Source organism: Peromyscus eremicus, chromosome 1, assembly GCF_949786415.1.
Source record: "Peromyscus eremicus chromosome 1, PerEre_H2_v1, whole genome shotgun sequence".
Lineage (NCBI taxonomy): Eukaryota > Metazoa > Chordata > Mammalia > Rodentia > Cricetidae > Peromyscus > Peromyscus eremicus.
This window is the reverse complement of record NC_081416.1, coordinates 40,730,639-40,802,727: the sequence shown is the minus strand read 5'-3', so window position 1 is coordinate 40,802,727 and position 72,089 is coordinate 40,730,639. Positions and strand designations below refer to the sequence as shown.

General features: G+C 41.5%; 1 protein-coding gene and 1 non-coding gene across 5 annotated transcripts; one reads left to right on the top strand and one right to left on the bottom strand.

The window, feature by feature from the left end:
* Nucleotides 1-17,207: 17,207 nt before the first annotated feature.
* Nucleotides 17,208-17,314, bottom strand: LOC131902824 (U6 spliceosomal RNA). The gene has a single exon (XR_009377110.1). It is a non-coding gene; the product is annotated as a U6 spliceosomal RNA (small nuclear RNA).
* Nucleotides 17,315-25,220: 7,906 nt separating this feature from the next.
* On the top strand, nt 25,221-35,451 carry Zfand5 (zinc finger AN1-type containing 5). Of its 4 annotated transcripts, XM_059259798.1 has the most exons (8): nt 25,221-25,330; nt 25,659-26,170; nt 28,748-28,806; nt 29,980-30,139; nt 30,526-30,637; nt 31,222-31,325; nt 33,115-33,240; nt 33,843-35,451. In XM_059259798.1, the coding sequence occupies exons 4-8, from the start codon at nt 29,989-29,991 to the stop codon at nt 33,989-33,991; spliced, it is 642 nt and encodes a 213-aa protein (XP_059115781.1). In that variant the 5' UTR covers nt 25,221-25,330; nt 25,659-26,170; nt 28,748-28,806; nt 29,980-29,988; the 3' UTR covers nt 33,992-35,451. The 4 variants fall into 4 exon arrangements, with proteins under 4 accessions (XP_059115781.1, XP_059115774.1, XP_059115793.1 ...); XM_059259791.1 differs by lacking the exon at nt 28,748-28,806; XM_059259810.1 differs by lacking the exons at nt 25,659-26,170; nt 28,748-28,806 and having other exon boundaries at nt 25,309-25,330.
* Nucleotides 35,452-72,089: the final 36,638 nt, after the last annotated feature.

Here is a 72,089-nt window from a genome sequence, read left to right as displayed (position 1 = left end):
GAGGTGAGGTGGGTTGTTTTTGGTCATTCAGTGGGTTATGGATGTTTGCCATCACTTAAGGGGGTTGGTTGCAAGTTGTGATTGGTCATGGTCAGGAAAGAAATTAAGCAAAGGAAATTAGATTTAGGAATCTCATTCTGAAAAGAAAATGGGGGATATAGGAGTGATAGGAAAAGGAGTAGATTATTGAATCTACTTTTAAACTAAAAGAAGCAACTACTAGTCTCAAATGTTTTAAATTGGTATGAATTTTTGTATCTTGATGTAAATTTAAGGTTATTTTTGTTAGAACATACTGTATATATTTTTCTACTCTTGTTTAAAGTATTATACCTATACAGCTCATTTAAAAGTATAATGCAAAGTTCTAGTCATTGAGAACTATTTGGAAAATTTTTTTAAATGCTGGTTAGAAGTTAGTCATCTGTAACAATCAATTTGTGGCCATGTTAGGTATGTTTCAAGGTCAAACAGATATATTTTAGGTAGATAGATGGTCTTCTATTTTGGAATATTTGCTTACAATGTGAAGATGTGTCTTTGCCAAGGCACCTTCTGGTTGGTTTAATAAAGAGCTGAATGACCAATAGATAGGCAGGAAGAGGTTAGGCTGGTCTTGCAGGGACAGAGAGGACTCTGGGAAGGAGAAAGGAGGAAAAGCCAGGAGAGGCAGAACAATTCAGACATACAGAATGAAAGAAAGGTAAAAAGCCACATAGATTAATAAAAGTGGATTATTTTGAGTTATAAGTGTAGCTAGAGTTTTCCTGACTTGCCCACAGTCAGGACAGATCTCTGTCACCCGCCAGTCCCATAGCCGCTCAGACCCAACCAAGTAAACACAGAGACTTATATTGCTTACAAACTGTATGGCTGTGGCAGGCTTCTTGCTAACTGTTCTTATAGCTTAAATTAATCCATTTCCATAAATCTATACCTTGCCACGTGGCTCGTGGCTTACCGGCATCTTCACATGCTGCTTGTCATGGCAGTGGTTGGCTGTGTCTCCTTCCGCCTTCCTGTTCTCTCAATTCTCCTCTCTGTTAATCCCACCTATACTTCCTGCCTGGCCACTGGCCAATCAGTGTTTTATTTATTGACCAATCAGAGCAATTTGACATACAGACCATCCCACAGTATATAAGAGCTAGTGGGACAAGCCTCAGCTATAAGCCAAGCTTTCATAATTATCTCTGTGTCATTATTTGAGGGCTGACAGCTCAAAAGAAAGTTCAGTGAAAAAGCTTACTACATCTAGTGTCTCACTGTCTCTTCTTGTTGCCTTCAGATTCAGATAGAGCTCTCAGCTACCTCTCCAACACCATGTCTGCCTGTGTGCTACCATGCTTCCCACCATGATGACAATGGACAAAACATCTGAACTATAAGCCAGCCCCAATTAAATGTTTTCCTTTATAAGATTTGCTGTGGTCATGGTGTCAGCAATAGAAACCCTAACAAAGACCAAGTGTGACACAAAGTCCTCACCCTAAATCAGACTATTACTGTCTGGCTAACAAAGATTGCCAGGCACACACAAACACTCCTGTCCAGCATGACATTCCAAGGTTAGAGAGTTTCTGATTGCCTGCCTGCAGTCTTCAGTGACACAGTCAGTTCTTTATTACCCAAGTGCATGTCTTCCTTTGGGTTTATACTTTCATTTTGTTGACACACATCTTCAAGTGTGGAGCATGAATGTTAAATTCCCGTTTTAAACCTTTGCTCTTCCGAGGTTTCACAATGGATCTCTGCTGTTTATCTTACTGGACTCTGACTCATGCAGTTCCTTTGAATTGAAGATCTCAGCTCTCATTTCATCTGGGCAGATCTTATTCCCATGGTATGGACATTTTATCTTTCTAGAAGGCCTATTATTAGGCTACAGAACATCTTAGATTGATTCTTTGGTTCCAAGCCCAAAGCTCCTCCCAGAGTTTTCAAGGCTCATAGGTGACTTCCATCCTTGAAGTCCCCAACTCTCATATCCCAGAGCTCTTTTTCTTCTCTTCTGTGTTCTATTTATAAATCTGCAACACATGTTTTCTCTCTAGTTGTCATGTCATAACCACCTAGAGTCCTCTTCACTCTTGTGGATTGTGTGTGTCTTCCCACCCCCCACCCTACACACACACACACACACACACACACACACACACACACACAAATACACACACTCCTGTCTCTTGCTTTCACTCTGTTACACTCTCATTTTCTCTCCAGTACTGAAGACTGAATCTTGGGCCTTGCACATGCCAGGCAACCCTCTTGTCATGGAACTACATTCTCAGCCTTCTTTTTACTTTTTATTTTTTTATTGTCTTTTCACACGGCCCTTCTACTCACTCTATACCCCAGGAACACTTGAATTTATTATCCTCCTGCCTCAGCTTCATAAGTACCTTAGATTTTACAGGTGTGTGCTATCAGGCCTGTGTTGCCACCTTAAGAATTTAAGGATGTTTTAAAGCTAGGTATCTGTCTTAGTTACAGTTTCTATTGCTATGAAGAGACATCATGACCATGGCAACTCTTATGAAGGAAAAACATTTCACTGAGGTGGCCTACATTTGCAGAATTTTAGTTAATTAGCATCATGGTGCAACATGATAGCGTGCAGGTAGACATGGTGCTAAATAAAGGAGTAGCTGAGTGTCCTACACCTTTTTTGCAGGCAACAGGAAGTGAACTGAGGCACTGGGTGTAGCTTGAGCATACATGAGACCTCAAAGTTGCCTCCACAGTGACATACTTCCTCTAATAAGGCCACACCCACTCCAACAAGGCCACCCCTCCTAATAGTGCTACTCCCTTTGGAGGCCATTTTCTTTCAAACCACCACAGTGTCCATACCTTTCAAATTACCTTTTAATGGCTACATCAGTAGCAGGAGAGCAGCAATAAATACAAAGGTACTTGCTGCCATGCCTGGAAACCTGAGTTCAGTACCTGAGACCCTCATGGTGGAAGAAGACAATGCTTCTACACACACACATTATGGCACATGCACATGAACGGATGGATAAAGGAATGAAAATGGCTAAATGTAAAAACATGAAGTGACACCTCTTGCCAGGTACCAGACAGCAGCTCTGGAAAAGAGCTGACTTTCACCCCAGAAGACCTGTTTTTGAAGCTTAGTTCTGCCCTTGTCTTAAGACTTTGTGAAGTTGGGCTGGAGAGATGGCTCAGAGGTTAAGAGCACTGACTGTTCTTCCAGAGGCTCTGAGTTCAATTCCCAGCAACCACATGGTGACTCACAACCATCTGTAATGAGATCTGGTGCCCTCTCCCGGCATGCAGGAATACATGCAAATAGAATACTGTAAACATAATAAATAAATAAATAAATCTTAAAAAAAAAAAAGACTTTGTAAAGTCCATCAACTCCTCTGAGTGTCTCGTCCCTCTCCTCTACACATAATGATAGAACCTGCATCTCACCAGGCTGCAGGGCTGAAAGACAAGAGCAGACATGGAAGATTGTAAAGTAAACAGAAAATAAAGTTTATTCCCTAAGGGAGGCTTTATTCAGAAATCAACGGAATTGCCAGTGGTGGTGGTAGTGCACGCCTTTAATCCCAGCACTTGGGAGGCAGAGGCAGGGGGATCTCTGTGAGTTTGAGTCCAATCTAGTCTACAGAGCAAGTTAAAGGACAGCTAGGGCTACACAGAGAAACCCTGTCTTGGGGGGAAAAAAAAGAAGAAGAAGGAAATAAAGAAAGAGACAGACAGACAGAAGTCAATAAAATCTGGTGCTGTGGAAGTACATATCTATGGCCGCTCTCTTCCCCCAAACTAGACTTAAAAATTTATTTAAAAACAAACCTCTAAGTTTCCCATGGCTTCTACCAAATAAATAAACTAGTAGTTATTCACTAATTGGCAAGGCCATTCAAAACACTTTAAATAATTGTTTAAAAATCAGCCACACCAATACTTGCACTCAATTCAGAAAGATTATTTTCAAGGAAGTCACATCTCTCCTTTTTCTTTCTTTCATTCTTTCTTTTTTTTTGTTGTTTTGTTTTGTTTTTGTTTTTGAGTCAGGGTTTCTCTGTGTAGTTTTGGTGTCTGTCCTAGATCTCACTCTGTAGACCAGGCTGGCCTCAAACTCACAGAGACCCACCTGGCTCTGCCTCCCGAGTGCTGAGATTAAAGGCATGTGCCACCACCACCCAGAGACATCTCTCCTTTTTCACAATAAAATATTGGGTGTAGCAAGTGGCCTGTACCTGATGTAAAAGAATAAGAAATGGTACTTAACTTAGAGCTTGAAAAATAAACAGGATTTCAGTTGGTAAAGGTTAAGTGAGAGGACGTTCTGAGAAAGGGAACTGTATTCACGGAGGTTCCAGATGTTAAAAAGTAATCTTCTTTTCTTTCTTTCTTTCTTTTTTTTTTTTTTTGGTTTTTTGAGACAGGGTTTCTCTGTGTAGCTTTTGTGCCTTTCCTGGATCTCGCTCTGTAGACCAGGCTGGCCTCGAACTCACAAAGATCCGCCTGGCTCTGCCTCCCGAGTGCTGGGATTAAAGGCGTGCGCCACCACCGCCCGGCCTTGTAGGGATTCTTCAAGATTCCTGGGTAGCTTGAAGAGCAGGTTCTACGTAGAAGATGTATGTGATCTGTCACATTATGGAAAACCTCTTATAACAACCATTGGACTTTATTCTGTATGTAATGGGGAGGTCTTGAGGGTTTCATTGTTAAATGGCTCATGTATTCCATACAATTCTGTGGTGGCAATGTTATTACTCTTTCTTGCTGCAATAACCTTTATACTGGATCTGGAGTCTGGGGCTTGTGATCCCAAATCCAGGATTCTTCAAACCAACTTCTAGTGCCACAGGAAGGATGTGTATAAGACACCCTGAAGGGATCAGACCCTGAAATCAGTAGGACAGCTTTTAAAGAGAACTTCTGACACAGAATGTGGTTTAGAAGCTAATGTTTATCTAAACAAGCCAAAAAATTATCTAAACCCCTCCCCTACCCAGAAGGTGGGAGGAACAGAATTGTATAATCTCCGATTTCTTTGCAATCTGCCCTGGAGTTCTTAGCACTGAGCAAGGCACACAACAGTGCCCAAGGTCCCAGTGTGGCATTCCTTTCAGCTGGGCACTGACATACACCTGTTCTGTTCAGAGAGTCATGGAGACAAAGAGAAATAGGAGGCAGGGCAGGGAATGCCTTAATCCTCACAGCATGCTGAATTTTATTAACGCTCCCCAGAGCTGGCTCAAACCACTCAGTAGAATTAAAGTAGGAGCTTCCCTCAACACAACAATGGCATGTCTGTCTAGATGGCAACGGTAAGATCCCCCAAGGACATGTGGGTTGTGTAGAAACTGAGCACCAAGCTCCCTCACAACTGTTTGTCAGAACAGCCAAGAGCGGCAACTGTGAAGAAGCCAAACAATTTTTCATTGTTGAAATCTTGGATACTGTTGTTCGCCCAAAAGTTTCCCTGTTAACGATGGTGATTACACATATGGAAATATTTTTTTTAAGGAAGATCTCATGTATGTTAAGAAAGACCGGCATTTGATGAATGCTGTCTAAGGGTAAAATATAAAACAAGTAGGTTAGGGGTTGGGGATTTAGCTTAGTGGTAGAGTGCTTGCCTAGCATGCGCAAGGCCCTGGGTTTGATCCTCAGCTCAAAAAAAAAAAAGTAGGGTTGCTGTGGGATGTTCTGTATGGCAAATGTGTTGCTAATTAGTCAATAAATAAAACACTGATTGGCCATTGGCTAGGCAGGAAGTGTAGGCCGGACAAGGAGGAGAATAAAGCTGGGAAGTGGAAGGCTGAGTCAGAGAGACACTGCCAGCCGCCACGATGAGAAACAGCATGTGAAGATGCCGGTAAGCCACGAGCCACGTGGCAAGGTATAGATTAATAGAAATGGATTAATTTAAGCTGTAAGAACAGTTAGCAAGAAGCCTGCCATGGCCATACAGTTTGAAACCAATATAAGTCTCTGTGTTTACTTGGTCGGGTCTGAGCGGCTGTGGGTCTGGCAGGTGAGAGAGATTTGTCCTGACTGTGGGCCAGGCAGGAAAACTCTAGCTACATAGGGTAAAAATGTTCTGCCACTATAATACTTTTAAAGGTTAATGTGGTTAAGACACTAAACAATGTCTTTCTTTCAAGTGTTTTTCCTTTGTTCTGTATTGGAGTGGACTGAGCCTTGAGAGACTCCAGCACTTTCTCACTCACTCAGTTCAGATAGTTCCTGGCTATGGAGAAGTGATGATAGAAATGTGAAGTGAAGACTTAACATTCCTCGCAGAAATTCCTTGCAATTCTGGAAATGGCTAATTTTTTTAGTGTTTAGCACAGGGAACCCTGTCCTTACAAGGTATCTTTTGTAGATGCTCAAGGTATACAACTACTGAAATCAGAGTTGAAGTCATAGGAGACGAGACGAAAGGAGGATGAGAACAAATGGAAATCTGATCATTCCTGTACTCTTGTACCATCAGTCACGTGCTGAGCAGGGGAAAAAAGCTACTGACCTGAAAGATCGAACAGCATGTAGAACTTGATCCTCACATAAAACCAGAGTCAGAGCTTCAGGAGATCTGCTCACTCTTCATCCATTCATCTCTCCATGCTATTCACTGGGTATTTACAACATACTAGGGACTGTTCTAACCATGGGAAATCAGCTATCAGCAAAAGAGACAGACACATTTTCTGCCTTCCTGGAGCATACATGATCATGAGGGAAGACAGTAAACAAAACTATGCATGACTGATAAAAAATGGATATGAAAAAAAAGCAAAATAGTATAAGAGAATAGTGCAAGATATGTAAGTGTAAGGGGATGTATACGTATTCCTCTGCATATCTTCTTACATGAGGGCCTAGGGAAGGTCTCCTTGTATAGGGATCTTTAAGAGGAAAATAAAGGGTTAATGAAAAATAGCCCCATAAGGAGGGCTCTTGCCACCAAGGCTGCTGACCTGAGTTCAGTCTCTGAGTGGCAGAGACTGGAGGATCACAGGGGCTTGAGGGCCAGCCAGTTGAACAGGAAAATTGTTGAACTCCAGGTTCAGTGAGAGATCCTGCCTCAAAAATTAACGTGGAAGGGCCCTAGAGATGGCTAATCAGTTAAGAGAATGTATTGCTCTTCCAGAGGACCTGAGTTGAGTTTACAACACCAAGGTCAGGTGGCTCATAACCACCAGCAGCTCCAGCTCCAGAGAATCTCACACCTCTAGACTCCCAGAGCACTCACAGGCACATAGTCTTACAAGAACACATGCATACACGTATGTTAAATGCTAAAATTAAATCATTTTTAAAAAATTAAGTTAAAAGTGATAAAAGACACATGGTGTCAGCTTCTGGACTCCACGTGTACCTTAACCATACACACGTGCAAACATCCCCCCTCACACATACACACACACACACACACACACACACACACACACACACACACACACGTAAGCATGCCTTCCACACGCACAAAATGAAAATGATTATTTAGGATGAGCGATGTTTCAGCTGAAGAAGGAGTTAAGTGTAAAGTCTCTAAAACAAGACAGTACACAGCATGTTCGTGGGAAAGCAAAGAAACCTGAATATAAGGAACCAAGTGAGCGAGGATGAGAGCAGTCACATGTGAACTCAGGACAGTTCTCTAAGGAAGATATGAGTCACCCTTATCACTGCTCTCTGGAGTCCAGGAGTCAGTGACGCAGTCGGTTTCCTCTCTCGGTGTGTTCTATATTGCTATTAGCATAATAAACTGAGTACTTTATGAATAAAAGAAGTTCATTTGGGCTCACAATCTGCTACAAGATTGAAGGGGCATCTCTGGTAGTGGTCCTTGTGCTGGCAGAGTCCCTAGGCAGAGCAGGGCATCACATGGTGACAGACAGGGCATGTGTAAGAAACCTAGGCGGGCAGTGGTGGCGCACGCCTTTAATTCCAGCACTCGGGAGGCAGAGCCAGGCGGATCTCTGTGAGTCCGAGGCTAACCTGGTCTACAGAGCGAGATCCAGGAAAGGCCCAAAGCTACACAGAGAAACCTTGTCTGGGGTGTGGGGTGAAAAAAAGAAACCTAGCCAAGCTGACTTCTAGAGCAGACTCACTCTGAAGATAACCCATTAACCTAATAATCCATTAGTACAGAGTACCCTGGGTCCAGGGGCTAGCTACATCCGGCATGGGATCTGAGGGAAAAAAAAATCTACGTACACTATGTTCTTAGGTGTGTCAACTTTATTTCTCTAAGACAAAATTCTATCAGTATAGCTATAGCTCCATCAGGCATGCAGAGCAGGAATAACTCTAGCTCTATATCTGTCTACTTTATTTCTCTGGGATGAAATCCTGTTTCCATAGCTTCAGTTCCGTCCAGTTCCCTAGCTCATAGTCCTGCTAATGACTAAATGCCTATGCTTCCAGCCTCATCTTCATCCTCCATTTCCTCCTTCTCCATCTCTGCTACTCTCTACTCCTGGCACTCAGAAAACTCTACCTGAGATCTGCTTACCCTCTACAGAACTTCTGTCTTCCTCTCTTCTCTCTTGCCATGCCATTCTGTCCAAAAATGCCTGCCCTTTATTTCCCTGGACACAGGTTCGCTGCCTCCTCAAGAATGTTATTCTACCTCTCACCTTGATACGTAAAAACCTCTTTGTTCTCAGTCAGTTGCTCTGAAGAGCCCTAGGCCTCAGAGGGATGGTCTGAGCTTCATTTGCACAAGAAACAAAGCTGTACATCTCCACCAACTTGTCTTTGCCTACTTGATCTTACCCAGGTACTGGCTCCTGCAGGGGAGTTACCCAGAAGTTCAGCAGGTCTGAAAATATTTGGCCACGCAAGAATTTCATAATAGAAGACAGCTGGAATATTAAAGGCTGGGTAGCACCAAATATTCATCATAAGTGGCTTGCCTCTTGACAGACCCTTGGTCCAGTCAAGGTACAGCTTTAATACACAGCTGAATCTCCACGATATATCCTTGCGGCCCGCAAGACATTAGTTCACTCATTCATAATTATAGACATTAAACCATCCATGAAACTAAAGCTTTAATAACCTCTTAAAGGTCCCACCTCATTCTACCTTCTAATGTTTCATTATGGAGATTAAATTTCAACATAGACTCTTTTGTTTTGTTGTTCGGATCCTGGGGATTCAAGGCAGGGTACACCCAGGCTGTAACATGTTTTTGTGTGTGGAGGAGGGTTTGCTGTTGCTGTTTTGTTCTTTGTTTTTAAACAGGGTCTCACTATGTAGCCCTGTCTAGCCTAGAACACATAGAGATCTGCCTGCCACTGCCTGCCAAGTGCTAAGATCAAAGGAGTGTGGGATCAAAGGGCTACCAAATTGGCTCAATAACATGGTATTTGGAGAATGAAAATTATACTCAGATAGTAGCACTCTTAATACATATGTGGTAAACAGAATCAGAAATTTCTTTTTCTTTTCTTTTCTTTTTTTTTTTTTTTTTTTTTTTGGTTTTTTTGAGATAAGGTTTTTCTGTGTAGCTTTGTGCCTTTCCTGGATCTCGCTCTGTAGACCAGGCTGGCCTTGAACTTACAGAGATCTGCCTGGCTCTGCCTCCTGAGTGCTGGAATTAAAGGTGTGTACCGGTGCTAGAGTGATGGCTCAGTGGTTAAGAGCACCAACTGCTGTACCCACCCACATGGCAGCTAACAACTGTCTGTAACTCTAAGATCTGACACCCTCACACAGACATACATGCATACACCAATGCACATAAAATAAAGATAAATAAATTGTTTTTAAAAAATAAAGGTGTGTACCACTACACCCAACTAGTAACTTCTTCCTTTTGGCAAGAAAACTTTATCAAAAATTCATTGGCCAGGCAGTGGTGGCGTACCCCTTTAATCCCAGCACTCGGAGGCAGAGCCAGGCAGATCTCTGTGAGTTCAAGGCCAGCCTGGGCTACCAAGTGAGTTCCAGGACAGGCTCCAAAGCTACACAGAGAAACCCTGTCTCGAAAAACCAAAAAAAAAAAAAAAAAAAAATCATTGAATTCCTTTTGTTTGTTTATATTCATCATTGTTTCAGTTCGGTTTCTTTCTTGAGACAAGGTTTCATGTAGCCCAGGCTGGCCTAGTCATATAGCTGAGGATGACTTTGAATTTCTGAAGCCGCTGCCTACAGCTTCCAAGCTCTGGGATTGCAGGAGCAGGCCACTGTGCGTGGCTTAAGACACATTCCTTAACTCTGCTGCCCAAAATCATCGATGGAAAATTTATGATTTCTTTGTCTGATACAGTTCAGAACATCCCCATCTCTTATGGAAAGTACCACCTCCCTCACTGTGTCCCCTGCCTTGAGAACAAAGTGTCCCCGGTGTGTTTACAGGGCTACATCTCCCACCACATCCTGAGTCAGTTTCTGATTTTCTCCCTGCTCAGATTACAGTGTGGTTTGTTCCCAGGAAAATGATGGCTGGCGAAGAATGATTGCCATTAATAACTCAGATCCCCTGGCACATAAAACACGTCTGACTTCAAATCAAAAAAAGGGAGAAACTATTGCAAAATCAGTGGTTTCGCTCTGTATCCCTGGACTTCACAGGATGTCTATGAACGGAGTATTAGTCAGTGAATTCAGTAACTCAGCCGTTTACTTCTAGGTTAAGCAGTCTGAGCTACATTGGTATTATGGGGCAAAAACTGATTTACTCTTCCATTTGTGTGTGTAGAGGAAGCCATTTCTCAGCATCAGAGTTTAAGTGAAACCAGCCTCTTCCTTTTTCCTTTCTTTTTAAACCCAATTTATTTACTTATTTACTTATTTTGAGATATTTGTCTCACGCTCAGACCTAGAACTCATTATGTAGCCCAGGCTGGCCTCTACTTCATGGCAACCCTGTCTCAGCCTCCCAAGTGGAAGGGTTTCAGGCATGAGCCTCCCTGCCTAGGTTGGAGCCAGTTTCAAACAGTTTTTAGGTTGGCTTAGAAACATCTTAGCAAGTAGTTCTGCATCTTGTGTTTACTTTAAAAGGACAATCTGGGTCCCATCACGCCATCTCGAGTGATTCATGGTTTTTCTGGTCCTCTTTACAATTTATGGTCAAGTTGTTATTCTATTCACTATTCTAATCACATCAAGATGATTGTACAATTCAAGAAAAAAACTCAGCCTTTGCTTTTTAAAGTATGTGTGTGTGTGTGTGTGTGTGTGTGTGTGTGTGTGTGTGTGTTACCCCATCTAGCTCTGTGACACTGAGCTCATAATCTTGGTTCAGCTTCCCGAGTGCCAAAATTAGAGGCAGGTGCCATAAAACCTGGTACAATTGTCTTTTAAGGATATTTTGTCTTTGGTAACATATGGTTAATTCCAGATTTCTCTCCTCTTTCCCTCCCTCCTCCCTCCCTCCTTCTCTCTCTCTCTCTCTCTCTCTCTCTCTCTCTCTCTCTCTCTCTCTCCCTCTCCCTCCTTCCTTCCCTTTCTCTCTCTCCCCCTCCCTTCCTCCCTCCCTTCCTCCCTCCCTCCCTCCCTCCCTCCCTGCCTCTCTCCCTCTCTCTCTCTCTCTCTCTCTCTCTCTCTCTCTCTCTCTCTCTCTCTCTCTCTCTCTCACACACACACACACACACACTACGCACTTAGTCTGAACACTGGTAACGAAGCAGCTTGGAGTGTTCACATCATCTAAAACAAGGAAAAACTGGGCAGTTACTAGATCTATTCTGGACAAAGGCAGGACATTAGGTTTCAATGTTTGACAGTAAACACCAAGTGAGCCAGGCACAGTGGCTCATATCTTTAACCTCAGCACATGGGAAGGGAGGAAGAGGCAGCTGGGGGTCTGTGAGTTGGAATCTACATAGTGTGTTCCAGGCTAGACAGGACTATGGAGTGAGACCCTGTCTCAGAAAAGAAAAAGAGTAATACCTTTTGTTGTTTTGGAGTCTGTGGGATTAAGTTCTGTCTGTTAGGTTTTTTGTTTTTTGTTTTTATTTTTTTGATTTTGTTTTTGTTTTTGTTTTTGGTCACTGTGGCAAAATACCCGAGACACTTCAAAGGACAAAGTATTTTATTTGGCTCACGATTTCAGAGGTTTCAGCCTATGGTCACTTTTCTTGTTGCCTTGGGCATTTAACACAGAATGCTAAAGCAAAGAATGCACAACATATAAAAAAAAACTGTTCATGATGGCTAAGAAGCAGAGAAAAGTGCAGGGAGGGAGGGAGGGAAGGAGGGAGGGAGGGAGGGAGGGAGGGAGGGAAAGGGAAAGAGAATCTGCAGTGTCAGCAGCCTCTTCAATGGCGCACCAGTGAACTAACTTCCTTCCGTGAGGCTGCACCTAACTATGAACAGGGTAACAACCAAGCCTTTGCTATAACAGCCTTGTGGGAACACTTTAGATCTAACCCACAGCTCCCTGAGAAGCTGGGAGCTAACTACCTACCAGCATGGACTTTTGTTTTAGAGGCAGGGTTTCTCTGTGTAGCCCTGGCGGTCCTGGAACTTGCTCTGTAGATCAGGCTGGCTTTGAACTCAGAGATCCTCCTGCTTCTGCCTCCTTAGTGTAGTTCTTAGGTGGCAGCTTTGTGAATTATCTTACTCATTGGTACAACAAAATTCCTGTCAAATGAAACTTACAGGAAGCTTCTTCGGTTTATTTTGGCTCACAGTTTGTCATGGTGGAACATCATGGTGGCAGGAGCTGGAATTAGTTGGTCATATTATATCTGCAGTCATGGAGCAGAGGAGGAGCTGTTTGTACTCATCTCACGTTGCCTTTTTTTTTTATTCATGTCTGTGACTCTAGCCTTTAGATGGTACTGTTAATCCCAATGGTGAGAATAAGACCACTACCACAATTAGAGCCAAATTTGAAACAAGCTTGATTTTTTTTTTTAATTGAAGTGCACCCAGTGACTATCTCCTAAGTTGGGCTAAAGAGAGCAGCCCCGAATGGGGGCCCAAAACAGCTGGACCACACAACTGCCATGACAGGCTTTGAGGCCCAGACACAGCTTTTGTGACAGGCTTATAGGCAGGCAATACCTGGACCAAGGAAAAGCCATAAGCTGACCCCACCCAGTGGGACCTGCATCTAAGAGGAAATACCTGACATTCCAAGCATTCTCTATACAAATGTCAGCCAATCAGGGTCCAGGAAATCCCCTCACCACAACCTCTGCTATGATAGAAACCACACCCTGCCTGGGCTCTGGGCTCTCTGTTCTCACCACTACCTCAGACACGGAGTCCAAGTTCAGAGCTTGAAAATAAAGGCTCTTTGCTTTTACATACGATTCGGTCTCTGTGGTAGTTTTTTGGGGGTCCCTGCTGTAAGGATTCTGTCATCAGCCTGTGACAGTGTCCCAGTCTAAAAAGCGGGTGGGCCCTCTGTGCATTCCTCTCTTTCCTTTCCACTCCTTCCTTCTGTCTGCCCTTTCCCTCTCTCTTCTTCTCTCTCCCTCTCTCTCCCCCCCCCCCTCTCCCAATAAAGCTCTAAAAAGGTAACCATGGCTGTGATTCTTCTGATCAGCACTTTCTTCCACCAGCGAGCGGCGGCCAGCCACAAGCAGCGCCGTTTAACCAACACCTTCGATCTGGGCATAACACCAAATTCATCTCTTGGGCCCCTTTTAAGGAGTAAAATCATGAGTAGTTGTACAGAAGAGAGACAATGAGGCAATAAGGAGCAAATATTGGGGGGGGGGAATCTCAAAAAAATATTGTATGGTCACCATGTGATTAGGGAGGGTCACAGAAGGTAAGGGTATTCTCTCAAAAACAAGTCAAGGTCATGAGATGGGGAAGGTCAGGTTCCAGGAAACAAAGAGTAACTCAGCTCTTATAGTAATTAGGAACTTATTTTTAACAATACAGCATAGTAGCTCCTGCCTTCAAAATGGAGTCAGGCAGGTTCCTTATTACCACCCACATTCAGGGCGAGTCTTCCTACTTCTTTTAACCCAGTCCTGAAAGGCTCTCACAGACTTGTCAGCAGTGTGCCTCCTCGGTAACTCTAGATCCTGTCAAGTTGACAATTAATATTAACTATCACCACAGCTGTGGATATCAGGACCTTAACAGCCCTGCTCTGCCTCCACTTAACAGTGAAGGAGGCTGGGACAGCTGAGACTTCATGAAGAGACCGTGTCTCAAAACAAAAGAAAAACAAGCAACATGAAAACAAAGATAGCCGGGCCGTGGTGGTACAAGCCTTCAATCCCAGCACTAGGAGGGCAGAGGCAGGCAGATCTCTTGTGAGTTTGAGTCCAGCCTTGTCTACAGAGCGAGTTCCAGGACAGCCAGGACTACACAGAGAAACCCTGTCTCAAAAAGACAAAACAAATAAACAAACAACAACAAAAAACAGTGAAGGAGCAAGGCCTCATGGTCCAGGCCTTTGATGCGCACTGTGGTGTAGTATTCTTGCTTTTCTAGCAAGTGCATAATAGTCTCTGGCAATTTCCACATTATCCAAATGGGATTCGTAATTATGCTTCCATCTTAATTCTCCTATTAGAGTCAAAATAATACTTTCAAACTGCTGACAATAGTATCTGTACAGCATGGATGCTCAGCAAATGTTACCCATTGGTATTTCAGTTCTCAGAATATGATAAGAGAGAAATGACGCAGACGTGCCTGTCCTGTGATTGATTCCCTTACTGAATCTTAAACAGCTTGCCTGCACTCTCTTTACAACTGCTGAAAAGGGGAGGAAGGAAGAAAGGAAGGGGGAAAAGAGGAGATGGGGTAGGTTTAAATGTAGGCTCAGTTGAGACAATGATTTTTTTTTTTACTTTTTTTGAAATAATATTTTTATTAACTCCTTGAGAATTTCATACAATGTATTTTTATCATATTCACTATCCAAACACCTCCCAGATCTAAGAGAGCCAAAGTTACATTTTAAGTTTTAATTACTGTGCCTAAGAGATCCGTGAAACAAAAGTGCCTCTGATCTGCAAGCCCCTTGACCAAGGACAGACAGTTCCTGAAATGCTGGAGGCTATTGTTTATGGGCGATAACAAGGCACATAGTTTTCATTCCCATACACAAGTTTGTTTGACCCTTCTGCACTGGATATGCTTGATCACATGTGGGCAGGAGGTTCACAGGCAGGAAATACATCAGGACGGATGCTTGCCCCTGATTGGATGTAGGCTCGAGGTATGGCAGGATGTAGGCCTGCTCTCAATTGGACCTGATAGGAAATACATTGAATTATGGGTTTCCCTTCTTAAGCCCTTGCAAAACTTGATTCGAGGCCATTTTTTGAGGAACCAGAGCTGGACCTGGCCAGAGCCCATCCACCTGGACAGTATTTAATTAAAGCTTCCTTCAAATTTGGCTTTAAACTGTGGTAGTGGTCTTATTCTTGATCAGTGAATTAACATCCTTAGTTAATCAACCTTCTACATTCTCACCTCCCTAGCCACACAATTTTGAGTTTTCTTCTCCCCACTCCCCATCCCCTACCACCTAATTCCCCATCCCTACCCTTGCACCATTGAGTTCACTGTGCATCACCCAACTACTCTTAGGAGTAGGGCCTGCCCTGGAGTGTGGTTGACCTGCCAGAGGTCACATCATTGAAGAAAGCTGACTCTTCCTCTCCCAGCAACCATCCAATGTCAGTAGCTCCTCAGCTAGTGGTGGAATTTTGTGCCCACCTCCCCCACTCCATGCTATGATGTTGTCTGGCTTGAGTTTACACAGTCTCATGTATGCTGTCACAGTTACTGTAAGTGTGTATGTGCAACTTCCCCATTGTGTCGGGAAAACTGCTTCCTTGAAGTCATCCTCTACCTCCGACTCTTACGATCTTTCTGGAGAGGTGTGATTTGTATGTACATGACCTTTAGAACAGACCAGTCTCATATTATCTGCATGTTGACCAGTTGAGGACCTCTGTATTAATACCCATCCACTGCAAGAAGCAGTTTCTCCAATGAGTGTTGAAAGATGCATTGTTCTATGGATACAGGAATGAGTCACTAGAAGTCATTTGAAAGTTATGCTTGTTTAGTAGAAGAATAATTGAAGGGCTATCTAGCAGGTCCAAGCATGGCAAACATGGCAGTAGCAGGTCTTGCCCACCCCCTTCCCTCTCCCTTGCTAAACCGTTAGATTACATTCCTAAAGCTAGCTACCAAGGTCTACTCCCTAAATTGGCCACTTCCTTTTGCCTGACTCACGCCTGAGACTGAACACCAAGGTGTTCAAAGCACCAAGGTCCAACAATCAAAATTCATTATTTAGCTACACTGGCTAACATGTCCAATTAAGACTTACCAATTCATACTAATACAGACTTCCTCTTTTTCTCCTTAAAAACCCACTCTTGCAAAAAACACTGTCATTGCCCAATCCAGAGGTAGCCCCTGCCCACTTATCCCTCTGGAGTAATAAATCTCTTTTGTGCTGAGAGTTTGGTGTCTGGACGTGTTCTGTGCTGACTCCAAGGCCCCCTTACAATAATAGTAGTTTCTCCTCTAGGGCCTATGACCTATCTGGCCATATGTTTTTGTCCCATTAAGAGTACTAGGTGTGGATACCATCTAATGGAACAAGTCTTAGATACATCAGAAAATGGTTGGTTACCGCCACAATGTTCATGCCACTATTGCACCAGCGGGTATATCTTGTTTGGACAGTCATTATGGAGCTTTCAGGCTTCACACATGGATATCACCTTCCAGCACTGTGAAAGCTAGTTAGTAAGGATAGCTTGTTTGGAGGTTCTAGCAGGGGAGCGCAGCTACTCGTATACCCTTGACCGAAGACCAGTCCTCCTCTATTCGGGGAAGGTCGTCCTCTTCGACCGAGCGCGCAGCTTCGGGAGGGACACACATGGAGCGGTGAGGGAGGAAGGGGACACCCGCCTAGCCAGCCAGATCAGCCGAATCAACCCTGGCGATCGATGGGGTGACAAATGTCACATCCGTGAAAGCTAGTTAGTAAGGATGAAGCTCCCAAGAGAATAGCAACCTGACTTCTCCTTGTTCCGTGAGTCCAGTATAAGAGGTCTTCAGCAATAGAATCTACCATCAAGTTCTGAAGGATAGCCAAGATTTTTTTTCCCTTTTTTTTTTTTTGTGGTTTTTCGAGACAGGGTTTCTCTATGTAGCTTTGCGCCTTTCACTTGGTAGCCCAGGCTGGCCTTGAACTCACAGAGATTCACCTGCCTCTGCCTCCCGAGTGCTGGGATTAAAGGCGTGTGCCACCACTGCCCGGCAAAAACATGGAATGCTTCACAAATTTGTATGTCATCCTTGCGCAGGGGCCATGCTAATCTTCTCTGTATCGTTCCAATTTTAGTATATGTGCTGCCGAAGCGAGCGCCACAATTCTTAAATAACAAAAATTATATTACAATTATAGGGAAGTAAGAATGTGTATATATCTTTTAAACGTATTAGTACAAAGTGTTCTAATGAATGCTGGAAACCCTGTCTGGAGGGCTCCCATGTTGCCATGGAATAAAGAATAAAGGTTAAAGAATAAAGGAGTAAAGAATAAAGGTTGAGTTGAGCTTCATTGAAGACTAAAATCCTGTAACCTTCACTGGTTAAGGAATTGTGCTCGCCACACTGAAAGAACTCAGAGTTTGGAGTCATGTGACCTGGGCTTGACTTCACTCTTAGATACCAACTTTATGCTCTTAGATAGACTAGTTACCTCCCTTGTCTCCTTCTGCTCCAGGGAAAGGAGAACCATGCTAACACAATAACTCCTTTGCAATGTCTTTAATCTTTGTGTAGTTGCATTGTTACATTGATTTTCACTTTAAAATTAATTTATTGTCAGGGGATATAGCATATGCCTTTAATTTCAGTACTTGGGAGGCAGAGGCAGGAAGATCTCAATGAGTCTGAAGCCAGCTTGGTCTACAAAGGGAGTTCCCGGCTGGCCAACACTGCAAAGTAAGATCCTATCTAAAAAAAAAAAAAAAAAAAAGTAACCTATTATAAACGTCTGTTCTTATCCTCATTTAGATAGTAAGTGAACTAAAAATTCACTCATTTAAATAAGCAGTTAAAAATCATGAAATCTTATATAACTCATCCATCTGATTTGACTATTTCTTCAATGCTCTTGCCCTGAAGCCTGATCAGTAAGGAAGGTACTCCTTAAACTCTCAGCTAGAAAACATTGAGAGATGAAGCTTTTGAAAAGACAGAAGGGGAGTAGATACCAACACTGTTCAGAGGTTCGGCTGAGTGGTTGTGGGAGCATCTCATTGTCTACAGCTGAAGTCTAGCCCTTACCCTAAAACTGTATTGTTTTAAAGAAAACCCTAGAAGATCAACATACAAAACAGAAAGGTGTGTTTTGGCACACAGATTGAGGCCATGGTTGTTTGGCTCTGTTGCTTTGGGGGCCTGTGGCGTCACAGGACATTGTAGCAGTGCACATACTGTTTAGCTCCTAGTGACAGAAAGCAAAGACAGGGGCAAGGACTAGCCCCCTTAAGAGCACATCACCAACAATAATAATCTCCTTCTGTTAGGCACCAACCCTCAAACACCTGAGCATTTGGGGAGCATTCCAGACCCAAACTATAGCGACCTATGATCTCTGACCTCCAGAACTCTGAACCAAAACTAACCAGGGATTGGATTTAGGACTGTGTATATCCTAGACAAGACTCCTCCACTCAGCTACCCTATCTCATCTCCCTTTCTTTAAGGTTACTTGGCCCTTGAGTATTTTGTTTTAGCAACACAAAATGTGTTAACATAGTGTATCTCTCCACTCAGGTATTGCAGATATCTTGGCTGCTTCTAAGTTTTGGCAATCATAAGCAAAGTTGCTATAAACATCTGTAAGCAGGTTTTGTGTCAACACATCTATGTCCCCTTTTGGTATATACCAAGGAATGTGACTGCTGGATTACAGAAGTATGTGTAATTTGGGGAAGGGGTGGGCATCAAATCTTCTAAAGTGACTTCATTGTACTCTCAGTGAATGAGACTTTGTCATACCTTTATCAGGGTTTCATGTCTGTCAGTGTTCTAGATGAGGTCTTTCTAGGCAGATTTTGAGTGGTGTTTAAAGGGAATTACTGCTCTGTTTGTTTAGAGACAGGTTTTACCTTGCAGCCCAGGTTAGCCTTGAATTTATAGTCCTCCTATGTCAGCCTCTCAAGTGTTAGGCTGAGAGGCAAGCCTGCCCCACGCTGTGTTTTAATTTTCTTTTTTTTTATTTTATAATTTAATTTAATTTTACATATCAGCCACAGATTCCCCCTCCCTGTGTTTTAATTTTCATTTCCCTTATAACAGATGATGTTTAGTATCTTTTCACTCATTTGTTTGCTATCTGCACATCTTTGGTGAAACTAACTTTGCTTGTTTGCTTGTTTTGCCCCTTTTCAGTTTGCTTTTTTTTTTTTTTTTGGTTTTTTTTTTTTTTTTGGTTTTTTGAGAAATCGTTTCTCTGTGTAGCTTTGCACCTTTCCTGAAACTTGCTCTGTAGACCAGGCTGGCCTCAAACTCACAGAGATCCGCCTGGCTCTGCCTCCCGAGTGCTGGGATATTGGCGAAATTATTAAGGCCACTCCATGTAGTTAAAAGGAAGATTTATTTAGTGGGTAACTTACAAATGAAGGGATAGGTAGGTCGTGGGGTCTGGGGAAGGTGTATCGCAGTCCAGCGGTGTTCTCTGGAGCTCTGCTCGGTCAACCTCCACCGTCTAGGGTCCAGGAACAGAGAGAGAGCTGGCCCATCCAGATCTCGGGTCTCCAGGGTCCTCCCTTGGCCCTGCCTTGTAGGCGTGACAGTTGCCGAAGTCTCAATGGGGGTTGGAACTTCCAGATCAAAGCTGGAATGGCTACCTACTACACTGGGACTAAAGGCGTGCGCCGCCACCACCATCACCACCACCACCACCACCACCGCCCGTCTCAGTTTGCTTTTTTACTTCATTTTTACCAGCTTCTGCATGGGTGTGCAACGACACGTATGCATATACACCCCCCCCCCACACACACACACACACAATCCTCTACCTACACGGTTTTGGAATTGCCCTAACTAGAGCTCTGAGAGAACAAAGAAACAGCAGACACATGCGCAGAAAAGCTGGGATTAGGTGGGCTGTGTGCTCTAATGGTTGCTCACACCAGCAGCCAAGAAACTCAGCAAGTAATTTTATGCATCTGAATAAAGGAGGCAGGTTTATTAAATCCACCTCAACCAGGAGGTGGGGTTAGCTAATCTTGGCTCTATATGGAAACACTCTCAGGCTGTGAGCATGCAGAAGGAGGGAGCTATGGTCTGTACACTGTCACCGTCTACACACCAACCAGGGCAAGGCTTTGCCATTTCCCTGAGCCTGACCTGGAGGAGGCTTTGCCATTCCATGGGACCAAGGCACTGGAGTCCTTGACATGGCAGTGCTCATGTCAGCAACACACATTCAACTCAGGACTTCAGGTGATGCCTCCAACACACACATGGTTTTCCTTACACGTTTGTTTGTATGTTGCGCATGTAAAGATAACTGTGCTGTTGTGAATTATAGTACAGAAAAAATTAAAACCAGACATATATTAACAACTACAGTTCAGGAATTCAAAGGCTCTGGCTTTATTTTGCCCACTCTACGACTACTGGAATGCAAGGAATAAAATAAAAACTTTATTTCTATAGTCTTCTGTTTATTCAATAATAACAGAGAATAGGTAGTTACAAATATTTTTCCAGTGCCAATGTAACTTTCATTTGCAAAATAATACATCAAAGTTTTTTTTAGCTAAATTTGAAATGTGAACATAAGTAAAATTTCTAAATAAATATATCTTTATTACCAAATTTATAAACCAAGCATTTGTAAACCAAGAAACAAGTCTAGGTGGCATGTAGATCTTCGTAAGTGGATATGGCCACTGGAAGAGAGCATGTGTAAAAGAGAAAGTGTGCTCCAGGCTAGTCTTGTGGAGTAGCAGCATTTAGAGATTGGATAGAGATGTAGCGCCAGCAAAGCGAGAGCCTGTTAAGGACTGTCAAAGGCTGGGTCATAGCTGTATGCAATGTACTAGGTAAGGCTGCTTGACACCAAAATAAGAACTGCAGCCAAGAAGTAAAAGGGAAATCCTCTTAGTGACACAAGTCTGAACCAAGGGGCACAAGGCCAGAGTCTCACTAGACACCTAACAATCAAGACACATACTTGCTGCTCAGCTTCAGTCTATTCCACACAAAGGAGATAATGCTTGGGCTCTAAGAATTTTACCAACTTAAAGATCTTAATAAACACACTTAAGCGGGAAAACATTGCACGAACTTAAAATGCCAGCCTTTGGCTCTTCACCTAGAATTTGCATTCTCTAGGACACAGGCCCACCCTATTCTGTTCTCTCCTCTGCCAGTCTTCTGCCAGAATCCATCCCTTCCTAAGGTGTCTGCCCACTTTCTGTAGTTCTTTCCTGATAGCTAGGGCCATAGGACAGTTACTCACTAGGCAAGCTCTGTATCATCTTAGGTGTAGGACCAGAGTCATCAGCCTGGTCTTTAACTGTTTTACTGACTGACTCCACCCAAGAACTCAGGTTGTTCCTGAGTTAATTCCTAGCTAACTGCTGGCATTGGAATCAAATGAACAGCTTACATCTGACTTGTTCAGTCACAAATATTTCTCAGAGTTCTTAAGACCAAAGAATTTTGTCTCTTAAAGGGTGATATCATGGCACATTACGTGTACATATTAAGCCATCCACTTCCTTTGAATTCAATTCTTGATTTATACAAGTAATAAAGACTTTTGGTCTTTTAGTCTTAAAAATTATTTATTTCTATATTGAGTATATTTTAATTGTGTCAAAAAGTCTTGTGTTGGGTAAAGGACCATCCTGATACTTATTTAAAGATTCTTCAATGAAGTTGTTTTTAGTGATAGTACATATGACATTTAAATGTTCACAATGTCAGGCTGGAGGAATAGGATGGTTCAGTGGTTATGAGCATCTGCTGTTCTTATGGAGGATCTAGGTTTGTTTCCCAGCATCCTTAGTAGTTCACAACCATCTGTAACTCCAGTTTCAATGGATGGATGTGATACCCTCTTCTGACTTCTGTAGGCACCAGGCATGAAAATGGTACACACACATATTGCAGGCAAAACACTCATACACATAAAATTAAAAATATACAAATTATCACAAGGTCTACATAATAACTGATACACGCTTTATTACTTTCTTGGGGGAACAAAAAAAAAAAAAAAACAAAAACCAGCCAGCTACTCATTTAGCTGAGACCAAATACAATCCATTAGCGAGTGCATGTGTATTCACATGTGAAGGTCAGAGGACAATTTGTAGGAGTCAGTTCTCTGCTTCCACCCACCGGGATCAAACTCAGGTCTTCCGGCACTTTAACTGCGATGCCATCTCCCTAGCCCGTTAACTTACCGTAGTCATTATTACAGAGGCAAACATTGTAAAGAGCTGTTACATTGCATTTTTAACTGATTTGCTCTAAATATAACTCCATAATCTCTTTGGTTGGCAATTTAAAAAATGACTTTTAAATACTGAGTTGGTTTGCCCTCGTCTTTGCAATGTGGGAAGGACTGGGAATAAAGGAACACGATGCAAATGTCAAATCACACGCAAAAGATTTCAAAACCCAGCAAAGGCCTTGATTTTTCCCTGAGTTCTAAGTACAGAGAGAAAAAGAAGAGCTATCCATGCAGGATAACTTAGTAAAGCCAGAAGTCATTATACTTCTATCTTTATCATATGTGATGGCTAGTCTTGGTTGTCAACTATATCTGGGATGAACTACAAGCCAGAAATGGAGGGCACACCTGTGAGAGGTTTTGTGGGTTTTTTGTTTTTGTTTTTTTTTTTTTTTTTGGCTTGGTTTTGAAGCAGGTGAATCCACTTCCAGTCCAGACCTTTGAGACAGGAAGACACATGTTCAATCTGGATCTTGAGGTGGGAAGACATACCTTTAATCTGGGCCACACCTTCTGCAGGAAGCCTATCTAAGGACATGGAAAAAGGAAGCTTTTGCTCTTGGCCTGCTTGCCCTCACCTTGCTAGCAAGTCCAGTCCTTTGCTGGCATAGAGCCTACTTCTTTGGGATTCCAGTGTCTACTGAAGACCAGCAGAGACATCCAGCCTTTCGGACTGTAAAACTTCTCTATTCTTGAACTTTCCATTCATAAGCCTCCATTGTTGGATTAGTTGAACCATAGCCTGTGAGTGATTCTAATAAATACTATACATACACACAAAGATATAAAGAGATTCATTCTATAAGCTCTGCTACTCTGGAGAACCCTGACTAATACATCCTATCAAGATAAAATAACCCCAGGTCCCTATATTCTAAGGTAGACCAATAACTTCCTTTACTTTTTTGTGTGGGGGTAGGGGCTGGGGGTTGAGACAGGGTTTCTTTGTGTAGTCCTGGTTATCCCAGAACTCTGTCAGCAGACCAGGCAGGCAGAGATCTGCTTGCCCCTGTCTCCTAAGTGCTGGGATTAAAGTGTGCACCATCATGCCCAGACTTCTTAAATCATTATTTTTTGAGAGAGGATCTCACTATGTAGACATGGCTGTCCTGGAGCTCACTACATAGACCAGCTTGGCCTGGAATTCAGAGATCCACCTGCCTCTGCCTCATTAGTGCTGGGATCAAAGGTGTGTGCCACTGTGTCTGGCTTAGAGCTTATGTTTTTGTTTTTCATTTTGTTTTTCCCCCAAAGATTGACTTGGGGTTACTGGATCTATATATTTTCCCAACAAGGCTGTACTGATTCAATCTCTCGATCTCTGAATCTTTATGTGTGATATTCTTCCCTTAACATACTCTGGTGCTGCCTGCTTTGGTACCAGTACTAAGCAGAAGCAGGCAGATGTCTGTGAATTCAAGGCTAGCCTGGTCTATAAAGCAAGTTCCAGGCCAGTCAGGGCCACAATGAGACTCTGTCTCAAAAACCAAAACCAAACTCTCTCTCTTTAATTGGCATATCAGAACAGGCAGTGGAGCTTCTAGTAGAGACTGCTGGAGCTGAGACTTTTTTAGTTTATCTGATTGTTCACTTACCCATCAATGTTACCACGCAAACACCCGAAAGGCGTAAGTACACATAGACAATACCCAAGTTTTACTTAAATTACCAGATTTTGTATTACTTGTCAATTTTAAGTTATAATATTGATCAATTTTGTTTTTTTAGCATTAAGCAATCCTTAATCCAAAAATGATTCACTATAAATAAAATAGAAGATTCTTGATTTTGAAGACAGAAAGTCTAAGCAGATTATTGATTAGGCTTTCAGATGAGTAGGCATCGACAGCTTGATTTTAAAATGACTTTGTTGTTGTTTAAATTGGACAAGATAAGAATCTTGTGAAACTCGTTTTTGAAACAGGAGAGTAAAGGGAGACAATAAATTGTGCTCTTTTTTTTTTTTAATTCTCTTGTTATTTTTATCCCAAGTAAGTATGATGTCTATTAGCCTTTCCACCCTCTACTGCTCCAGGCAAGCATCCTTTATCATGACTACCTATCAGACAAATAGACAGGCCATTTTTCTCAAGAAATTACTGTGATAAATTAAGGAGACCCCGAATGAAAAACATGTGACGCTGAAAACGAACGGTAAATGATAGCAGTAATTTTTACTATTTACTAGTTTGCAGAAATAAGTTCCAAATATCCTAGAACCAATGACCCAGACTAAATCTCAAATAAGTTACTTGATCTTAGCAATATGACCCCGAAATATGTTTTTTAAACACACTATGTCCCAGGTACTTCACTTGCTGTACTGAGAGCTGTTTGATTTGGAGCATTGGGACAGCAGCACCCCTCCCCCACACTCCTCCCGCAATATCCAAAACGCGAATCACCCGACGTATGACCTAGAAATAAGGTTCCTGGGCTCCAGCCAAGGCCAACTATAATGTACCTAGGGGAAAGGCCTTTAACTACATTCTAGCTGAGGCTAAGGTAGCCCTAACCACTTGTGTATGTGTTCTTTAGATCGGTAGAAACTACATTTGTGCCCGTGAACCCGTGAAGAGGTGTTTCTGTTCCGTAGTCTGGGCAGGTATCCAGCACCTTGCCCTTTCCTGGGGTCCAGCTTGTTGGGCCCCTCGTTCCATTTCTTCAGTCTTGTCCCGATTCTCCGTGCTTCCCTGGAATAGTCGATTTCCAGGGTTTTTCTACAGGCTGGCCTAACAGTTCAGAACGGCGGCGGCGCGGGACTGGGTCTGGCGGGCGGTCGTAGATCAGAGCCAGCAGCGAACCGCGACCTTGGGCGGTGGCGGGCGGAGCTGCGGCGACAGCCGGAACCGTGCCAGCCTCCTCCCGGCCGTGCCTGCTCGTCCCGCGGGGAAGGTACAGCAGCGGAGCTGGGGACGAAGCGTGAGAACTGGGCTGGCGAGGGAGGCTGAGGGCGGACAATAGGGTTAAAAATAGACGCGCCTCCCTCCGCGGACCGGCCACAGCAGCTCCACCCAGGGAACCGCCGGCCGGAGAGTGACTAGGTTCCGGTGACCGCAGCCTCCGGACTCGCCCCGCCCCACCCCCAGCGCGGCCCCGCCCCCAGCTGGTGCCGGCCTGCGGGCCGGGGGCGGGGCCTCGGGCCTCTACGTCACCGCGCTGCGGCGTGCCGGCCGGGTTTTCGCTGACGCACAGGCCCCGCCCCCGCCGCCCTTTCCCTCAGATCCCGAGCGCCGGTCAGAGCGAGAGCGTCAGTCGGCCGGATCGTGGAGCCGTGTGCACCCCGCCAGGCGTCCGCTCGCTGCCCGGAGTCGCGCAGCTCCTCTGGCGGAGGCGGAAGCCCGAAGAGCACCGTCCTCCGGCCCTCTTGGCCTTCAAGGCCTCTTCCCGCGCGCTCCGTGCGCCTCGTCGCTCGGCCGGGACGCCGCTGTGGAGGCGTGAGGCGCCGGCGGCCGAGCGCCTTGGAGCGGCGGTCGTCCGCGGCCTGCGGTTCTTCTTCTCCTCCTCCTCTTCTTCCTCCTCCTCCCCCGCCGCCCTCCCACCCTAGCTGCGGCGGGGCTCGGCCGCCTCGGCGCTTCTGCACGAACAAAGGAGGCCCCCGCGGCGCCGGCGTAGCTCCGCCTGCGCTCCGGCCCGCTCCGGCCCGCGGCGGCCGCTAACCCTTCCCGGAGGCCTCGGCCCGGCCCACCGCCCGGCGTCGCGCGCCTGCTCGCTAGTGCATCCGGGCCCCGCAGGGTAAGTGGCGCGGGCCGGGACGGCGCGGGGGCGGGAGCACGCCCGATCGGCGAGCACAAAGACGGGCCCGGCCGGGCGGCCGGCCGCCCGCCCGACCGACCGACCCGGACAATGCCCGGCGTGCCGCGGCTCCCGGCGCCGGCCGGCGGACAGACAAAGGCCGTGACGGCTGCCGCGCCCGGCTCTCCGCGCCGCCGAGTCGTTCCGGCGAGGGGCCGCCGAGTGCATGACTCAGTGCTTTTTGGAGCAGGCCCTGCCGGGCTTCCCGGAGCGCGGCCTGCGCTGCGAGGGGGATGGGGGCCGCCGGGCCCCGAACTCGGTCGAAATCGCTGGGAGCCGGCCCCACGGCTCTCTCCCGGAGGGTTTTTTTTTTGTTTTGTTTTTAGTTTTTTCAATGTGGTTAAGCACTGTCCCTCAAGATCCTTTTCATGGAGGCAGATCGAGCGCCTCTCCCTTTGTCTACGGGAACATTGGTGAACGTTCACATTTTGCTCGCTTTCCGTGTACTCCATGGAGCTGTATTTTGAGGGAGGTGTTAGAAGTTATATGTCGAGTGAAGCTAAGAATATATACCCGGATGTTTAGGAGGAAATAATATATGGGTCAGAACCTCGTTTCTTGAGCTTGGTATTCAGAAACCAAGAGAAAATATAGTACGATAAAAATGAATTTTCTCATTTTGATGATTTCTTTAAAAGTGAGATTTCATAACCTCAATTGATGAAACTATTATTGACTTTTACCTTTCAAGTTTGTTCTTAAAGTGTCCCGCCCAAAATGAGGGATTTGTTTTAGTGGTACCTTTTTTTGTGTGTGCCTAGGACTGGTATTAATTAATCTGGAAAGGGAGCTTTTAAAAAGCTGGCTGAGGTGACCGAGACCCGGAGACTAAGGACTTGCCCAAGGTCAGGCTTAGTGGCACATTAGAGCCTAGAATTCGGGTCTAAGCTCCAGGTTAGTGAGTGGTCTTGCCGTTTATAACCATGTGCCCCTGAAATAGCTATCCCATAGTTTAAAAGAAAAGCTCATTCATTTCAGTTTTTGAATTGGAAAATAAGTGTCGTTAGTCCAGCAAGGTTCGTTTTAAGCTATGAGCTAAGAAAAGCCGTGAACTTTACTTTAAAAAAAACAAAAAACAAAACAACCATCGCAGCTCTGCCTGGAAGGGCTGGCTTATGGATGAATACTAAGTTTCTAACAACTTTTTTTTTCCAGAATAGAAGGGAAATACAGGATATGTAAACTAACAAACACCCTATATTTTTCATTAAATGTAAGCGGTATTTATGCTAACGTGCGTTTTCTACTGTGCCTGCTCACACCCCTCTTGCCCCCTTTTCAATAACCACATTTTACTTTGCTATTAATTCTGCTTGGGTATTGTGGATTGAAGGTGAGATTGTTCTTTGATCCTGCATTAGAAAAACCTGGAGGCCTTAATTGCATTTTGTTTTGTTATGTGAGATATATGAGTGCTGCATCGTTAGTTCTTGGGGTTGTGTAGGAGTTGGCAGGCTCTGAGATATAAATAGAAGCTGATTTCAGAGGCCCCTGTTGACTAGGCTTTATGTGAGAGCCTCCATCCAGCTCAGCTTGTCACATTGCAGCCTTGTGACAGGCTGAAGCGCCCTCCCATGTGATCTAAGCTTTGGAGAAATATTAAAGCAAGCTGTGCACATGTGATGGCATTTAAAATCTGACTTAGTAGGGGAGGGGGAGCCTTATAGAAGACTGATGGTTCTTGTTCTTTCTGTGTACTTAGGTTTAAGAATTTGAGTTGTATTTTCTGAAGAAGGTGGAATCCTTGTCTAAGTGGGGAATTCATTAGGTGGGATCTTCTCATTCATGTAAGAAAAGTGCTTTCTTAGTAACTAAAAACAGGGTTGATTTGATCGGTTGGTCTTAAGATTCCCTCAGTATACTTTGAAAGAATGTCAGGTGTTGCTGGAAGTTAGTTAGCCTAGTAAATGAAACTAGCATAGTTCTTAAGTGGGCTGAAAAAGGCCCAGCTTTTTGCATAGGATAAAGAAAGGTCATCACACTGTATGGAGAAAATGAAGATACATAATTTGTTATTTTGTGTGTGTGTGTGTGTGTGTGTGTGTGTGTTACACTCAACATTTAAAAACCTCAACTGAAAGTATTTATTAAACTGCATAAGTAATCTTGACATATTTACGCTGCCCTGCTCTGAAATGAGTCAGCTAAATTCCACTCACTATTTAAAGAGACAGTGTTCACTAAATTACTGCTATTCTAAACTGTGGCTTTTAATCACTGTATACAAGTTTGATTTGCTCGAATAAAGTTTTCTTGTGCTAACAAAAGCAAAGATTGCTGTCATTTAACTGTTCAAGACTGGGTACTCATGGTCAGGATTCTGTCCTGGTCACATTGATTAGCCCCTTTCTTCATTTTTGTAATTTTGGTAAAGAGTTAATAGGGTGTGTCTTACTGTGTAGTAGCTGAAAAAAATGAGTGACCACAATTTCATTTTAACCAAATGCACTCAAATAGTGCTTTTTCCATAATTCTTTCAAAAGTAATTTTTTCTAATGTGTATTTTCTCTTACACAGTGGGAAATATAAATTTAACTCACTTTTATGCGAATTTAAACAACTTTTGAAAGGCTCAGGTATGCTTGCTATGTAAAGTTCTTTCTGGTAGCCTAACACTAAATATTAACCATGACCAAAGAGTATGCTTTTATATTGCTTACATCATCAAGTTTGGGTTTGGAAAGATTTTTATTTTTTAATTTATTTTATTTTATGTGCATTGGTGTTTTTGCCTGTGTGTATGTCTGTGTGAAGATGTCCGAAGCCCTGGAACAGACAGGTGTGAGCTGCCATGTGGGTGCTGGGAATTGAACCTGGGTCCTCTGGAAGAACAGTCAGTGCTCCTAACCACTGAGCCAACTCATAAAAACCCCAAGATTTTTATTTTTGACAGGAGAAAAAGAAATATTTGTTAAAGTTAATAGAGACTGAAAAATTGGTGGCTGATAATTTCTGCTTTGCACATTGCTAGGCACTGAGGCTACAGGTACCTGTCTCAGTGGAAGTATTACTGATGGGGCCCAAGTATGTCTTTAAGACAGGCAAGCTGTAGGTGGGCTGTAGAGATAGGTCAACCTTTTAAAAGTGCTTGATGCTCTCATCAGAGGAACTGGGTTCAATTCCCAGCACCCACATAGTGGCTCACACTATGTGGTGTGTTAACTCCAGTTGCAAGGAGTTGAATGAGTAGGTACCAGGGATACATGTGCACATACAGACAGACAAACACACACATACAATAATCTTTATTTAAAAGCTATAGGGCTAAATCCAGGATTCAGCCAACTTGAACTAATAAATATCAAGAGATGGTGATTAGTTGGATTATTGTGGGATGATTTTTTTTTCTCCCTGTTTTTGCATTTACCCTATTGAACTAACCATCTTTTGAAATGGTTGACTTGTAGTACAAGAGCAGAAAGTAAAAGTGGGAGTTTTCAAAATTGATTCAAACAATACTTGATAAATTGGCAAGCTGACATCTTCAGAAACTGAAATTAAATAGTAACAGATGAAATCATACACTTTATTGAATGGTATAGTTTCTTTTTGGCCCTAGAACAGTTCTTTCACATTCTTTGTTTTTTAAAGTCAATAAGATATACTCATTTTTGTCTAACTAGCACAATCTTATTTTTTGTTAGTAACAGATTTTGGTGTTTAGGAATAACAAAGGTATAGTGGTGATTGTATTGTATTCAATTTGTTTTTGTGACATGCTAATTTCTAAAATTCTGTTTTGTTTATAGCAGAAAAATATGGCTCAGGAAACTAACCAGACCCCAGGGCCCATGCTATGTAGTACAGGCTGTGGCTTTTATGGGAATCCTAGGACAAATGGAATGTGTTCTGTTTGCTACAAAGAACATCTTCAGAGACAACAGAATAGTGGCAGAATGAGCCCAATGGGTAAGTTGTTTCCAAGGAAAAAAAAACACTTGAACTGGTGGAGAGAAAAACCTAAGAATCAAGAGAATATCGAAAACTTGAGAATGCCTGACAAGAGCTTGACTTTAAGACAACAGCTCAAGTGCTTCCCGTGACTACCTCAGGAACAAATGACTATTCTGCACACATCTTGTAATATTTTCAGTTTTCCTTTTTGAAGTTTTCATACATGTCTTTGGGTTATGACCTTTTTTTTTTGTCTGAATGTCAAGTGTAGGATTGCAGTGCAGTGAAGGTGCTTAGATCACTAAATTAAATGCAAGTATTGATACTTACTAAGTCTTTATTTACTAAGTGGATTTTTGTAGTGCTGATTTGTTTCTGACAGATCCCTTTTTTTTAAATAGGGACAGCTAGTGGTTCCAACAGTCCTACCTCAGATTCTGCATCTGTACAGAGAGCAGATGCTAGTTTAAACAACTGTGAAGGTGCTGCTGGCAGCACATCTGAAAAATCAAGGTAAGAGTGAACATTTCCAAGTCTCTAATAGGAAAATCAAGATGTCTGTACTATACCTTTAATAATCAAGGTGGTTGTATCAGGTGGCCTTGGCTTTGCCTACATGTGCACTGAAGGATTCCATTAATATCTGGCTCTTGGATCGTTGAATAAAGGCGTATATCACAGCATACTTCATAAACCCCTCAAGGCCACTGTGAAAAATGTTGTTTTTATTTCTTTGTAATTGAGGATTAGGGATTGTAAAGATAAGACTCTTGACTGTATTACAGTGCCTCACAAGGTGTTTCAACACAACTGCTCCTTTTGCCCTTAAATTATAGGCACAGTTAAAACTCTAGATATTACAATGTGATACTATATAAATATGCAGCCATGAGTTGATGAGCCATTTATCAAGTTAGTTTCTTTATTTTTACTCATTTATGTTGGACATCAAATATCTTTTCCAAATTTTTAAATTAATCTGGTGCCATTTGATCATGTTGAAAATAACACATAATTTAAACTTGAATTGACAACTTATCTCAAAAAATAATACCCTTAACATCTTTAAAAATAATTGTTTGCTTGAACTCAAATAGAAATGTGCCTGTGGCTGCCTTGCCTGTAACTCAACAAATGACAGAAATGAGCATTTCAAGAGAGGACAAAATAACTACCCCGAAAACAGAGGTGTCAGAGCCAGGTATGCTTTTTAAGTTTAATACAAGTTCAGTTCTGAATTTCGAAGTATGAGAAGGAATTGAGTTGGTGATGGGATTCTCTCCTTTCATTGAAAAACCAAAGAGGGAGAGCTATAAATTAGAGGTCGAGCAAATAAGCAGTATCAAAGAATATAAACTATTAGTGTTTTTACCCTCTTCTGCTCATTCCCTCATTACCCTCACTCCTAAAAGCAATCAAGTAGTCTGGAAACTATTTATGTGGTAAGAACTTAATGACTTTCAATGGCATGGCCATGGGGAGTTTTATAATAACTATTTAGTCTCAACTCTGTTGGTGTTGTAGGAAACAGTAAAGCAAAAGAACATACTAATGCTGAGAGTTGTAAACATGTGGGATCCCTAGTACATGTGTTGTGAGACCTTAAACGGTATGGAAGGGCTTTTGTTTTCAATGGGTAGTGGCTTTCGAGCTATTTTTATAACACAACCAGAAGTTCCCTAATGTTCCAAGAAGACTGACTTGTGTTAGTGTTATCTATGTGCACATGATTTACTCAAATCTGTTTGGTTTTGTAGACGGGAAACAGTGAAGTGTAAAATGATTGTAGGGGATTGCAATCTGTCTTGAAGACTTTTGCTAATATGCCGTTTTGTTTTGTTGTTTTGTTTTCCCCCTATACTGTATCAGTCCCAAAAAGTCAGATTATTTGGTCATGAAATGGCAGGCAAATCTGTATTTGTAGTAAGTCCAGCTTTGAAAAAACTGACCAAACATGTTTATGTTTTCCACACACAAGCTACTTGGAAGTAGATCTGTAGCTAATAACCACATTTGTTACTTGATAGAAATCTGATTCACTGCTATTTGCTTTTTCTTTACTTTTCTATCCTCCCTTTCCCTTGTATGTCTGAGGAGCTGATTGTTAACATTTTAAGTGTAGACAAAAAAAAAAAATGGCTAACATTCCCATTCCCAACTACTTATTCTCATACCACAGGAAAAATTAAATTAAGGCTATCATTGTAGCTTAGGAAAAAATAGGTAGAATATTTTCTGTTGGTCTGCTACTAGGCTGTTGATACCACTGTGTGTATTTGCTAATGTGAATTAAGAGATCAGTTTACATTAAAGCGATCTGCTTTTCCTAGAAACTTGGTTATACTAAGCATTGGAATTAGCATGTTGTATTAGCAAATTATTTTGGTATTTTGTTTTGAAGAACTAGTAGGGGTTGGGGCTTTAATACAGCAGTCTGCAATTTTTCATTTATTGTGACAGATCTTGTTGCTAGAAATTAACAAAAAGATTAAGAAAGGGTGAGGCCTTTTGATATGTCACTTAGTCAGAAGTAATAGTGAAAATAAGAGTTGTGCCATTTAAAAAAAAACCTGGTTAGAAGCCAGTTTGGTGTATTCCTGTAATCCCACCACCAATGCATTAGGCAGAAGGATGGCCTCAAGTTCACGGACAGCCTGGGCTACAGTGTAAGACCATGTCAAAACAACAAAAAAATCCTGGTCTAGTCTAAAATTAATACTTCAGAAACCTATCCAGTATGCTTGATAATCTTTGTTTAGATTTTTAGAAAGCAGCTGCTTGTTTTGTTTGAGAGAATGTCTTACCATTTATTTACCAAAAATGTATACTAGTATAGTAATTGGCAGGAAATAGTCAAACTTAAGAAAGGCTGCTTAAACATACATTCCAAATCTTAGCTGCTTCTCTTAAATACTATTCTTTTAAACTTAAACATAATTGTCAGCTATTGATTTCCAGACAGATTTCTAATCTATAATCTTGTCTTTCAGTTGTCACTCAGCCCAGTCCATCAGTTTCTCAACCCAGTACTTCTCAAAGTGAAGAAAAGGCTCCTGAGTTGCCCAAACCAAAGAAGAACAGATGTTTTATGTGTAGAAAGAAAGTTGGCCTTACAGGTATTAACACATAAAACAATTCACATCTTAAAAGAGTCACTCCAAAAGAAACTATTGTTTTACACAGTACTAAAAAGGAAAGAAAGAAAAAGGGTCCTAACATTTCCAGAAAGGGTGAGCTAGTGGGTTGAGAGGTTGGATTTAATTTCCATCCAGTTGTAATGTTGGCCTAGTCATGTATGTAATCATTATCATTAACCTTGGGCCTTGTGAATTGTTTTTCTGTATCTGATAAAGAAAAGTCTGTCCCTTTTGATTCCTTCCTTTGATGCTTACAGAAAAAAAGGTAGCTGAATTAACAGCAGTGAACACCTATTTGGAGCCAGGCATGAAATGGTCTAGGTATTTTTTACAACAGAATTTTATAGTTGGTTGTATGTAGTTTTCATGTAAGATACTCAACTCAGGGGTGGTTTGGTAAGGCTGTGTTCTGAGTTCAAGTCATCCTAATTCTAGAGCTTGCATGAATTCTACCCCATTGTCAGGATTGACATGATCTTTCATAATCAAAGCAGTGAAAATCCATTCCTTTTCTCTAGTGACTAGAGTGCTTGTTTTCCTAATTGCTACAAGTTGCCAAGTGATTCCTCTTGTTTGTGCAGGGTTTGACTGCCGATGTGGAAATTTGTTTTGTGGACTTCACCGTTACTCTGACAAGCACAACTGTCCATATGATTACAAAGCAGAAGCTGCAGCAAAAATCAGAAAAGAGAATCCAGTTGTTGTGGCTGAAAAAATCCAGAGAATATAAAATTACTACATGTGAAGAGACTGAAACTTTGTTTTTATTTTAATATATCGTAGGAAAACATTAAAGAGCAGATGCATGGCCATTTTCCTTTGATGTTCTCCAGAGTTTTGCTTTATACTTGTCTGTCTTATAATTGATATTTTAGGATGTTTGGGTGTTTGTTACAGGCAGAATTGGATAGATACAGCCCTACAAATGTATATGCCCTCCCCTCAGTAAAATTGGACAAAATCTGCACAACAAATTGAAATACACAGATAATAGGAACAAAATTTAGTTCCATGTGCCAAATTAAATGAATGAAATCTCTGCATGTTTGCAGCATATCTGCCTTTTGGGAATGTAATCAAGGTATAATCTTTGGCTAGTGTTATGTGCCTGTACTTTAAAAAAAAAATGGTACACCAGAAAAGGACTGGCAGTCTACTACCATAGTCAAACTTCACCTTAATTTCGACATGACTTTTGGAAGCAGGAAGAAAGCTACAAAACCAGTATTTTGGTGCCATGTATAAGCCTGGTTAAATTGGTCTTCTAAAAGCTGTCAATTAGGACATTCTGCGAAAGGTAACGTCAACAACTGGTTATAAGTAAAACCATCAAGTCAACAACAGGGTGCCTGAGATAATCTTTGAAGCTCTTTGTGCTGGCCTGCACCAGAAGATAAATCTGCATTCTCATTACTAAAATTGTAGCACAGAACTGCACTAGGATTTGTTTACAAGAAGAAATTAAACTCTACGTTTGGTTTTCACATACAGCAGCTCTGTTAAATAACATGCATCTGAATTTTAAGTTGCAAAGGTATCTGAACAGTTAATTTTTCATGTGCATCTTTTGTTGAATGTTTTGGTTCAAGAAAGAATGTTTAAAGCTTTTTAAAGACTTCAGTTCTTAATGTAACTGTACCCTTCTGCATGGAAAATCATAACCAACATGGCTGCAGTAGACTTCTTTAGTGGTATCCAGCACCACTTGCAGAGGGCTGCTTTATCATATTGTATTTGGGTGTAGGACTCTAGTGTTCTTGGGTGTATTGCATGGGCTGCATTATCTACAGCATTGTACAATAACAACTAGAAAAGGCAGTATACTTCACTGATGCTTGTCTGGTAATATCACTTCTGTGTTATAATGGAAGGTTTTTTTGTGATGTATGAAACTTGTGTTTTTTATATATAAATGAGTATAGTTAGATTAGTGTTGTGGTAATGCCTGTTTTCATCTGTAAATAGTTAAGTATGTACACAAGGCACTACTTCTGATTTATTGCAGTGTTCAGTCCTAGTTTTTCTTTATTAAAACATTCAGTTTTGCTTCAATTTTATGTACTTCAGTTCTGAGTTAGATTTGCAGATGTGTACAGATAGTTCATATTTATGTATTGCACATAATCATGCTATTCAGCATTGATGCTATATTGTATTATGTAAATAATAAAAGCAGTGTACAGAGGGAAACTTCTTGTTCATTGGGTTTCTAAGCCTTAGACCCCCAAACAGGGAAAATAGGAAAATTTTCATATTCAATTGTCTCTTGCAAATTTATTTTTCATGATCATTCTTGAACTCCATCATGTGAGTACCATGAGCTGGTCATGAAACTTCCTCAGGTGTGGCACATGTTAGGCAAATTTTGAAGAGCTCAGGTGAAATGGTCCTAAAATTTGAGAAAGGAATGAAATTTAAATATTGCATATATGTATATATTCTATGTTGTGTTTCTTCTGGTGACATAAGACTGCTGAATGATAAAGTAGGTATGACTTACCTTTTTTTTTAAAACAGAAAACAGTTGCTTTATTTCTGTGTGGGTTTGGCTCTAATGTAGAGAGGAAAGCAAGCACCTTCGACTGAGTCTATGCAGTTGTTACGCTTAAATAATAATAAATAACAGCAAATGCTCCAGGCCAGCTGAAATCAAGAATAAAGCCTTTGCTTTTCAGGGATGACTTCAGAGTGGAAATAGCCTGGTTCACTTCCATCCCTTCTTGACGAATGCTGCTGTTACATCAAGTTGAAATGCTTTGCAGGAGTCCATGTGTTGAGCAGTATTATCCCCTCAGTCTGTAGGGTATTGAATTGGTTGAGTTAAAAGCATTTTAAAAGGGAAACTTGTTCATTTTAAAATGACTTTGTCTCCTTACAAATGTCGACAAAAGTCTGATGCTTTACCTTTTTTTCTAGGGACTGAACCAAAGGCTGCATGCATGTTAATGCAAGTACTTCTGACCTAAAAGTTAGATGCTCAGATGGTGGACCCTTGTGCGTGCCTCCCCCCCCCCCATCAATGTGTAGCAAAACATTGCAAAAATCAATGATTTCATTATCACATTTTGGGGTAGGGAGGGATGTTAGGGTCTCAACCCTAGCTCTGGTCTGGGACTCATTGTGCAACCCAGGTTCATCTGTTACTTGTAATCCTCCTGCCTTGTCTTCCAGGGTGTTTAGGTTAAAGGAGTGTGAGCTCTTGGCTACATGCACACACATCTCTATAAGTCATATACCCATGTGTCCGTATTGTCTATATAACATGTGTGTTATAGATCCAAATCTTAGGGTCCCTGTCTATCTATCTATCCATCTATCTATCTATCTATCTATCTATCTATCTATCTATCTATATATGGGGGGGAGGACCTTAAGATTTGGATTTAGATATTTTAAGAACAGCTGGGGAGAATAGTTTCAGTGTGTAAGGCACCTAGGAAGATCTTCCTAGGTTCTTCCTAGACTCTTGAATTCAGTGTGTCTCATTCTAGACTAATTTAACTGCTATGTACATTGTAATTAAGTACTATGTTAGTCCTGTAAATAGGCAAATCTTTACATGTAATCTAGTGGGCCTTATCTAAAGCTAGGGCTTCTAACCCAGTGGATGGTTACAAAGGAAAGATAGGTTGGGTTTGTGTATGTGTGTGTATTAAGGATTTAGTATTGGGCTATCATTGCTGTAAGGCCACACTTACCTGCTTTGTTTTTTAGAATATCACGTGTAATTCAGGAATGTCAGTAAAGCACTTTAAAAGTGTAAGTAATTTAAAATTAAATAGCATACTTGCTATTTAACTTTTCAGAATGACATTTAGAACTTGGATAAAAAATGAATTTGGTTGCACCAAACTACCTAAGAGAAAGGCTAAGATCTGTAGCTTTTTTTGATTTTGAAATGATCTTGCTTTGTACCCCAAGCTAGCCTTGAATTTATAGCAGTCTTGCCAGTCTTGGTATTGCAAGATTGTGCCACCGTGCCTGGCTGACTGGTTGATTTTGAGACTGACTGCCAATTGTAAATCACCGTGTAGCCTAGGCTGATCTCAAACTCCTGCTGGATTATAGCCTGCCATGCCTAACTTAAGATCTCCAACTTTCACAGTAGTGAAGTGATTGGAGGCATTCTTCTGAGTTAGGTTCTCTTTGAAGATGTCTACATTAAGAGTTCCTAACTAGTAGCCCAAAAAGGGTAACTATTTACTAAGATAGTGGCACAATGCTAAACATATGTGGACTTTATTTTTATATATGTTCTTATGGTTTCAAAATGACTATATGGCTATATGAAGCCTCAGCTTGTTCCATACCCACCACTTGAAGTATGCGTGCATTTTAGATAAATGTCATAACTTGGGTGAGTCCTTACTTTCTGTACATAACCTGCGTGTATATAAATTCATTTGAAACAATTCTTAAAGTAGATGTTGTCTGCTGTATTAGATCATAACTCTGGAGAGTGTTAGTGTCAATAAGATTGTGTACCTGAGGGCTGGCTGGAGAGAGAACAGAGTGCTTGGTGCTCCACCTTAGGTCGAAAGTTTAGTTTCCAGCACCTGTGTAGGGTAACTCACAACTGCTTGCAGCTCCAACACTTCAAGGAACATTCTAGCTTTTGCAGGCACCATGTGTGCTGCCACCAAGCCTAACGACCTGGGTTGCAACCCCAGGACCCAGAGAACTACCTGTCCTTTGACCTGCATGCAAGCGCCACACACACAATACAATTTAAAGATGATAATTGCAGAGTCCAATTTTGTATCCCCCAGAGCACATTTCTGTCGAAGTAAAAATGAGCTTTGTAGCATAAATATTTTTGTTCACAACAGCTGAGTGCTGCTTTCCTTTTGGTTAGGGATACACCCACCCACACACACAACCGAGGCAGGGTTTTTCTGTGTAGTTTTGGTGCCTGTCCTGGATCTCGCTCTGTAGACCAGGCTATCCTTGAACTCACAGAGATCCTCCTGCCTCTGCCTCCCAAGTGCTGGGATTAAAGGCAGGTTCCTATATAGTCCAGGCTGTCTTAGAATTTGCCATGTAAACCAGGCTGGTTTTGAGATTAAAGGTGTTGGCCATGACCACATGAGATACTTAACAATAGCAAATGAAGTAAATTATAGGTTACTTTTAAGCAAATTGATACTCTTGAATTTTTTTACTTGATTTGTTTTTTTTCAATTGTCACTACAGAACTTTTAGATTTTAGCTAGGCATATAGCATCTTGTGCCAAAATCCCAGTACTCCAGAGGCTGAGAGGAGGATTACTGAAAGTTTCAGGCCAGTCTGGGCTGTGCGAGACACGTTAGGATTTGGGGTCATGTGCATCTGAAATGGTGAAATATACAAAAGCAGTTTGGGGGTTAATTTGATAGTTTACTCAAAAGTTAAGGAAATCTCTACATTATCAATGTTCAGTCAAGGACAAGAACTGTTCACAAAAGAAATAGTCCATAAACTCACTGTATCTATGTTTTTCCACACTAGGCCAAATACTCATGTCTACATTTCTCAAGCAGCTTGTGTGTATAATCTACGGCAAATTTAAGTTCACTGGCCCATGCTTCTGTTTTTTTGTCCTGCCCCATCACTAAAGATAGATTCAAACATACAAATTACATTAACACCTAAATAGTGCTTGAGGCCTTCTGTTGTGTCCCATCTTTCTACTTTTACACAACCCCTAGTGTTTTGGGTTTTTGTTTAATTCTACGTCCACACCTATGAGAAAATTACTTCACTAGAGTATATTTCCCAAGGAAGCCCTCCCTTGGACTTAAGGTATATAGCTAATAAACCTACATAGTGTACTAAATGGCTTCTAACATTAAGCTTTGAGGTTAATGTAAAGTCATTCTGCAGTAAAAACTTGTTAGAAAAATGGTTACTGTGCCAACTTATTAGTCTTTAGCCATTTGAATTTTAATTATGTAGAGATAAGCTTAAGACATTTTTAAAGTGCCATTTTCAGCTATACTTAGATTATTCGATTGACATAAAAAATTAGATAGTGTTGAATATCTGGGGTCACATAACCAATTTTATTACTGCCTAGATTATATCAATGAGAAAAATATCAGATGAAACCTATTTGAAGCAAGTTCAATCTCATTGTATCACATTGGGCATGGCTTTTAAGTGCTGGGGTGATAGGTATGTTTGAGGCTTTAAAAGAAAGGTTTTAGTGAATTAAAGAGTAGTTAATGGTTGTTATTTCTTGATAAATTGAGATATGTAACTATCAGGAAGCCCACATAAGACTCTTGTGTAAAACAGAACAGCTATGTAATTCAATAGAGGATTATGCCAGTATAAAATACTAGATGAAAAAATGTAAGATGGTTATTATATTCCTAGAATGCTAGAACCAGGGTATGAAATGGACAGTAAGGTTACTTTTATTCAGATCTTTCATTGGGCTCTATCTTCCACTCATATTTTGTTGTTGAGTTTTCTTAAAAGTGGTTTTCTGTGGTATTAAGAATAGTAGGAATCAATTTTTTTCCGTTTTAAGGCCATAGTTGTTTTCTGTATGTGGTTCTTCTGCACAATTCACTCCATTTTGTTTTAACTCTTACAAGGAACATCTCAATGCAGTGAATCAAGGTCTGGCTTAGGCATACCACAAATACAACGTGTTTAAACAAAAGCTAGAAATGGTGTGAATTTGCTTACCTAGAAAACAGGTCCTGTTCAGGCTAGAGCACCCAGTGCTGCATCAGTTTAATTTATGCCTTTAAAGATCTTCTTGGAAGGGATGGTAATACACAGCCATTCCTGTTTGGCCTGGAGATAAACTAGCCATGAGCTACAGTTACTAAGAACATCAGGAGCAGGGTGATTAGGCAGAATTCCCAGTATCCAGCAGGAAACAAATGTTCTGGTGTCTGCTGAGGTAATCTAAACTACTTTCTGGCCAAACTGGAGTTTTTCTGGCCATCTTCTGGATTTGGGAGGCTGTTCTTGAAAGATCTCTATTAAAGTATATCAGAAGGGATATTCTATAAGACTGATAACCAAAAAAAAAAAAAAAAAATTCATTTACTTACTCAAAATACTACTAACTGAGAGTGTTTGTACAAGTTGTATTTTAAAATTCTTTTACAGGTGCTGCAATAGAAATGTAAGTATTATGTAACTTTAAATTTCCTGACAATCACTTCTGAAGAAGTAAAAAGGGTAAAATTAATTTTTGTGTATTTTGCTTAACCTAGTATATCCAGAGTAGTATCAGTATCCCAGCACTTGGGAGACAAAGGCAGGCAGATCTCTGTCAGTTTGAGGCCAGCTTGGTCTACATAAGTTAGTTCTGGGCGAGCAGGGCTATACAGTAAAAGTGAGTTCTGGGCCAGACAGGGATACACAGTGAGATTCTGTCTGAAAATAGTCTGTGACTCTGGAAAAGTTACTTTTGCACCTGAGTGCCTTCATCGATATAGATGAAATGATGGTGTGAGTAATAGGTTAAATAGCATTAAACATTAAATGTAGTTACACGTCTTCTGAGCCATTTCATATGGATGCTGGGAGGCAAACAGGTCCTCTGGAAGAACAGAAAATGCTCTTTAACTATTGAGCCATCTCTTCACACACACACACACACACACACACACACACACACACACACACACACACCTTTAAAAAGCCAACCAAACATAAAACCAGGGTCTTACTGGGTAGCCCAGTCTGGCTTCAAGCTCAGTGTCGTCCAACCTTAACCTTTCCAGTGCTGGAATTACAGGCATGCATCACCATACCTGGCTTTACATCACTTAACACAGCTGAGAACCTCTGTAAAAGGTGTCTAAGAGGCCTGATTCTAATAGATGGAGTGTAAGAATCAGTCTTGAGGTGAACAAAAATCAATGTGGTGGAATGGAAATGGAATCCCACCACTAGGCTTTCTTCATTGCCTTCTGTTTTAAGCTCAAGTCTATAAGTCACTGAAATTACATTCTATATTTGGTATCTGTTTCTTGCTTGTGGAAATTGCATTCTATATTTGGTATATTTCTTGCTCAAAACAGATCTGTGTCTCAAAAGATTGTGCATCTAAATGGCCTTTGGGGGAAGAATCTTGAGTACTTCAAAAGGGAATTTTATGTCACTTAAGCCAAGGATATGCCTCCTTTTCAGAGGTATTAGAAGACTTGTAACTTTTCTCTGTGTCAGAGGTAACAAGGATGGGTGTAAGTTGAAAGAGAGCATGCATTCATGAGGCACAAAAATAGTACTCTAGTTGGTCAGACATGGTAGCATGCCTTTAATCTCAGCACTCAGGAGGCAGAGACAAATGGATCTCTGAGTTTGAGGCCAGCCTGGTCTACATAGTGAGTTCCAGGCCATGCAAGGTCTATAAAATCAGACCCTGTCTCAAAAAACAAACAAGTCATTATCATCATCCATCTGTGATGGGGAATTTTCATCTGACCATAACAAGATCCTGTTCTTGGACTGTTGCTCATGGCAGCTAGAGCAGAACAATACAGTGATAGCCAGATCTATGGTATTGGTCAGGAGACCCTCCCCTGGATTCAAGTTATTATCTGTCCCCAGCTACATGTGATCTTGGGAGATGTTAGACCACATAAAAAAGTAAAAGATCAACGACAGGACTCCATGAGTTTGCCATCTATGATGAGGTGGGACTTCATGGCGATGCATCTGTTTACAGGATTACCCACATGTCTGTAAGTAACCCTGCACCTGTGCTCTGTAAGCACAATAAACTCATTGTTCTCACCAAGTTGAACCTTGGTGAAATTATACTTACTAGTGATGTGCATCTGGGTGGTTGGACCTGTGTCTCTCTAGGAAAAGGTAACAATACTTTTCCTAGTTAGTTACTGTGGCTGTTGTAGTTTGAGAATGATCCCCATAGGCTCATACATTTGAATGCTTGGCTCCTAATTAGTGGAACTGTTTGAGAAGGATTAAGAAGTGTTGCCTTGCTGGACGGTGGTGGTGCACGCCTTTAATCCCAGCACTCAGGAGTCAGAGGCAGGCCTGAGCTACAGAATGAGTTCCAGGAAAGGCGCAAAGCTACACAGAGAAACCCTGTCTCAAAAAACAAAAACAAAAACAAAAACAAAAAAAAAACAAAACAAAAAAAAAAGTGTTGCCTTGTTAGAGGTGTGTCATTGAAAGCCAGCTCTGGCTATACCAGGCCCAGTCTCACTCGGTAACTCCATCTTGCAGATAAGATATGAGCTCTCAGCTACTTGTCCAGCACCATGCCTCCCTGCCTGCTACCATGCTCCCTGCCATGATGGTCATGGACTAACCCTCTGAGTCTGTAAGCAAGCCCTCAGTTAAATGCCTTACTTTATAAATTGCCTTGGTCATGGTGTTTCTTCACAGCAATAGAACAGTCACTAAGACAGTGACACATGTCTGAAATCTAGCACTTGGGAGGTAGAAGCATGAGGATTACCACAATTGAAACCTGCATGGTCTGTATAGCAAGCTGTAAGCCAAGCAGGACTGTGTAGTGAGATCCTATCTCAACAAAGCAACCCTTTCTGCCCTTCTGCCTCATCACCATCATAATCATCTTGCCTTGCCATTTCCCTGATACCCTTCTTCTATTACTCCTCTCAAACACAGACCATGGTCTCGCTTTGTTTAGTGAGTGTTTCCAAGCCAAGAATGTGAGTTTCAAATGTGTTACCTTCCACATTTGTCTTAACCTTTTAGGTCCAAATCTTTTATTGTATTCCTGGCTGAATTGTATGATGAACAAAACCAATTCACTCTACACTGCTATTTCCATGGCTGAAATAGTAGAGAGGTTCAGTGTCAATCTAATCAGGACAATGGTTCATTATCATTATCACTCCTCTCTTGATGTAGAATTTCTATTGAACTTGCATCCCAGACTGCTATTGCAGTAGAGATATCTTAGAATCAGTCTTTGAGTTCTAATCCTTTGATCGAGAGACAAACGTGATGATGAGGTTTAAGTCATGTTGAAGACTGGAAAGGTAGCTTAAATATTTTAATGAAGACATTCCCAAACCTTGGCTCACCAAAATCAACTGGAGAGTTAAAAATAACCACACATGCCTGTGTTAGTACTCTTGAGTCTTAATTCATTCCCAGTAGATCAGAAAAAAGTGGGAGAATCTGTATTTTTTTATATTCTACCCTATACGATTTTGTTAAGCAGCCATCAGAAACACTGTTTTGAAATATACTTACTGTCTGGCATAAATGAAACTTATACAATAAAAAGAGAGGGGAACTTGGATGGTCCAGAAGCTCACTCACTTACATGTGGTCCCCAGTGGCAGCAGTGTTAGAAAATGGGGCACTGAGAGATGACTGGATCATGAGGGCTCTGACATCATCACGAATTAATGAACTGATAGATCATAGCCAGAGGAATTAGGAGGTGGTAGAAATGACAGGAAGTTAGCTCTGGTAAAGGGGGCAGGTCTGAGGTGTCATCAAGGGTAGAACTTTTCTCTGGCCCTTGATCTCTCTCTCTTTATCTCCTGGCAACCATGAAGTCAGAAGCTCAGCTCTGCCATACCACAGGCCCAGGACAATGGTGCCAAGTGACCACAGACTAAAACTGCCAGCCAAATGATCTTTCTTCCTTTAAACTGCTTTGGTGTTGTCACTGTTTGGTTTGTTTTTGAGGTATCTTGTCACCATGATAAGAAGTTAACAGTGGGTATCCATGGTCTCATGTGTACACAGGACCACATTAAAGCACTTCACAAAATGTTGACATGGGACCAAAACCATTTTGATCTGAAACTTGAGTGTTTCTCAATATGTATGTAGCTCAGGTTTTAGGCTGGTGCTTCTGAAAAGCAACCACTTAGGCCCATCATTTCTTGGAGTTGAGTGAAATCCAACAACAAACCCTTAGTTACAATGCATACACCACTCATTTTACCTACTAATTCACTGATACCTTTTTTTGTCATAAGTTTCACCCTGTCTTCTCTGGTTCAAAGCTACCTCAGTGAGTAAAGAAATACCTGAGCTGGACAGGAGTAATACATATATATATATTCCCCCCCCTCCCCCCGGAGCTGAGGACCAAACTCAGGGCCTTGCGCTTGCTAGGCAAGCGCTCTACAACTGAGCTAAATCCCCATCCCCTAAAAGATATTCTAAGTCGAACTGCTGTACTAATAATTGAGTAAGCAGAGGGGGCTTCTTTCTGCAGAAGGGAAAGAGATATAACTGTTGACATAAACCCTAGAAATAAGGACTCGAAAACTTACCTACATGAGATGGCCTGCATGGAAAAAACATGTCATCAGGCCTTGCGCTTGCTAGGCAAGCGCTCTACAACTGAGCTAAATCCCCATCCCCTAAAAGATATTCTAAGTCGAACTGCTGTACTAATAATTGAGTAAGCAGAGGGGGCTTCTTTCTGCAGAAGGGAAAGAGATATAACTGTTGACATAAACCCTAGAAATAAGGACTCGAAAACTTACCTACATGAGATGGCCTGCATGGAAAAAACATGTCATCAGCTGTAGCTCAAGATCAGCAGAGTTCTAGGGTCTGGGGAAAATGCAGACCTCAGCACACTGTTCAGAAGGATCCACAGGTTCCTCCTTCAGAAAGCAGTGAACTTTAGAACGTAGTTTACACAATGGTACATATGGACAAAATAGACTGAATGACCACCTCCCAAGTAATAGAGTTCTCCTCCAGGAGAGAAATATAATAATGGGGACCTAGAGAGGAGACAGTACTGAGCTACTAGGCAGTTGACATGAATGTCTGAATAGTATCCTACTAGTTTTCTCTCTTTTGGGGGCACCATGCATGTGTGTACACACAGTGTACATGCAAGTCATGTGTGTGAACATGCATCGAAGCCAGAAGTCAATGCTGAGTGTCTTCCTTAGTTGCTTTCCATCTTCTTTTATTGAGACAGGGTCTCTTGGTGAGCCTACACCTCACCAATTTGGTTAGATCAGCTGATCAGAAAGCTCCTGACACTGGCCTGGCCTCACTACCCCAGCTTTGGGGTTATCGACACATTTGTTGGGGGAATTTGAACTCAGGCCATTGTGCTTGCATAATAAGCACTTCACCAACTGAGCCACCTCCCCATCCCTCTTCTTGGAGCCTCTTGACTCGAGTATTTCCTGGATGCAGAGCCATCTTGAAATTTGCATTGAAGGCACTTCCAGGGTGAACTGTCTTGAACTGTCTACAAAGAACTTCAGTAGAAAATGATCTATAGCCAGCTGTCTCACTGAGTCTAGGCCTACTCATTTGACATTTCTTTTTCTCTCAGAAAACTGCACCACAGTATACATTATTTGAACATGACAAACTTAATATGACATTTTCCACCTAGACTAACAAAACTGAGCCAATGACATTCTTGGAATTTATTTTATCTAGTCCATTAGGAGAAGTCTAGATACTGAAACCAACATTTATTCATCTCTTTAGCAGAGATAGGACAACAATGGCATGTTTTTAAAAGCCATGAATTACATACTCATGCAGTCAGAAGCCCACTATAGTTGACTGTACAAGTTGACAATAATCAAGGGTCTCACATTGAGCAGATATAACAAAACAGAACAAACCCCAAAGCAGCCTGACAATTCACTGCTCTTAGGGAGTAATTAGAGTCAAAGGTAGAGTCCTCATGAAAAAAGACTATTACCCTTAAAATGGAGATCCAAAAGGCCTAGGGAGTTGGCTTAGTTGGTATGTATACAGACAGGAGGATCCCTGGGGCTTGCTGGAAAGCCCATTTAGCTGAATTATCAAGTTTCAGTGAGAGATCCTGTCCCCAAAATACTATGGATAGCAATTGAAGAAGACACTGGACCTTAATCTCAGACTTTCTAGCCACCAGAACTATGAAGAATCAGAAAAAGTAAGTTACCCCAGTCCTAAAAGGCTAAGCAGACTACGACAGTGGTGATCTGAGCTGGAGACACCATCCCAAACACAATACAACTATTGGGCATTAAAAAAACAAAAACTACCATGAAGACTGTGTTCTTTATTTTCCCATTTTTTTCCAATATGAAATGATTTCTGGTGGCTGTTGTGTACTTTTTAACTTGTAGCAACATTCTAAAGCAAAAGGTCTTTTTTTATTTTAAAATTTTATTTATTTATTATATATACAGTGTTCTGCCTGCATGTATGCTTGCACATACAGAAGAGGGCACCAGATCTCATTACAGGTGGTTGTGAGCCACCATGTGGTTGCTGGGAATTGAACTCAGGACCTCTGGAAGAACAGCCAGTGCTCTTAACCACTGAGCCATCTCTCTAGCCCAAGCAAAAGGTCTTAACAAGCATTACAATATCATGATATTTCCCTTAGAACATCAAGATAAATGAATGGATGTGTCCTGTACCTTAATTATTTATATGAGGCCAGTAATGCACTTACTATATCAAAAAGATTGCAGTTAAGCAATGAGTGTCTGTTGAATTGCAGTGAACAGTTTGATTGTTGGAAGAAGATTAAGAAGAGAGTGCAAATAAAATCTTTGACATTAGATACATTTTCCTTTTGGGTTGGAGATTTTTTTTAAGATTTATTTATTTATTATGTATACAGTATTCTGCCAGCATGTATGCCTGCATGCCAGAATAGGGCACCAGATCTCATTATAGATGTTGTGAGCTACCATGTGGTTACTGGGAATTGAACTCAGGACCTCTGGAAGATTAGCCAGTGCTCTTAACCACTGAGCCATCTCTCCAATCCCCTTGGGTTGGAGATTCTAAAAGGCAAGAATTTTCTACCATAGAAATAAAAAAACATCTGTTTACATGCCTTTCACCTCAACTAATTTTTAATCTCCTTACATCCTCCTGGAATCATCAGTTCCTAACAGTACTTTGCCCAAAGAACCTAAAAAAAACCTCTGTGTATATGTTTATCCATAGATGAATTTCTAAACAGTCTTATTAAATAAGAAACACAGAGCCAAATACAGGGGTGAAAGCCATAGAGATCAGAGAAATAGTGATAGCCACCAGCTAACCTTACTCACCACATTGCTGTAGCTTCCCCCAAGAGAACCAGCTTCTTCCTGTCTAACCTGTGCCTTTATTGCCTTGCTTTTCTGCCTTCTCATTGGCTCTTAGCCCAGCCACCTCACTTTCTTATCACTGCCTGTCTGTACAGACCTCCAGGTCTCTATGGTTGGTACTAGGATTAAAGGCATGTGTCACCACGCTTGGCTGTGTCCTTGAACACACAGAGACTCTGCCTGCCATGTGATCGGATTAAGGGCATGTGCTACCACCACCTGACTTCTTTTTATGGCTAGCTATGACCTCTGATCTCCAGGCAAACTTTATTTATTAACATACAAATAAAATATCACCACATTTCAGCACAAATAAAATATCACCACATTTATCTCTGTCTCGCTCTCATTTTGCCAACTGATTGTGTGTGTGAGGGAGTGTGTGTGTGTGGCACATGCATGTATATACATGTGTGCAGGTGTAGCTGGAAGTTTTCCTATCCCACCCAGTCCACGGCCACTCAGACCCAAGTAAACATATAGAGGCTTGTATTAATTAAAACTGCTCAGGCATTAGCTAAGGTCTACCATTGACTAGCTCTTACATTTAAACTCAGCCCATTTCTGTTAATCTATATGACGCCACGTGTTCCATGGCTTTACCTGTGTGCCATTACATGCTGCTTCCTGGAACACGAGCTGGTGTCTCCTGACTCAAGCTTCCTCTTCCCAGAATTTTCTTTGTCTGTTTATCCCACCTATACTTTCTATCTGGCTACTGGATAATCAGCATTTTATTAAACCAGTGTACAAAAGCATTTGAACCATGCAGGTTCAAATGGAGGCCAGAGGTTAGCATTGGAATGTTTTCATCAATTGTTCTTCCATCTTGTTTTTTGGATTAGCTTCTCTCACTAAACCTAGAATTGTCCTGTCTCAGCTTCCCAGTGCCGGGGTTGTAGACATGTACTTTCTCACCCAACTTTTTATGTGGCTTCTGGGGGATCTGAACTCAGATCCTCATCCTTGTGCAGCAAACATTTTACCTACTGAGCCATCTCACACAAACCCTAAACATGACATCCGTTAAAGACTAGATTCATTGTAAGTGAAATATACACATTTCAGAGAGCTACAGATGACCTCAAGAAAACTGAAACTGATTCCCTGTTCTGGAATCTCCAAGTCTGGACTCAATATGTCAGTAGGGTTTCTTCCTTCTGGAGGCTCTGGGGGAAATCAATTCCATAACTGTATTCTAATTTCTGATAGCTGTAAATAATTCTCCCTCCCCTCTCTTCACTCCCTCCATCTCTGCCTCCATGTTTCCTCTCCCTCCCCACCTCTCTCACTCTCCCTTCTTTCCATGTGCTCAAGATAGAACCTAGAACTTCATGCACACTAGGCAAATGGCTGAACTACACTCTCAGCTCTGAAGCAATTCTCAAACTTCTAGACTTATAGTGGTACCTGCTGTGGGATGGTCTGTTTGTCAAATTACTCTGATTGGTCAATAAATAAAACACTGATTGGCCATTGGCTAGGCAGGAAGTGTAGGCGGGACAAGGAGGAGAATAAAGCTGGGAAGTGGAAGGCTGAGTCAGAGACACTGCCAGCCGCCACCATGACAAACAGCATATGAAGATGCCGGTAAGCCACGAGCCACGTGGCAAGGTATAGATTTATAGAAATGGATTAATTTAAGCTGTAAGAACAGTTAGCAAGAAGCCTGCCACGGCCATACAGTTTGAAAGCAATATAAGTCTCTGTGTTTACTTGGTTGGGTCTGATAGGCTGTGGGACTGGCAGGTGAGAGAGATTTGTCCTGACTATGGGCCAGGCAGGAAAACTCTAGTTACAAATGGCGTCCAACATGGTGGCAAGAGTTTCCACCTAAAAACTGAGAAAAAAGATTCTAAAACGGAGCTAAAAACAGCTTCCTAATTGTCTCTCTCAAATGAGCAGCAGCTGCCAGTTTGAGCTACTGGTGGGTTCCTAGCTTGAATGGCGGAATGAGGCCTCTGCGAGTGGCACATTGAGCTGCGTGGTGGATTTAGCCTTTGCTAGTACAAAACAAAAAGAAGAGGTTTCTGGGCTACACGCTGCTTGGATAAAAGTATAGACCCACGATAGCTCCCAGAGCTGGCGGTAAACGTACCAGCCATGTTGGGAAGCTGAGGTGGGCAGAGCCAGCAGCCACAGCTGCTGCAGTTTAAAGCAATAGATTCACAATAAGACAGATTCAGATGTAATAGTTTACAATGTGTGTAAAATATGCGTAGGCTTGAAAGAGACAAAAAAGGTGATATAGGGTGATATATACAGTTATATAAACAAATACATAGTTTTAAAAAATAAAGTCTTTAAAGAGACAGTAAAATTAATATAAAAAATAAGCCACGTAAAGATGAATATTACACAGAGAATCTGGATTGTGTTGTCTTTGGAATTTTTAACTACAGAAAAACATTTGATTGTAAAAGCTGTTGAGTTATGCCAAAATGTATATTTTAAGGGTACCTTGACTTCAAAATTTGAATATAAGGATATATTGCTTTAGAAAGGAGACTCTGCTTTTGTTCCCACAGAAAGCCAGAGGCTATGGATTTGTTCCAGATTAAAATACATCAGGTTTGACCAGCCAAGACCCCCTGAAAGGTCTCTGATGACACCATGGCCCAGATGATCCAACATCCAGAATGGTTTCAAGGCAACTGGTTCAGACAATACAGCCTCACGGACTACTCCATGATCCTAAAATTTTCTTTGTGTCCCCATAAGATTCAGCACCCACCTCCAGCAGGAAGTAGTAAGAGAAGCTACGCCCAAATTCCCAAATTGTATGTAATTTTACTTTGTTAAGGTTAAAACCTTCCTTTTTGAAAAAGAAAATAGGGGGAAGTGCTGTGGGATGTTCTGTATGGCAAATGTGTTGCTGATTAGTCAATAAATAAAACACTGATTGGCCATTGGCTAGGCAGGAAGTGTAGGCGGGACAAGGAGGAGAATAAAGCTGGGAAGTGGAAGGCTGAGTCAGAGAGAGACTGCCAGCCGCCACCATGACAAACAGCATATGAAGATGCTGGTAAGCCACGAGCCATGTGGCAAGGTATAGATTTATAGAAATGGATTAATTTAATCTATAAGAACAGTTAGCAAGAAGCCTGCCACGGCCATACAGTTTGAAAGCAATATAAGTCTCTGTGTTTACTTGGTTGGGTCTGATAGGCTGTGGGACTGGCAGGTGAGAGAGATTTGTCCTGACTGTGGGCCAGGCAGGAAAACTCTAGCTACAGCAAGCAGCTTCCGAGAGATGCAAGAAATGATGGAGACCTATGACTGCCTAAACAGTCATCCAATCTTTTTCTGCAACATCCTGCAACAAAATGGGGTGTCCATTTATGGCTATAGGCCTAGAATATCTGACAGACCAATTTCAGAAGCAGGAATTTTGAAAGACCCTCCTACCTTGTCTTGGCAAGGTTCGGCAGTTGCTTTTCCTTGTATCCTGCTTGTCCAGAATGGACAATGTGCTTACTGTCAGCAGCCAAGGCAAGGGCAATTCTATGCCCAACAGGTCATTTTTTTGCCAAGAAGAAGACAAACTCCATATGAAGTGTCTTCAATGCCCAACATTCTCTCAGGAGTAGATTGATGCTGCCAGGAGCAATCATGTCTCACATCAACAGAATTTTAGGTTATTAAAACATTTAAATGCCATATTCTCTAGGTCTATGAAGTGTTTGAAGACTACCTATCCATCTGACATCTAATTTTGTATATCTAGAAAACCTAACTAACATGACTTTAAACATGACAAGCATGGGTGACTATAAACTTGTAATTTTTATCAACCTAAATAACTTAAAAACTAAGGCTTCACATTATAAAAACAATCTACAAACAGACATACAGTATAAGGATAATGACCTCAAATTTGTGACAATATATAAAATATCTTAATCAGAGATAGAAATGTATAGTGCAATATGACAACAATATCCTTAATATGTATCAGTATATAAAATATCCTAAAGAGAGGTAGAATATACATACAGTATGACAAATATACTAATGAGCTATTGCATATTTTAATTTATAAAAGGCTGTCACTACATAGAAAAAAACCTAGAAGGGACTTCATCATTTCATGAACTATTTTTGTTTCCAGGAGGACAAGTTCTGAAGGCCCCAGTATGGCTTCAAGAGCAGTAGGCACACGTCTAGTCGGGCTCAGAACGAAGGGGGAGAGTTTATGACTGGGCAATTAACAAATACCAGATCCAGTTTGGACAATTGGAGGAGGAAGTTTGTGGGCTATGCAGCTGGGGGAACTCTAAGCAAAATGAGAGAAGTGTGAAAGAGTATCATTACCAATCATTACTGACAGATCACAGCAGCCTGCTCAGATAGACAAAAAGAGGAATCCAGCCTTCAGGGAGATGCCTGTTTGGACATGAATTTTGAAAAATGACAATGAATAGATTTGGTGTATTCAGATCAATACAACAGTGAATTCAAGCCTATAGAGTCTGATGCATTAAGAAACTGCTTGTTTTATGTGCCTTTTACCTCTGAAAAATACTTCAATAGATTTCTGAGGAAAAATAAAAACTTCCACATTAAAAAAAATGTATGATGTGTGTAAGTATGTTACATATTACTATAAACCAAACTTGTGGCTTTACACATACTAGGCATAAAATATTTTTAAATGACATAAAGTAATTATATATAGATAGATAGATAGATAGATAGATAGATAGATAGATATAGATAGATATAGATATATAGGATCTAGTGTGAATTTAATTATCGGAGTAATCGGCATCTCTCTCACCTCAGATGTATTTCTTTATGTTGGGAACATTAAAAATCCTCTTTATCAACAACTTTGAAATATTCACATACTTATCATTAGCCATAGTAATTCTTCCTACCTAACTGCACCCCTGCACCCACTGATTATCCCCTTTCCATCTCTTCACAGGCTGGAGACCTTCAGCAAAGCTCTGTGTGCTTTCTAGAGTCTAAGTTGAGAAAAGTTGTGTTTGCTAAACATGGTTAACAGTGTGCCAAGGGTTAAAGGCCATATGCTAGCTGGAGCAATACTTAGCAAATTTCTTTACAAAAATATAAAACAAAATAAAATATAAAAAAATGTAAAACAATCTGGTGCTGATTATAGCTCATTCTTATACAGGACCCTACTCTTTCAGATTCTTTATTTTTAATATAATAAAATTCATTTTTTGCTACTAAGTCAATTTCTTTTGAAATAATCTGTAATTCAGATTTCCCTTTTTCTATTCAAATGGATTGATAAGATATTTAAATTTTAGTTTTAATAATACTTTGTTAAATGTGTGCAGGAACTAAAGAGTAATCTCAGCAGAATTAGGGAATTGCAGGGGCTAACTGGAAGTAGAGAGGAAAATAAGTAATGCTTTTGGTGGGCTCGGGGGAGCTGGGATCCTTTTGAAGGCTTGTGCACCGTGTCTGAAATCATATAGAAACTCTGGTGTAAACGAATTTCTAAACAGTCTTACTAAATAAGAAACACAGAGTCAAATACAGAGGTGCAATCCGTAGAGATCAGAGCAATAGCCACCAACTAACCTTAGCTCACCACTTTGCTGTAGCTTCCCAAGAGAACTTCTTCCTGTTTAACCTGCACCTTTAATGCCTTTCTGTTCTGCCTTCTCTTTGGCTCTAAGCCCAGCCACATGACTTCCTTGTCACTGCCTGTCTATACAGACCTCCAGGTCTCTATGGTTGGTACTGGGATTAAAGGACCAGCTTGGCTGTGTCCTTGAATACACAGAAACTCTGCCTGCCATGTGATTGGACTAAGGGCATGTGCCACCACCTTCCAACTTCTGTTTATGGCTCGCTATAACCTCTGATCTCCAGGCAAACTTTATTTATTAACATACAAATAAAATATCACATTTCAGCACAAATAAAATATTACCACACTCTGGAATATTAAATTAGAAAAAAAAATTTCAGTTGATAACTGAAATACACTTTCGCTAGAAATCTAAAATTTTTCTCTCATTTGTAAACATTTTAGTTCTCTTTCTTATAAATAATTGAGATATGATCGTGTGAAAGGAGAGGATCCTTATTTTTCCTCTTCATGATAATTATGAAATAATTGCTTCTTTGGTCATCTGATTTATGCATTCTATAATAAACATATATCAAGATATTGCATTGTGTCTCATAAACATGCATTATTATTTGCTAATAAAAATAACATTTTCAAAATGGATTTTTAAAATGGTTCCCTGAAGGAAACTGTAAGCTGCTCTGGGATTTGTCCAGCAGTTCTGTGACTCAGCCTGGTCTTGAGTCTGGGTGTGTTCCTTACATGTGAAGTCACAGCCATGCTTCAGACAGTACTGTGGTTCTGTGGTACTGTGGTTCTGTGGTACTGTGGTTCTGTGGTACTGTAGTTCCAGAACTCCCTCCCAAAGCCTTATTTCCTCCTCCACCTGACAGAATTTAACTCAGGGACTGTACTCACTCTGCTGCCTCCTGGGAAGTTCCTCTTAGGGCACTGGAGCATATACTGTCTACTGGGGTGTCTCCATCTTTCTGACTACTGGTGTCTTTGTTTAGATTCTCCAGCATTGTCCACTAACAAGTGTCTCCTTGTTCCTCGAGTTTAACCATGGCTCAGTTCTGGGCTGACAATTCAAGTATCTGTTCTAAGCATGTCTGAACCTTTGTTTCCAAAGGTTCTGAGAACTCTTTGACACAGAACTCTGAGGCCGATGGGGAGGAAAAGAAAGCCAAACACAGCCAGGGAAGCCAACAACTCATCTTTCTCCTAAGCTGCCTATGGATTTAAACACAGAAATGCCCACAGATACATGTCTCAGCTGAAATCCTGTGACTTGTTGAGGTTGAAAACACACCCCTTGAGTGAACGTCTGGTAAGTGATGATATTGGAGTTAAAGCAATCACATTTTTTAAATGTATTTATTTGTTTATTACAACTTATTTATTTATTTATTTTTGAGTAAAACCAAAACTTATTCTAAACCACAGTCATCCTAGGGTCCCCCCTGTCATATAGCCTCCCTGGTTCTGTGGGTTGCAGTCCGATTGTTCTTTGCTTTATATCTAGAATCCACTTATGAGTGAGTACATACCATGTTTGTCCTTCTGGGTTTGGGTTACCTCACTCAGGATGATATTTTCTAGTTCCATCCATTAAGCAATCTCATTTTACGTTAGGATTTGAAACTGTTTCCTCATAAAGGCCATGACATCACACAGGTGTTTGTTCTCCTTACAGCTGAGCCCTCCAGATGTGAGAAGCCTTTCACAACTGTCTCTATCAAGAATAGCACATTGTGTACTATGGCAATTTGAATCTTAAATGTCTCCAAAGGCCATGTGCTTAAGACTTGGTCCTGGGAGTGTAGAGCCTCTAGGTGACCTTTAGGGCGTGGGGTACGAGGAAGTCGGCTTATCCTGGGATATGGTATCCTGGTTTTCTCTTCATTTTCACTTCTTGGTCACTGTGAGGGGAGCAGCTTCCTTTCTTATGTGCACCAACCAGGATGTGCTGTCTTGCCGCTGGCGATGGGCTAACTAACCGCTGACTGACACCTGATTGTACTATCTTTTCTCAGAGAAATTGAAACAAACATCTGTTCACCCCAGATAGTGTACCAACGACAGACAAAAGTGCAGTTCCATCAAAATCCAGCTTTGAAAACCAAGGAATTTATGTGTGCTTATTTACAGAACTCAGGTGAGTTAGTTACAGGAATATGGGTGCCTCCAAAACAGATGACAGCCTCATGGCTATGTCAAAGTCCCCTCTCAATTAACCTTCCATTTTCCATATACACTAGGATCTTCCAAGATAACTTGCAGATGGGGATATACAGGAAGGAATAATGGTTGGGTTCCCAGATGAGGGTCCCATGACTTCCTGTCTTATCATTCTATAGGGAATGTAAACAGCTCTATTGTTATCACCATAGACATAGCTACCTCTAGGCTGGTCCACTCAATTAGTTGCCATAGCTACCAAGCCAAGATAACTCAACTGCAAGGTGGCAATGGGGTGAGCATGTTATGCCTGGAGGAAAAAGGCCCTACTCCAAAACTGTGAACTAAAATCAACCTTTCTCTTTTTAAGTTGATATCTCAGGTACTTGTTATAGTAACAGGAAGCTGACATATCTACTTCCCCTTTCTCTAAAGAGGACTGCTTGCCTTCCCTGGATAGACGCTAAATGCTGTCTCCACAAGTCCCTGACTCCATTTTTCTCCCTCCCCACCAGGGTCTTTTCGGGCTTTCAATTAATCAGCTTCCATTTCAGGACCGGAGTTCTCTCTCTTCCTTCCCATCAAGCCCCATGACATGGTGCATTCCTTTCCCCAGTACCTCCAGCCTGGGATCACTAATCTTCTTTCAGCTGTCAGTGGGAGGCCCGTTAACCAGCCAATCTCAAAATTCTTCTGAAGACAACAAATAAGAAACACATTTGTCTGTGAAACAACTCCAGCACACTTAAGTCTACCCACTTCTTTTGCTTACTTGCTGCTCATAGACTTGGATATAGGTTGGAGACTGAGTTTCAGTGACAGATGGTAAAGGATAATCTTTCATTTTGCCATAAAGTTAACCATCTTAGGGGCCAGGAAAAGACCTTTCACTTGGAAAATCAGTTGCTGTATAGCACATGTGTGTAACCAGATGGGAAAAGGAGAAAAAAGGTGGGGGGCTCCTTTCTGCTATTCAAGCTAGAGAGCATGCATGCCTTTCCTTTTAGGCTAACCTGCCTTGCAAGACACTATGACAAAGCTGTCTTCACCCACTGCTTTATTTATGATACCATCAGTGCCTGTGCATGTTAATTAATGATGATTGCACTGTACTTGAGCCCCAGCAATAAATAAGAAAATGAGACTATTAAAGATAATCCAATAAACAAACCCATGAAAAGCTGTCTTCCAGTGTTATTCGTTGCTATTTTTAAAGAAGGCAGACGACTAAATAAAATACAATGATGAAATTAATCTTTTTTGAGGTTGATAAACGGAGACTATAAATGTGGCTCAAAAAATGCCTTTTAAATCTTATGCTGGTTAAGAAATCACAGGTTTATATGTACATGCAGCATTTTATTCTTCTAACAAGTTCAGCCAAAGTGGAGTATGATTTAATGAGGGGATGATTCTTGATACTAAGGATCATGATAAAGTAGGAAAATCACATTGATGAAAACAAAGAAATCCCAACTCCAATCAATAAATAACAGGCCATAAATTGAAGTATCAATGAGGAAAATCCAGAATAGTTAGTGATGATGGTTTTTAAAGTCTGGTATTATGACACATGCCTGTAATTCCAGCACTCAGAAGGCTGAGACAGGAGATTTAAGAATTCAAAGTCAGCTTGAACTACAAAGCCTGCCCAAAGATACACTAGACTAAGAGAGACAGAAAGATATATATATATATATATATATATATATACTTATACCTATATGGGGAGAGAGAGAAAGAGTTGACATGGTTCCAAGTATGACAGAAAACAAGATATCATTTCAGAGGGAAGGGGCTATTAAAGGAAGAGAAGACCCAGACCTGAAGTCTGCTAATAGTCCTAAAGGAGATTGGCCTTCATGTGGTTTTGAATAGCAATTCCCTTTCCTCCTCTTTTCTGTGGCTTTGCATAATAGTGATGAACAACACATCCAGTCATATTAGGAAACCTGAATTCCATCAAAATCTTGACCAGAAGCAAGTTTTTGTTGTACACATCACCATTTCCTACACCGACAGTCTGATGTGGAGACACTGAAGAACAGCAATAATACCTTTATAAGGAATTGGAGTTAGGGACTGGAAAGATGGTAGCTAAAAGGTCCTCTTGCAGAGAACCTGGGTTTGGTTCCAAGCACCCACACGGATGCTCACAACCATCTATAACTCTAGTTCCAGAGGATCTGATGCCCGCTTCTGGCCTCCACAAGCACCAATGAGGGATTAGATTCCCCAGTAGACAGAGATAGGCATCATAACTATATAATAAAGGTGGTGAACTTTCAAGATGTCTGGCTTCTTCCTCACCTCCTGACCTGACACAAAAACCTGGAAAGTTCTTATCTTCTTTCACCAGTAGGCCCTCCATGCTCATGGACTGCCTGGAGTGTTGTATGATTTTTTGTTTGTGTTCTGACAAATAAAGCTTGCTTGGAGATCAGAGGGCAGAGCTAGCCACTAATTAACCATAGAGGCCAGGCAGTGGTGGCACACACCTTTAATCACAGCACTTGGGAGGAGGAAGCAGGAAGATCAGGAGTTCAAGGCTGCTCTGGACTACATGAGATTTAACCAGTCTGAAGGAGAAACAGAGCCGGGCAGTGGTGGTGCACATCTTTAATCCTGGAAGTAGGGAGAATCATGCCTTTGATCCCAGCACTAGGGAGGCAGAGACAGGAATATAAGGCGGGTGGAGACAGGATCTTCCCCCCCATTCAGTCTGAGGAGTCATAGAGACAGGATCACCTCCCTTTTGGTCAGAGGATTCATAGAGGTAAGAAGAAGTCTCTAGTGGCTGGATGCTCTGCTTCTCTGATCTTTTATCTTTCACCCTTGATATCTGACTCTGGGTTTTTATGGTTAAGACTAATTAGGATGGCACTTCACTGGAGGACTTCAAGGCCAATCAGCCACTAGCCCTAAATCAGGAAAGGAAAACCATTTAAATAGATCCATACTTATCACCTTACACAAAACTCAACTCCAAATAGGCCAAGGACCTTAACATAAGGCCAAAATCACTGAACCTGATAGAAGAGAAAATGAGAATAGTCTTAAACTCATTGGCATGGGAAAAGACTTTCTGAACAGAACAGCAATAGCACAGGTACTAAGATCAACAATAAATAAATGAGACCTCATGAAACTCAAAAGTTTCTGTGTGGCAAAGGACACCACCATTCAGACAAAGTGGCAGCCCACAGAATTTGAGAAGATTTTTACTAATTACACATCTAATAAAGGGCCAATATCCAAAATACATAAAGAACTCAAAAAACTAAATATCAAGAAAACAAATAACTCAGTTAAAAATGGGGTAGAGATCTAAACAGAGTTCCCAAGAGATGAAACACAAATGGCTGAGAAACACTTGAAGAAATATTAAATATCCTTAGTCATCAGGGAAATGCAAATCAAAACTGCTTTGAGATTTCATCTTATACCAGCCAGAATGTGCCAGATCAATAAAACAAATGACAGTCCATACTGGCAAGGATGTGAAGTAAGGGGAACACTAGTCCATTGCTGGTGGGACCGCAAACTAGTACAACCTCTATGGAAATCAGTGTGGCAGTTCTTCTGGAAGATGGGAATCGATCTACCTCAAAATCCAACTATACCATTCTTGGGCATATATCCAAAGAACTCTACATCCTATTACAGAGATACTTACTCAATCCAAGTTAGTTGCTCCTTTATTCATAATAGCTAGAAATTAGAAACAGACTAGATATTTGCCAACTGCTGAACAGATAAAAAAATGTGGTATATTTTCACAATGCAGTATTACTCATCTGTTAAAAATGAAATTTGCAGGTAAATATGTGGAGCTAGAAAAAAATCATCCCAAGTGAGTTAACCAAGACCCAAAAAGAAAAATATGATATGCATTTACTTATAGTGGATGTTAACTGGTGTGTCTTCAATAAACAGGATATAATTCATACAACCACAGAGCTTAGTTATAGAATAAAGAACTAGGAGCATGGGAAGGAAGGGGAAACAGAACAGATAATTATGAATGGATGGGGGTGGGGTGGGGAACTAGAATGGGAAAGAGGGGAGAAGAGAGTAAAGGAAGGGACAACTAAAACTAAGGGTCATTTGAGGGGGCATATGGAAAGTTAATAGAAGCTTCTTAAAATATATACATATGTGAAAGAAATCTGAATGGAATCACCAAATAGTGGGGGAGAGAAAGCCCCTGCTAGACATCTCTCTCCACCAAATGAAATCTCCAGTGCCAGATATGGGTTACATCTAATTGAGTTGTTGGCCAAAGGGGTCCCATAGAAACCCCCCAAACAATCTAGGCTATTGTTGAAGCTATTGGTTGCTCTCTAAAAACTGACGGCAAGGCCCTATTGCTGAAGGCAACACCCAAATTAACTCGTTGAACAAGGAGAAGTTGAGCTGGTGCCTACTTATAGGCTTCAACCCTACTGACTAGTGATCATGGTACTGGAAGGTCCTCTGCACTCTACCAGAGGAGCAAGGTGAACATCAACCTAGCCACAAACCCTTTGATCTACAATGGTGTCCTGCCTGCAAGGCGCACTGGTGCAATAGTGGTACAGAAGTTGTGGGAGTAACCAACCACCATGAGATGGAACCCTTTGTTCAACACTACTCAGCTGGCCAAGAACCTGTGACTAGATAGGTCATGAACCTAGAGGAAAACCTAATACTATTGTTTTCTCAAAGGAATATAACAATGCAATGACTCCTAACAACATTTTATTAGACTCATAGATCAGTGTCTTGCTCAGCCATTATCAGAGATGCCTCCTCCTGCAGAGAATGAGAACAAATACAGAGAACCACAACTGGACAATGTGCTTTGGAGCACTCAGTCATAAATGAAATATCTCCACCAAAACCCTCCTCCTCTGGGCTCAGCAAAGTCTTCAGAATAGGCAGAAAGATTGTAAGAGGCAGAGAGGATGGAAGCCATCAAGGAAACAAGGCCTTCTAGATAGAGCAGGATGAAAGCACACACGAACTCACAGAAAATGTGGGAACACACATAGGGAATTCATGGGTCTGCATCAGATGGGGCCCTTAAGCTGAAAGGAGACGTGGACACATGCCCTCATTCCTAACCTGGAAGCAATGCCCATTCGATAAGCACCTGTAAGGGAAAAACTACTTTTTTTTAGTGGCGTATCACTGGGTATACAAACCACACTTATGGGCAGGCCCCATGCCCAACAGTAGATGGCCAACACAAAATAAATTTAATGGTATTTCTTAAGGTTTTCTTTTTTCTTTGTCTCATAGTGCTTTGTCTAGTTTGGTTTTTTGTCTTTTTGGCTTTGTTTGGTTTGGTCTAATCTGGTCTGGTTTGGTTTGGTTTTTAATCTTCCAGGTCTTTTGCTTATATAGTACACACTCCAGTTTTGTGTTGCTGGGATTTCTGTGTGTACAAATGTGCATGTTTCTGTGTCAGTACGTATTTCTTGTGCTCCTTTCTTGGCTCTATTTTTCTCATTTCTTTTGTCCCATTCTGGTTTGTTAGTTTTTATTTTATCTAGTTTTATTTTATAATTATTATTTTAGATGCCTGTTTGTTTTCCAATGAGAGAGAGAGAAAGGGTGTGCATTTTGTGGGTAGAGGCAGAGATCATCTGGGAGGATCTGGAGGAGGGGAAACTGTAATCTGAATATATTGCATGAAAAAAATTATTTTCAATAAAAATTAAAAATACTGTATTTTGGGGATTCTGAGTCTCCTGTCTGTTTTGCAGATGGTCTTTCTCTCTGTGTGCTGCTGTGTATGAGCATTGCCTCATTTCTCATAAAAGCCTTTCTCAAACCAGCAGTGGCGGTGAGTGCTTTTAATCCCAGCACTGTCGAGGCAGAGGCAGGCCGATCTCTGAGTTTGAGGGCAGCCTGGTCTACAGAGCAAGTTCCAGGACAGCCAGAGCTACACAGAGAAACCTTGTTTTGGAAAAAAAATAAAATAAAACAACTTGATTTTGCGTTCTGTGTTTGAAAATTTCCTGGCTATTATAGATCAGTTGTGCTTGAGATCTTTCCTGCCTTTTAATTCTTTAATTGACAGAAAAAAACAAACCTGATCAAGTCCCCTAAACTGTAACACTGGGCACATATGTGGTGCACATAAATGTATGTAGGAAAAACACTTGCACATGTTTTTTAAAAATCAGTATCTTTCTTAAAAGGGTGGCAAAGCTAGCAGGAGCCGTGGAGATAAAAATGAAGGTTGGTTCTCTAACCTCACGCATGGTTTCTATGACAGAATGCGTCCGTCTTCTGGTGCAAGGGAACAGACCTGGGCAACACCGGAATCACTGTCAAAGGGGACATGTCTTCCTTTTCTGGGTAGTGACCCAGTGCCAGGGGCACTCAAGCCTCTCAGGAAGTTGTCATTCCAACAGAGGAGCCTGTCCTTGGAGCTTGAGGTTTTTGTTTTCTTTTTACCTCTGGGAAAAAAAATGAAGAGATGCAACAAAGTATAAAATCTTAACATATAAGAACTGAGACTCACCCCCACATCCTTCAAATCCTGTCTCTAAATTCTGTCTGTGAACTTTCAGAGAAAAGAATATGGGACCCGTGTCACAGGTCAGCTTTCTTATGGGTGAAATGACACTCACTGATGTGAAGTGGAACTAAGCAGACTAAGTGATTAGAACTCTCCAGAGGAACAGAACCTCTGGAGATGTAGAATGTAATCATGCAGGGGATTTGTTGAATTATTTGCACAGTGGCTTTCTGCAACCTAGAGAGAGCCCGGAAAACCAGCAGCCATTTAGTTCAGCCAGCTGGTCGCATCGGAGCAAATATGTCCAATGATGCAGCCTTAGTCTGAGGCTGGTCTGGAAGATCCCCCGAGAACCACTGGAGCAAGTGTTCATTCCAACAGTGAAGGATCTTGCCTGATATCTGAAAGCTCCCATTTCCAAAGAGTTAGCATACATGTGTTTGTGAATTTTCCCCTCTGGCCACTTTTTGTTCCAGCTGGGATCCCAAATGACTGAATGCTTCCCACGTACAGGATGGGGCTTCCACCCCAGCTCACTGACCCTCAGGCAAGTCATCTCCAGAAACACTCTCCCAGACACAGCCAGATGTATGTCTTACCAGTTTTCTGAATGGCTCTCAATCTGGTCAAGTCTCCAAGATTAATGACGACAGTGACGAAGCAGAGAGACAATGACAGCCATGTGGATACCCAGTGACAGTAAATGTTGGTACAAGAGGGTAAGGTCTGGAGATCTACCATAACCTTAAGAATACACAGACTGGGGCTGGAGAGCAAGTTTGGCCGTTAAGAGCACTCGTTGCTCATTCAAATTACCTGAGTTCCATTCTGAGCATCCTTATGGTGGTGCACAACCATCCTTCAATTCATTTCCTGGGTTACAACACCTTCTTCTGATCTCTATTGGCACCAGGGATTCATGTAGTGCACATACATACACACAGGCAAAATACTCATAAAATTTTATGAAAAATAAAATAAAAATTTTAAAATATTTTTTAAAAAGAGTATATAAACTTGGGACTTTAGATTCATGGTTTTGTGTTGAATTCATCACTGCAGTAGCACCATTAATTAACTCTCCTCTGGCTTCAAATCATTTTTTAAAAAGCGTTGACAGAAGTATAGAGTAGATAATGCTATATTCTATAACCATCACTATAAGAAGAAAAATCATATACTTATAGTGTGTATAAAGTGCTAGAAAATATGTTAAAAGTAATGGAAGGAAGTGTTGACTATTCTCACCAAAATTGTGTTACCATAATTATTACTTTCTTTTCAAGTAGATAATTCTTTTAAGCTGTAATTATTAATGCATATTAATATGTACATGTTAATAGATTTCACAGTGACCTTGCCACACATGCATATATCAGGCTAATTTCTACTAATGATATCATACATTCTGGTTTCCCAAATGTGACATGTGGGGGCTATGGGACCTGGCTCATACAACAGCAGAGAGAATTAGTATTCCTACTAGTGTGTCGTCTTGGAAGCAAAAGGAGTGATTTCAGAAAGGAAGAGGTCACGGTAGAACCAGCAGAATAGTAATGCCCCAATAATCAGCCAAGTTCTATTAAGATAATGAATGCTTCTAGAAGACAGCAGGAGTGGAGAGGAGAGGAATTAAGTGATGAAATGGCACTAACTAGATGTTCCTGGGCTGGGGTTATGAAACAACCTGGGTCAGAACACAGAGGGGGGAAAAAAATCTTAATTTTGTTAATGGAAAGATTTCTCTTCTCTGAAGCTATCTTTTGTTTTGTACATAATTTTCAAAGGTGGGTTTGTTTATGTGAGCTTTGCACATTCTTTTTAAATGCTTATTTTATTTTATGTGTATGAGTGTTTCACCTGCATGTATGGAGGTGCACCGTGGGTGTGCCTGGTGCCTAGAAGGCCAGAAGAGGGCGGATTTCCCGTAAATGGAGTTGTGATGGTTTTGAGCCACCTGTGGGTGCTGGGAACTGAGCTGGAACCCCTGCAGGAGTGGCAACTGCTTTTCATGACTGAGCCATCTCTCTAGGCCCCCACACTCTTATTTTTATTATGACTTTGAGCTGCTATACGGTTTCTCCAAAATTAATGAAGTGACAGTGTTCCATCCAGTCAAATGGAAACCATTAACAGGGAGGGAGTGATGGGGCTGGTGGAAGGGAGGCAGGGTGTTAAAGCCGTCACTCCAGGCTCTAAGGCAGCTTTCAGTAGCTAAGGCCCTGACAACAGTGCTCCCCTGGGCCAGTGTTTTTACATCAATGTAGCTGGAGAATTCCTAATCTGAAAACCCAGAATCCAAAATGCTTCAGTCTCTGGAACAATTGGAATGCTCACAAGACAGAAGTAACACAAAACAAAACAAAAACCTTACACTGAACCTCATGTGAACAATGCAGTCAAGACACAGATACACTGACTACATAACATAAAATCTGGAGTTCAGGATGCAGATCAGTGGTAGAGCTCTTGTCTAGCATGCTTGAAGCTCTACTTTCAGCCTTCAGCACCACAAGCAAAAGAAAACAGCCAGTATCAAATTATCCCAAGACAAAGTAAAGTACACATGAAATGAAATGAAATGAACTTCATATTTAAACTTGAGTTCCATACCCAAGACATCTTACTATGTTTATGATATTCCACAATTCAAAATAATTTGAAGTCAGACATGCTTTTCACCTGAAAGCTTTTTGGATAAGAAATATGCAGCCTGTATTATCTATAAAGGATACACATTATTAGTCTCACTTTGCAAAAGCAGAAACTAAGTCTCAGTAGGGTTGATTTGCCTGGGTTATATAACCCCAGGATACTCAAAACTTGAGCCAGGGACTCTCATACCCTTAATTTCCCAGGGGGACACCAACTGTGAGACCAGCACTTGGTCCACAGAACCTTCTTCCGTGGAAGAGTCTCAGTGTCCACTGGACATACTGTTCTCCATGACTCTCCAGCAACAGGGTGGGACTTCCATCGCTGACATCTTCCCACAGTTGTCCAGCATTGTTTTTCCCCTTACTGTTTCCTGACTGGAAAGGAAAAACTATGGCTTTTAAATGCTGCCTGGTGAAATAGACTTTCACAAAGTGGCATCCCTTTGAAGGCTAATGTGTTTCCCACCTCTTGAAAATCAAAAAGGGCCTGGGCAGTGGTGGCACATGCCTTTAATCTCAGCACTCGGGAGGCAGAGGCAGATGATCTCTGTGAGTTCGAGGCCAGCCTGTCTATAGAGTGAGTTCCAGGACAGCCAGGAATGTTACATAGAGAAACCCTGTCTCAAACAAAACAATAACAGCAATAATAATAGTAATAGCAATAATAATACTACTAATAACAAAAATCATCTTTTAAAAGGCTGCTTTCTCTTTTAACTATGTTTATCTTGGTACCTAACCTCCTTTTGCTGTTTACTTTGTGGTTTTTCTCTGGCTCAGGGAATATTTGTTAAAGCTGTATATTAAAGACTCGGTGCCACAAAGGCTACAAAAATAAAACAACTTGGACCACAACGTAAAGCAAATCTTCTGAAATGATGGGGGGCAGAGGGCATCAGGGAAGTAGAGGAGGCCTTAGAGAATAAGAAGTCACCTGAAATTGAGGTAGTACCAGACACCCAGGATGTGAACACAGAGATGTGTAGAAAATAACAGGAGCTACAGGAGTAAATGTGGAAAAAAGGGGAGACCATGTGGTATACACAGCAAACTGTTTTTGTATTTAGACTGGGTGTCTAGTCCATTTGTATATATTCTAAAGTAAGGCTGTTATTTATATTTTTTAATTGTTGAAGGGGAAATGTTGAAATGTTGACTTCTAAAGATAAATTGTATAAATTTCAGATTTTAGGGTTCATCACAAAGGGCTATTGATGCACAGCCACACTCACTGCTGAAAACTGTCTCTGGCTATATTCATACCAAAACAGCAGAGCTGAGTTCTTTGAATATGCCTGAAGAGCCTACCATATTTACAGAAAAGCTCGCTGGTTCCTAATTTAGAAGAAGCCCACCAGAAAACAATGGGAAAGTTGTGCTGATCCAATTGCCTATCTGACCCTCGGTAACAGTTCAGTTCTTGACTTTGCTTAATATTGCCCCACCTATCTGTGCGGACCTTTTCTAAATCTCACTCTCTCAAGGGTTATTTGCTAATTATCTGACGGCAATTTTGCAGTCCTCCTTAAGCTCTGATGGAATGATAACCAGTTAGTGTTAACTCTGCCTAGGTTACACTTGGGCGTTTTAGAGAACCCGAAACAAAGAATTGCCTGAGGTTTGCAAGTTCAGCCTCTCTTCCACATTTGTCTCATGATATAGGCAGCTAGTTCTCACACCTACCAAAAGCGAAGTTCTGTTGATTTCATGATTACCTCTTCAGTTGGTTAGGTTAATAAGGAGCCATTTGCTGCAAAGCTGTCCCTTGGGGAGGAAACAATGTCAGGAATTACCTGTCAGCAATTGACAGCTGTCAGAAAGAAGTGAACCTGTGCTTGCCTTTGGTTAACGAGGGAGCTTGGCGTAGCCGCTGTTACTCTGGAGCCTTTTCATGAAGGTGAATTCAGCTTCCGGATGGATTGGAGCTGAGATTAGAAGTGTCAGGTGTAGGGTTCTCTAACTTTAGCACTGGGAAGAATCCTCAGGGAACCCTTCTAAACTACAGATTATCTGACCTCACACCCAGAGAGTCTGTGGGGTACGGATGGCTGTATTTCAAAGGAACTAAACTGTGATTTATACTCAGGCATATGTAATTTCTTAAATGAGCCAACAAAAAGTATAGCTCATCGTAAGTCTGGGCTCACTAGATGCATACACACATACGTGTTCAATCTAGTAACTGTTTTTTTTAACTTTCTTGGATTATTAGTTTATAAGGGTTGGCCAGTTTGCCCATAGACTGAAGGTGACCTATTGGTATTTAGGGAATACAATTTTATTGGCTATGGTGATAGTTTTCATCCATGGCTGCTTTGTGCCTCAGTGGTAGAGCTGGTGAGTTTAAAGGCAGACATGCTCTGGGCATAGAGCTCTGAAATGTTGACTATATTTCTTTATGCAGAAATATTTTTGCTAAGCTGTGGTTTATACTCTACAAACCTCCTTCCTGGTGCTATCCTCACAAAGAACATTCTGGATCCCTTTCCCACTTCAAGAGGGGTAATTGTAATCTGCAGCAGCAGCTAAGGATAGGCATATAGACGTTTCTGTGACACTTCTGCCAAGAGACAATACAGTCAAATCCTTTTCTCCTTCATGATTTATAGTCTCTCTTCTTATTGCTGTGGATGTTGCTCTGTATGCTATGAATGTGTTGTTCTGATTGGTTGATAAATAAAATGCTGATTGGTCAGTAGCCAGGCAGGAAGTATAGGTGGGATAAGCAGACAAGGAGAATTCTGGGAAGAGGAAGGCTGAGTCAGGAGATGCCAGCCCACCGTCCAAGGAGCCGCATGTAATGGCACACAGGTAAAGCCACAGAACACATGGCAACATATAGATTAACAGAAATGGGCTGAGTTTAAATGTAAGAGCTACTCCACTGAGCTAGTAGGTCTGAACTAATGGCTGAGCAGTTTTAATTAATATAAGCCTCTGTGTGTTTACTTGGGTCTGAGTGGCTGCAGAATGAGCAGGACACAGAAAAACTTTCAGCTACATCTTATTCTGTCTTAGGAGATGGATTACAGAAAGGAAATGGGACTAGAGCAGAAAAAGAGAAAAATGCTGCTTTTGCCTTCAGCAGATTTAGGTTTAAACCTCAAAGAGGGAAGTCTAAAAGGGGTCATTCAGCTTCACAGCTCAGGGCAGGCACTGAGGTAGGTCTGGGAACAAGGAATGAGCCTGCCATTGGCAGCCATTGTGTCTTGTTTACAAGCTCTCTTCAACTGAGGGAATACTAAAATATTATGACATTTCCTTCTCATACAAATAGAATTCCCTCCATTGCCTTGTTCTTCTGGAGAGTTTTTTTTCTATATGTTATGGACTAAATTGTGCTCCCCCAAATTCATATGTTAAATTCCTAAAATCCTTCAAAATGTCACTGTCTTTGCAGATAGACATCTTGAATGAGGTATCTAATTCAAAACAAGTTTGTCAAGCCCTAATTCAGTATGACTGCTGTCCTTATAGCCCTTATAAGACATAAGGGTATACAGAGAAACTGCTATGTGAAGGCCCAGGCAGAAGGCAGCCATCAGCAAATCAGGGATAAAGACTACCAAAAAAAAAAAAAAAAAAAAGAAACCAGCCCTTGATTCCAGACATCTAGTCTCTATAGCGGTAAGAAAGTTAGCCTCTTTCTGAGGCATCCAGTCTATGCAACATTATTGTGGTAGCCTTAGTTATTACTATACCATGGTATATCAGCACTGTATATGCTATGCATACTGTACTGAATGAAAACTGTACTCCATATAGTACATTAATAAGTAATCCATGTAGAGCCTTTCTACAAATGAAGAAGAAGCATGCTGTATCTATGTCATCTTAATTATCCCGTCTCCCATCATACAGTTCACCTTGGCTCTAACCATACTATCTTCGTATACACACACACACACACACACACACACACACACACACATGTATATGTATATGTATATATATGCTTTTGTTTAATTATGGAGGGGTATTGCATGCCACAGCAAGTGTATGGAGGTCAGAGGACAACTTGCAGGAATTTGTTCTTGTCTTCTACCATGTGGGTCCTACAGATCAAATCTGAGTCATTAGGCAAGCACCTTCACCCACTAAAACATTTCACGGGTCATTGGATATACTATCCAAGTGTTTCGACCTATTCATGCAACAAGCGCATTTCTAGATTGCCATTTTGCCAATTTTACTACCCCTTTCCTGACTCTGCTGAGTGCCCTTTTGTAACCAAATGCAAGGTTTTTGAGAGTGCTGGAAAAATGCACCAGGAGGTAAAAAGAGTCTAGAGGTTGATTGCTCACAACGAGAGAGCCCTGGGATTCATTCCACATACGTATTTCCCAAGCAAGGAAAGCTTCATGAAGGCTTGAGAACTCTGAGGAACTGTTCAAATGACCAGGGCCTGTGCCTTGTCTTCTCTGGCTCCTTACAGCTTTCTCTCCATCAGCATTGACTCTCTGTTCTCTCTACTTCGGGTCTATCTTTTGTTTGGGCACTGGCCACTCTCTCGAACTGTTCAGCGGCTTCTTCTTCAGCTGCCAATAACCTACCGCCTCACCACGTCTGCACCCTTGCCTACCGCCCACTTGTCTCTCACTTTAGCTGCCAGGCAGCAGCCAGCTGCCCGGGCGCTTTTGCAGGCTGGCCTTCCAACAGCTCAGTTATTGCAGTCACTGACACTCCACCAGCTCTGCCACTGCTGCCGCTCGATCATCACGTCATCCTGCATCATTAAAGGCAGACAAGAAAAGACCACTTAAGAGAGGCACAGGGGGGCATTTAGACCAATCATGGCACCCTTTATACACAGATGTAGAGTTATGCCTATGCCGATCATGGTCTTGCCCCTTTACCACCAATTATGGCAGTTCCTTTGCTAGACCACCAGAGGAGGTTTCCTTCTCTGTCTTACACAGAAATGGTTGCAGGGTCCCTTAGAGTACACTAAGGCTTATGGTAGCAGAAAGTCTGGTATAACCTGAGACAGCCCTGGCTGAGGTTATGCCTTCAGAGGCTGGAGCCCTCAGCTGTGATCACTGAGTGGGTTTACAAGGCATCTGTGGAGTGTTCAAACTACTGGTCCTGGCATAAAGGTCCTCTATATGGCTGTTCCACTGGTGGTCCTTTGTTCAGGGTAAACAAGGAATTCAAAGAAGAGTCCAGCAGTTGCTAATTAAGAAGTCAAATTGCCCATTCTCTAACATCTCTGCTCTTTTACAGGAAAATACACATAAGAAGGAATGCTCACAGTAAAGAACCTATAGCTAACACTAATGATGATTTTAATGGATTTCTAACAGTACTTAACACCTACCCAGGGTCCAAGTTAATACTCCTGATTCACACCTCCTTTACAGAGCAAGGAATTGGTGAAGAAGTACAGAATGTAATGATGCTGTCTGGTTGCTTCTAGCCTCTCTGGATAAAGTGACAAAGGAAAGAATGAACTCAAACAGGAGCTTTCCTGATTCCAGATGCACATAAACAATCTAAAGATTTCTACCCATGCCCTGGGAGAGAACAATCTTCCCTCTAGCAGCCTCTTGGGTGACACTATTCCTAGGGAGACAGAAATAAATGTTTACTGACAACAGATAAAGAATCAAAGCCCAACTTGGCGAATCAAAGGGTCTTATCAGGGTTATTTATAGGAATACACATCAGGGGTTTCACATGGGGATAAATCACCTGAAGATAGTTGCCTCACCAAAAGTGCACCCAGCATCGTTGAAAGCTCACGAAAGTTAGAAACCTAGAGTGCATTGTAGAACTGACAGGCAGCTCAACAGGTTGGAGATTGTCCATTCATCCCTGAGAACTCAGGTAGTCTGAGGTTCTTCTAGGCAGCTTGGCTAGTCTGAGCCCTTACTGCTTATATATGCTTGGGGATGAAAAGACCTAGTGAATCTGGTCAGTTTCAAGGACTTCCTGAAGTCACTGAGTTGTTTACTTCCTGGGTTTAACAATCTTACCTATAGGATGTTTCGATTCCCCTTGGAATATCCTATTGTTTATATTGTAAATATCCTGTGTCTTAACAAGTTTACCTCTTAGAACATCCCATTTTTTTAACCTCCTCTTTTAATATCTTGTGTCTTAATGAGCCTCCATCCAAGACAAAAGACTTTAATTTTGGAGGAAACTGATCTACAGCACAGGCACGGGACAGGTAGTACCAAAAGCCAAACCCAGGTCTTCCTCATACAGTTGGCTAGTTTACAATGCAAGTTTAAGTCCCAGCCTCAAAGGTTGTCAGCAGTTATAGAGAGGGCATGAATTTGAAAGCAGTGGGATCCTGTAACTTGGGGTGGAGAAAAGGAGAGGGCATGAATTTTAAAGAGCAGGATTCTGTAACTTGGGATAGAGATGTGTGGGACGTGACTGAAGGCATTGACCTCTCAGATTCTGATATGTTTATCCTCTCCCCCACAAACACACAGGAACTCTACTATTAGCAGAGGATGCATGCCCATCAGTATTACTTTCTCTGCCCTTTCCTGGAAGAATTAATCCTATAGTGTCAATGGAACTGCTATTGATTTTCCCTGAAGGAGATGCCCCTCAATGCCCAACCATTTTTGCCTCTAGATCTATAATTGGATGGGAGGCTCAACAAGCCCATAAAGGTGAGGTACACAGTGTAACCCTTGAGGAGGTACACTAAACTCCTGAAGAATTTAACGAGTGCTTTAGTCCATACAAGTAGATGTTGGGGGTGTATTTTTGAGAATGGACTTTTAAGGGCGTAATATTAGAGTGGAGGGACCAGAAAAATAAAACAGTCTGAGTTTATCAGTGTGGACCCACTGGGCAGAAATTCTGAGTTTAATGTTGAAGCTCAGGTAGTTCAGAGAAAGAAAAGGGCACAAGCCATTTATTTGATTGGTTGTTTGAAGTTTTGATGAAAAGATGGCTGTTAATGAGCTGGTGATGTCTGAGATACCTTGGTTTAATGTCAATGGAGGAATTCAGAGGATCAGGAAGATTGGAATGTTGTGAACTTGCCTTGTAAACCTAATCCTCCACAATGGCTAATGTCAGGAAGAAACGGGTGTTTGTATGGGTGTGGGAGGAACATCAGCATACTCAAAAAGCTCTGTCATTGCCCTAGTCTGTGTCCAAGTCACTACAATTGGAGATGTGGCTGTTACAATGGGTAAGTTACATGCAACGGGTGTAGCTGGAAAAAGGAATAGCGAAATTCAAGTGGCAGAAGTGAATGACCAACATCAAGGTCAGTGTGCTTATCGTGTTGGCATATGGGCAAAGCAATGCTTACAATGGTCTGACTCGTGCATACCATTGGTGCTGGCTATTGAATCATAATATTCCCAGAAATGAAAAGTACTTGGACTTCCCTTTGGGCCGTCAGCTCACAAATAACAACATGGAGATTAATTATTAATCATGAAAGCTTGGTTTTTAGCTTAGGCTTGTCCCACTACCTCTTATATCTTAAATTAACTTGTTTCTATTAATCTATGTTCTGTCATGCGGCTTTTTTTTTTTATCTCTCCTTCATTTTGTGTGTCCAACTTGCTCCACATCTCACTGGCATCTCTTCCTCTTCTTCCCAGAGTCCTCTCCCTCCCTGAAAGTCCTGCCTAGTTTCTCCTGCCTAGCTATTGGCCATTTAGCTCTTTATTAAACCAATCAGAAGGTGCCTTAGGCAGAGACACATCTTTATAGTGTACAAAAAGATTATCCCACACCAATGAAATATATAGGATGCCTACAAAGTTTTTGTTTGATCTATGTAAGTAGAAAAATTCCAGGGCAAATGACTAAAGAGCTACTTTGAATCAGCAGCAGAAACTCATGACTCATCAACTAATTTTCACATTTGAAGCAGTGCATGGATCCAGACCTTCTTGAA

What these genes read in the sequence shown, in the direction of transcription:
- Zfand5 (XM_059259791.1), top strand. Translation starts at nt 29,989, where the DNA reads ATGGCTCAGGAAACTAACCAGACCCCAGGGCCCATGCTATGTAGTACA. An exon ending in AACAGAGGTGTCAGAGCCAG is followed by an intron (nt 31,326 to 33,114) that starts GTATGCTTTTTA and finishes CTTGTCTTTCAG; the next exon opens with TTGTCACTCAGCCCAGTCCA. An exon ending in AAAGAAAGTTGGCCTTACAG is followed by an intron (nt 33,241 to 33,842) that starts GTATTAACACAT and finishes TTGTTTGTGCAG; the next exon opens with GGTTTGACTGCCGATGTGGA.